This window comes from Diadema setosum, unplaced genomic scaffold (assembly GCF_964275005.1).
Source record: "Diadema setosum unplaced genomic scaffold, eeDiaSeto1 scaffold_58, whole genome shotgun sequence".
NCBI classification, from domain to species: domain Eukaryota; kingdom Metazoa; phylum Echinodermata; class Echinoidea; order Diadematoida; family Diadematidae; genus Diadema; species Diadema setosum.
In genome coordinates this window covers 38,750-110,838 of record NW_027307684.1, presented here as the reverse complement: position 1 = coordinate 110,838, position 72,089 = coordinate 38,750, and the positions used below count along the sequence as shown (strand labels likewise).

The following is a 72,089-nucleotide window of genomic DNA, read 5'->3' as shown; positions in this document are numbered from 1 at the left end:
ATACCTTAATACAAAACACCTTTTAGATCTCCACAAAATGACTTTTTGAGTGCAATGTTGCCATTTTTATTTTCTCTTTCTTATTTCTTCAATATTTCTTATATCATGTATAGGTAGGTATAACTTTTGTGAATCAAGGGGAATGGCAGCTGAGGGCAGACAGGCCAAACTTGACGTCAGGAGATGGTATACACTGCAAAGGATGAGCAGCTCGCTGTCAACAATGAGGAGAAGTGCAAACAGAACAAGGCGCTGATTTTTTTAAACACATTTCATCAGGCTGAGGTCATCACCCTTAAAAAGCAAGGGAAACCCCAAGCAAGCAGTGTTTCAGAGCTCTAATAAGTGCATGGGCAGTAATAATCTCGGCTACATCAAATGCATCCAAGTGTGATAATTACAATAATAGCACATTGTGCTTGTCAAAGATATTGAAAAGTCCTCTGGATATTTTGCCCCTGATGAAACTCATTTATTCTGCAGTATTAGCACGGATAATGAGACACATCATCATCCTTTCACTGTTGTAATAATGAACATCGTTGAACTAAAAACTGCCAAGGTATATTGCGAGACATTTCATGTTTCTCGGTGGTAAAAAAACAGTTCTTAAATAAGTACTGGTTAAAATTATAATGATGTTGATCTTGTTTATTGTGAAGCACCACCTGGGGGCAGGTGAACCTGTGCTGTGGCAAGATGGCACTGAATTTGAGCAAATAAACCACTTATTTCATTGCATTCATGGGTCCAGGGGTGGTTCCTTCAGGTAGTAACGAGATACGTAATAAACCATATTTTCCAACAAGCTGCATCTGTTTCACACTAGCATAAAGGATCAGTAGACATACTGCTGTGGACCAAATTGCATATAAGATTACTAATCAGTTGTACAAAGTTATATAGTGAACACAATGGCAAATCTATTTTTGTTAATATGTTGTTTCCCAATTGACTTTGTGATATTGTAGCATAATTGTACACATTTCTAGGGCATTACATTTTACATACACTTTTGAGCAAAATCAACAGTTCTGCATGTTGGAACTATTTTTCAGTGTAACATTTGGTTACCATAAACTTAATAAATGCATGTTTGTATGAGTAGATCACAGCACAAGTATACAAATGCAGATAAGTTACATGTAGATAAGCTAACTTTATACCTGGTTGTATTGATATTCAGCTGTATTTAATAGTACATCTTTGACCAAGCATGATTAAAAGACGTGCATGAGTGTTTGACAGTGTGGAACACACACATGAGCCCATGTATTCAGCCAAAGATGTGGGTTCATTTTGAGCTCAGTGTAAATTGATGGTAGGATCTGGGATAGATAGGGTTTATGCAATGGGAAGAGAAACTTGGTGTAATTCAGATGTGATTGCATGATGTTATCATGAAGGTGTTCATGTCATACACTCATACACTATACATATGTATGTGCTCATTCGTGCTGAACTGCAGAGAAGACATTTGGTACAGAATACAGATTTTAATGTGGAGGCTTTGACACATTTAGCAATGGGCCTACATGTCCTTAGAAGAGAGAATGTGAAGTAATCCTATTCATGAGGATAGCTAGTTGTCTGAAGAGTTTCCAGCAGAGTGTTACCCAGTTGGCAATTAAGCATGATACAAAGAACATTGAATTTATCAGTTTTAAGTATTCATGGGGTTAAACCGTTTATTGATTAAAAAAAAAAACAAATAGAAAAATCACAAGCAAGGGACTAATGAAGTCAATACTCTTTGTTCACAGCTTTGATGGAGTCAATCACACAGTGAACAGGGAGCGGATGTAAAGAGCAGCATGTTAGAAACATACGGATTATCAGCAGTAATGAATTATTGAAACTAGTAATTCTTTTTAATAATTTAATGTTATTTAAATATCATAACAATGTTGACACTTTGATTTGCTCACCCCTTATCCTTTTGTAGATGTAACCAGTGTTTCATTATGAGGAGTGTATGAATGGCTCTTCTATACTCATCAAGGTGTGCATTCTTATTAACTACCTTTTCATAATAAGAACAATAGTACTTAATATGCTTTTCTTTTGCTTATTTCTCTTTACCATCATTCATTATAATTATAGACATTTCTTTGAATATGATATCAAAATTAAAGAAAAGAGGTCCAATGTAGGGGTCCTACATATCTGTGAGAGTGCACACTGCTTTGTTCTTGGTAAACAGTGTACATTGCATAAGATATTCAGCATTATGAAAACAATACAAGTATCTATGTTCGACAAAACTGTAAAGAGACAGTGTGTCTTGTGTCTCCATCACGTCTTGTCATCAATCGCCCATCATCTAATATGTTGGGGGGAGGGGTTGAGGAGCAAGCTTAATTTGCTATGCTGTATACGCCATATATTTAGCAAGTATTTATCAAGACTTTGAGACAATTGTGCAAGTACTTAAATTCATGATTGTGGGGTACACAGTATACTGAATGTACAAATATATGTATGCAGATGCCTTCTCATGTCAGTGTCAGTGTCAGAGTTGATATCTTTGTGTGTTTATAAATTCATGGATACATGTAGCAGCTGTCTTGGGAAATTCGTGAAGATCATACCTTGCAGAATAACGAGCGTATACAGTAGGTTAATTTCAGTGTGGTATAACTATGGTGTATATGTGTATAGCGTGTAATGCATCATATTCATAATTTACGTCTAAATTGAAAAAAAAAAGTCATTCTAGTGCTTACAGCTGCTTAAAAATACTTCTTGTACAGCTCTAAGTTACCATCCCGACATGTGCCAAAGTTTCTTCTGAAATTCTTAAGAACTGCAGATGAATTTAAATCTACATTTTTAAACCTGATTTCACGGTCAAAATGCACTGTTTCCATGGCAACAGTATTTCAACTGTACTCTTGAAAAATGTGCCCTGCACAAATTTGCACTGACCTTGCTATGTGTGTGTGTGTGTGTGTGTGTGTGTGTGTGTGTGTTTGTGTGTATACATGTGTTTAGTACATTGTGAGTACCTGGTGAGTTTGACTGCTGCAGTAACCGTGGCAACACGTGAGGTAAAAACACAGAGCGTCTTGCATAACTACACCTATGGATTATTGTAGGCCCTACATACTGAGTTTGATATAAATTGCTTAAACACTGGAAATAGTTCACTCCACAATGTTTGGGGGAAATTGTGGTTACCATGGCAACGCTTTCTCAGACAAACGAACAAACGAACAAAAAATAATGTCTGGCATATCGACACCTCAATGTTATCACGTACACCATATTCAAGTTCAATTGCCTCAAAATTGTGGAAGTAGTTGACTTCACGAGATTTTTCAAGAAATATTCCACAAGATTTTTCAAGAAAAAATGCCGTTACCATGGCAACGCCTTGTAGGGTACAAACACAAAGTGTGTCTTACATAACTACACCTATAGATCATTATATTGTGGTTACCATGGCAACGCTTACTCCGACAAAACAAAAAACATGTCTTGCATATGTTCATCTCAATGTCATGTAACCAGTTTCATTGAAATTGCTTCAAAACTGTCGAAGGAGTTCACGACGCAAGATTTGCAACGGACCGTCCGACCTACCACACGCTGATTCCTATTATACCCTTGTGTATGCGGGGGGTATTAAAAAAAGTGTATTTTACACAATCATACATTTCATTGAAATGTCATTGTACGGAATATTTTCCTCTTTTTTTTTTACAAGAAATGAACACATTTAGAGTTTTGTCCCCCAGCATTTATATAAGCAGCCGCTATTATGACATTTGCAATCTATAGCAAAATTTGCAACTTTTATCCTTGAATCTAATGCAAAGTTGCAATTGATTAGCAATAAACATCTTTTTGATAGTGTTTTAGAACCAACACTTGCTGTCGGGCGAAAGCTCGGTGGTCGAGTGGAGATGACGCCTGTCCGGTGATCAGGAGGTCGTAAGATCGAATCCTGCTCGTGTATGTACGCCCATGATTTTTATCATGGCTACTACTAAAAAAAGTGATCAATTCAGTGCTTATTTACGTCGATGTAGGATAATTTGCCAACCAGTTGCAATGAAAACATCTCGAGGGAAGAATTGTATGACTTTAAAAGAACCTATATATAGGTATGGGTAATTTGTGTGTTCGGATTAACGAACCGTCGGAATAACGATCAGCACCCGATTTGGTATGCATGCCCCTGAAAGATGAATTTCTGGCTAGCATGCTCCCCAAAGAGTTGGAAAGGTGGATTTTGCAAGTGCAGGAATTGTAATATATCTAGTTACTGGAGTATCAATAAGGTTTTGTGCTGACGGATTCATGTGCCATCTTTCCAATCACCATAAAGAGGTCAAACAATGTTGATGAATCAATTTCACATGTACGTTCCATCAGGTGCTCGACCTATAGCTTCACTTTTTTAATGGAGCATGCCTGAGGATTCTCTCCATTTTGAAGTTAATAAGTAAATGGCATTATTCTCAAATGACCTTCACACATTCGCAAACTTCCGTAAAGCTGTAAAATTCTTAGAGATGATTTACTTCGTGTAAGGTGCTGTACAATGTATGTGAAAATGAAAACATTATTGTAAAATATTGTATGTTGATACCTCTGCATGTTAAGAATATAGTATTGTGGATGTTGCCCCCAAAACTGGGGGAGCTCCTCCTCCACCCCCCCCCCCGATACAATAGCTATCTTGATTTTAATTGTGGAGATATCAATAGAATATTTGAATGGAATCTTTTATTCAGACAGGCACAATAGCTGTATAATCCAAGCCAATCTAATTCATAACTAAATTTCAGGAGAATGAACTCCAGCCTCCTATCGTGCATGTGGACATTTTCACGCTTAGATGTGTATCATTCCTTTTCATCTGTATAATGTAATATCCGTAAATTTAAAAGGAAATACTACCTTCATGTGAAGTTTTCCGTATCAAGACCTTGATTTGTTGAATTACAAACCACTAGAGGGCAGCAGACAGTAGTGACGTACTTGTGGGCGTGTCTTTACAAGATTATGCGTAAGTCGAGGGAACGACTTATAAGTCGTGGGAACGACCTACGTAAGTCGTGGGAACGACTTAGTAAGTCGAGGGAACGACTTACGTAAGTCGAGGGAACGACATAGTAAGTCGAGGGAACGACTTACGTAAGTCGAGGGAACGACATAGTAAGTCGAGGGAACGACTTAGTAAGTCGTGGGAACGACTTAGTAAGTCGAGGGAACGACGTAGTAAGTCGTGGTAACTACTTAGTAAGTCGAGGGAACGACTTAGTATGTCGTGGGAACGACTTAGCCGTAAGTCGAGGGAACGACTTAGGAAAAAGATTTCTTGCCATGTCCCCTTAGGGGCTCCGTAAATGCGTGCTTATCAGGCAGAACTGCGTATCTCCTAGAGATACGCAGTTCTGCCTGAAACCCCCCGCAAGGCCAAAGACTGGCTGATCAACCCGGGCACGTGACCAGAGATACGCAGATTACGATCGACGTAAATAAGCACTGAATTGATCAGTGTTTTTTAAAACACTGATTAATCCAGTGCTTATTTACGTCGATGTAGGGCAATTTGTCAATCAGTTGCAATGAAAACATCACGACGGAAGAATTTTCTGGAATTTGAAAAAGGTTTTCTTTTATTTTGTACATATATACATATCGTGGTTTAAATATTAAATATCGATTTCTTGTGTTTGTGTTTTGTGTAACAGGCAAAATTGTAACATAAATTGTGATATTTTTTTTGCAACAGAAACAATCAACAATATGACACATATATATCTGATTTTGATAGTGAAGTCACTGCTCATAATGCTTATTATACTCCCAGCGAATTTTGTGATTATGTTCAATCAACTGAGAATTCAAATATGTTATCTTTGTTTCATTTCAATTGCCGTAGTTTAAAACGCAATTTTGTTAATTTTTGTCAATATGTAGAAATGTTAGATATACCCATGTCAATCATAGGAGTAACTGAAACATGGTTGAGAGATGGTGAGGAAGGGCTTATTTCTTTCCCACAGTACACCTTTGATGGTAATGCTCGACAGGGAAAAAGAGGAGGAGGAGCTGGAATTTTTACTCAAACAATATATGCAATGATGTCGTTGAAAGTATTTTTGTTGAAGTATATGATAAGATGAAAAATTATATATTGTTGGAATGATGTACAAATCTCCTCAGCAGACAGTCGAAAGTTTTGTAGAGAATATCCAAGCTTCTTTGAGTACTATATTAAATGAGAGGAAAGAAAGTATTATAATGGGAGATTTTAATGAGGATTTAATGAAAATAAATATTTGTCTGTATGTGAATGATTTTATAGACAATTTCACTTTGTATTCATATTTACCTCAAATATTCAAACCAACTAGAATAACTTCTCATTCAGCTACTATAATGTGACCGTGCACCTCAAAACGAATTTGGTATCATAAAACGGGCAGGAAAGTGTTTTTTTTTTTAGCAGTTTATCTCGAACATTTTTGGTAGAATAGTGTGATTAGGTGTGTCTTTAGAATCTCTTTTTCATTTCTGAAAAACCTTGTCCACTCTCTTCACTTTCAACTCTAATAACTTTTGAAAGGATAGCGCTACTGCTTTGAAAGTTGGCATTAATTATGGACAGAATGTGTTAATGAGGCATGCTCAATTTCAATCTAATTTGATAATCCCTTCATTGTTGCTACTCTGGTGGTTTACTTCCTGTTTTTTTGTCCCATTCATGGCTCAGCCAGCACGGTTTGGCAAAGATCAAGCTCTTGAATAGACATCGTACTTCAGAGCCTCTTTTCTCAGTTCACACTTTACCTGAGTTTGTGCTTTCTTTCCGATATTTAGACAGGTTAGGAGAGTCCATTTGATTTGAGTTATACATCATTTTAAAGTTTAAAGTCTCCTCTTTTAGAATATGGTCTCAACTAAAAATTCATGTCTGGCGACTTTTTGTTTGTTTTGGGGTGCAGGGTCACATATTGAAAAACATATTTCATAATTATTGTGAATAGAAAATAGAAAAGAGTGGAACAATTCTAACTGATGTCAGTGATCATCTGACACCATTTATTTTGATTAATTCTAAGATAGTATTTTGATGCAGAATATAAAGAGAGAGAAATAGATGATGGAAAAATGTATACATTTTGTTCAAAATTACACGCAGTTTAATGGACATTTTTATATGATATACATGATGTAAATGAGAAATATAGCCGGTTTATAGACATTTATGCTGAATTGTATAATGAATGTTTTCCTGAAATAGAGGTTAGACAAAGAAAAAATATGCATAGAAAGCCATGGTTAACTGTAGAAATAAAAAAAAAATGTGTAAACGAAAATATGTTTTGTTTAAGAAATATTTAAGAAACCCAACAGATAGTAGAAGGAAGTGTATAAACAATATGTAGAAATAATGTTAATAATATAAGAATTGCAAAACGAAATTATTATGATGTTAAATTCAAACATGCTATGAATGATGCAAAAACAACTTAGAGAGTTATAAATGAGATATTGAGTAAGAAAAAAAGAGAAAGCATCAATAAATGAAATTGACTTTGATGTTAAGTTAATCACAAATAAGAAAGATATATGTAATGTGTTTAATGATTTTTTTTTTCGTAAAATTGCGAAAGAAATTCATGATAATGCACAGTTAAGCATATCTGAAAATGACTCTTGTAAAAAATATTTGTGTGAAAAGGTCACTGATTCCTTATTTTTTAGTCCTATAACAGTTTCAGATGTTATAAATGTAGTTTTGAAATTAGATGTAAATAAATCAGCAGGGTATGATAAATTTGACACAAAAGTATTAAAAACGTCTATTGATGCAATTGTGTCACCTTTCTGCAAAGTTTTTAATGCGTCTATTGAACAAGGTATTTTTCCACGTGCATTAAAGATCGCCAAAGTGATGCCAGTTTTTATAAATGGTAATAAAATGTCTGTAAATAATTACAGACCTGTCTCTATTTCATCGATTTTTAGTAAAATATTAGAAAAAATAGTTTATGAAAAAAAATGATCTGTTTATACAAAAAACATGACAATTTTATATCGGAGACAGTTGGTTTTAGAAAAGGGTGCAGTACATCACATGCAATAATTGATTTGTTAGATAAACTTGCCAAAGCTTTTGAAGATAAAGCAATAGTAGTTCGAGTGTTTTTAGATTTATCGAAAGCTTTTGATTGTATAGATCGTTCGATTTTCTTTGATAAGCTTAGTTTTTATGGTATACGGGGTATAGCAATGAAAAGGTTACAGAGTTATCTAAGTGAGAGAAAGCAATATGTTTGTATAGCCAATTTTAATTCACATTTTAGAGATATTCCAGTTGGTGTGCCACAAGGATCAAATCTTGGATCACTATTATTCTTAATGTATATTAATGATTTGCGATGTGTAAGTGATATTTTATCTGTGATTTTATTTGCTGATGACACCAGCCTGCTTTTACCTGGAAAAGATGTTGTAACGATTAATCAGCTTATCAATACTGAAATGGAAAAAAGTGCAATCATTGTTTTTTAGCCAACAAATTACAGATAAATTATACAAAAACAAATTGTATGATTTGTAAATCTCGGAATGTAAATGTTGATGCGAATTCAATCAATATCATGATTAATAATGTTGAGATTGAGAGAGTAAAAAGTATTAATTTTTTGGGTGTTATTATTGATAAATGCTTAAGTTGGAAAGATCATATTAGTCATATTTCTTTTAAAACATCAAAAGTAATTCGAGTACTGCATGGTTTGAAGCAAATATTGCCATTGAAAATTTTAATGAACATATATAATAGCATGATTGTATCATATTTATCATATTGTAATGTTGTATGGGTAATTGCGCAGTGTATTTACCGCAGAAACTTTTTAAACTCCAAAAACGTCCAATACGTACAATAACTAAAACACATTATTTGGCACACACTAAAGAGTTATTCTTAAAGTTGCAATTATTGGATATTTATAGTATCAATGAATTTCAGATTGCTTCTTTTATGTTTTCCTTCACCAAAGATTTATTACCTTATGCTATTAATGATTATTCTCTTTATACTTTTGATGTGAATATAAATGTTACTAATTCCCATAAAATGTATATTATACAAATATTCAATGTTTCTGAGTGCGATGGTTCCGAATATTATATGGGCGTGCAAGTTTAACCGTTCTATTCAACGACGCGAAGCGGAGTTGAATAGAACGATTAAACTTGCACCGATTGTGATATTCGGTACCGTCGCACGAATGATAAACATTGAATATTTGTTTTATACAACACATGATATCGAAATATTCAGGCATGGTCTAGACTCTAGAGAGAGTCTAGACCAAAATAGATATGCTTTAACCCTAAATAGGTAGGTCGAGAACTATGCGAAAGTCTGCGCCTAACTTTATGCCTACTCATGTAACGTACTGCCACTGCACTGGCTCGATCTGTGGTAGGTCTTGAAAAAAAGGTCTAACTAAACCCTTTATATAGGGCTAGAGAGTTTGCTTACCACTATTTAAAGCATACTGTGTTTGACCACTTTCTTAGTATTTGCTGCTGCACTTCACTCATGATTAGCAATGCGCTGAGATCCTCATCAGAGACGAGAATAAAGCTCGGGTGGGATGAGGTAGATTTACGTAGCCATGATAACGTAGTGGCATGGCCGTGCGTGTACGGTGGCTAGCTATAGACTGGTGGCGAACCGGTTGCGTGCTGGCGCAGCGCAAACCCTACGGATGCACGTATGCCAGCTAGCTAGTGTACGATACACAAGTTAAGTGTGTCCTAGGGTCTATTGCACTGCCGGCTCGCTTGTACCGTTCAATAGTCGACTATTGCACTTCCATTGAGAGTGAGCGTTGGATAGCTGATTCCTCTGAATGTCATGTGACCCGCATTCATCCAATCAGATGGCAAGATTCCATACATGTGTTGTATAATTCTTTTTATAGATATAAATTCTCGAGAACAGTGATTTCTTATAAAGGTCCTGTACTTTGGAATAATGTGTTAGATAAGTTTAAACAGTGTTCCACGTAATTTTAAAAGAAAGTATAAATTTTATTTATTACAGAAAGACTGATATGCAATATATTATGAGGTATCTTTATATACATGTAAGTTAAATTGATTGCCTGTTGTTTGTTCATGTATTGTTTGTTATTGTTGTTGTAGCTCATTAGCTTGTTTGTATTTGTCTTCTGAGTTTATTACCTGTAAATCTTGTCAGTGCTTCTTTTTATCTTATTCTTGCCATGTTCTTTACTGTCTTTCTTCTTGTCTCCGTTTATGTTCTGTAACTTAAGAAACAAAATTTTTAAAATGCAAATTTGTAAGATGCAGTCCGTCAAGGGTTTGACTTTTGACAGGCCAATTGCCTTTTGTCATTCCCACACATCTTCTGCAGCTCTTACTGTTTTTACTGTGTTTACACTTCATTCTAACCGTCCTTGTACTGCTTTTGCTTTGTTTTGTGTATATTTCTGTGTTCTGTTCTGTTGTTGTTTTTTTTGTGGGTTTTTTTTTTTTGGAAAGATGGGAAATAAATTGAATTGAATTGAGTATATGAATACATAAGAACGACCCAAGTCCAATTTTTGGTCAAATTCAGTTTGACATGGGAAATTGTAGCTTATGCATGGACTCATCTTGTGTGTAAATGATAAGTCCTAATTACCCCCGGAAGTGCCAGAAATAAATGAGTTAAATCTTATATGAATGTAAGAATGAAGGACTTGGGTCATTCTTACATTCATATTATAGCGCCCTCTCTCGTCCTTCTCTCATCTCTATAGCAGAATATCATGTATATGAATCAAAGAACGACCCAAGTCCATCACACAAAATGGCGTCTCCACAATTAATGTTAATGTTAATTGTCATAATAATATATGTTCTAATCTTTATATACAATGTTGCCTTCCCATCACAGTTAAATAGAATATTATTGGACAAAAAAAAAATGATTTTTTTTTTTAGTTTACTCAAAATGGTCTTCCATGGACTTGGGTCGTTCTTATATTCATATACTCAATTAAAGTTGACGAATCATTTTTTGTACTATTCCCTCTATTTTTTTTACCTTTACAGTTATTCTTTTCTTTTTCGTCTCTTTCTATGAAATATTTTGTGCAATGTTAACATTAGTCTTATTTCTGTTACTGTTGTATGTACCATAATAATAATAATAATAATAATAGCTGTTTTTTTATATAGCGCATTTCACACACTTCAGGATTTCAATGCGCTTTACAGACTATTATTACCCCGGTCACTGGATACATTATTTCCAACCAGCACTAACAGTGCTCATTCTCCACTCCCTGGGGAGCATTCCAGCTAGTCGCAGCCATTTTACAGGCGCGCACATGCTGATCAACCAGCATAAGCTTTCTCATCCTACCGGGTACCCATTTATACTCCTGGGTGGAGAGCAGCAATGTGGATAAAGTGCCTTACTGAAGGGCAAACGTGTCGGGCTTGGCATGGGCTCGAACCCACGAACCATACCACGCTCATGTCATTCACAGACGAGCGCTCTTATCCACTCAGCCACGACACCTCCACGTAATGAATGTCTTTGTGTTTATTTTGCATGTGGTCCTGCATATTGAGTGATTACTTACCGTACTGTTTGTACATTCATGCACTCTGCACAAATGTCCGGAAAAAAAAAATATATATAAACATTTATTTATTTTTTTTTTTTGGGGGGGGTACATTTTTATATGACAATACATTTATTTTGAACTTTAAACTTTGAACTTTGATTGACGAGGAAATCCAGTTGACAAAATTTGTATCGTGCTGTTTCATGATGAAAGTGGTACTGGTGAATATACTAACATGGCATATATTATATTCTGAATATCTTTATTTTTACAGTCCAAACCGCAGCATTTTTCGTGTTTCCTTGGTCTGTTGAAGCCGGTGGTCGTGGTGGTGATATTGACAGGCAAGGAAATGCTTCCATTTTCAGTACGGAAATATGAAAACTGAATACATTATAGGATGTTCAGATTTTTTTCTCCATTCTGCAAACTAATTACGTATATTTAAATAGGTTTCATTCGCTGCCACGTTTTCAAGCATCCGCTTGTAGTGAGAGTCCTTCTTTTGCATAATATACTAGGAAATTGTTTGCCAATCTGGTAAAACAATATATTTTGGTAATGGAGTTAATAAATACATTTTTTTCTTCTTTGAATTATGTACGATGCAATTTATATATTGATGTTTTCTAAGATATTACGTAAAGAATTCTGATTCATGCATGAAATTATGTTGAAGAAGACATAAATCAGTCAAACAAAATCAGTCAAATCAAATCAATAGTCTCGTAGTATGTTTCGACTTATCTGCCATTTACGCCTGATTCTGCATCAAATCTTATATGGTGTTACTGAAAGTAATTTGACAGTGATCCACGAATAAATAATGAAATCATGGGCCCGGTATCACCTACACAAGAAATAGTTGTGATTATGATATCAATGATATCACTACTCGTTGAAATGATAATACTTCTGGCACTGAAAGAATTATGGGTTGAGGTGAAAAATCAGCTTTCATTTTTAAGAAATATTTGTGACCCGCTACAACAAAAGGATCCTAAAGTCGCTGATGGCTAAGCCGCGAATATCGAGTTTGAAGTCAGATCATCAAAATCGGTCAAAACTATCAGTTTTCTCTTTTTTTTTTGCATGGTTATGTAGTCTAATGTGTCGTCTATCATCTGCCCAAATTTCGAAGCTAAATGATCAAAGGAAAGGCATGATTTTTTGACATTCAACGGAACAGAAAGGTGTCCGAAGATTTGGATTTAGCGCCGCAGCTAGACTCCGCCCCTAGCAACGAGGAAATGATCATATTGGTCAGTGTGTGGTATTCTGGTTACTGATTGGTCATGCGTAGACCGCTGGTTCTAAGCTTGAATGAACATCGTGGAGGTTGCTAAGAGTATACCTTCTATTGTGAAGTGGTGAAAACTGTCTTGCCACCCCTTGATCATGAAAGCGTCAGAAGGAAAACTTTGAAGGCGGTTTTCTCGAAACGCTGATTTCCTAAACCACTCGATATGCGGTGATAAAATCATTGATATCTCCGCAACAGAGTACTTTCATGAGTCGTGTTATATTTGAAATTAAAGTGGCAGAGCAAGGGAATAATATCATCTCATTTTCGGAAAATTGTCCTCCCCCGACTTTCGGATCCTTTTGTTGTAGCGGGTCACATTTAGAAACCACTTTATAAAATGTTAAGAAGCCTCCCATTTTAAGAGGAATTCTAAGATTATTTGATGAAAATTGGTTTGGAAAAGGCTGAGATATCCAAAAACAAAGTAAAACAATGGGTTCCTAATAAAATGTGTGTCCCATCTTTTAATAGGATTGCTCTGTTTTGGATATCTCAGCAAATTCAAAACCGATTTTCATCCAATAAGCTTTGAATTCCTCATAAAAAGGTATTATCTTCCATATTTCATATGAGGTTTCTCATATCCCAAAAATCATTAAAAAAAAAAAAAGATTCTAACCTTGAATTCTATCTCAACAAATACTGTACCATCCCTTAAGAGGAAGAGTCGTGGAACAACGCATTAAATGATTTCGATATCTCTATCATCCGACAGTGGTACATGTAATGTATGACGTCTGTGTACGTGGACTCTATAAAACATTTTTTTCCCGCGAATTAATTCTAGAAATCGATTTAATAAGGTATCTGTCCTTATATTTTGATTGCCTTGCACAAGTTCGAAGAACCTATCAATGCTAGGTTACAAATTAATGGAGGAGGAAAGGTCGTATTAAAATACCTTAATGATGTTTTTTCTTACCTTTGTTACAAAGGTCCGCGGATACTGAAAATTACTTGCAACTGTTTTCTCTTCCTTTCTTTTTCATGTCTCTCCTTTGTTTCTCACTTATCTGCATATTTGACATCTTCAACCTGTCTAAATCCTTGCCTAACATCAGGCATGATGTGGAAAAGCTCATCATCCACTGCACAGCATCGCCAAGGAAACCTAATCCCGATATCAGACATCCTGGATCTCGGCATCAAGAACCCTTGTCAGAAAATCACTGGAAAGAACGGAGAGGTCATAGAAACCTTTCCACGCGAGATTCTTCCACCTAAAGACATTCCCGGCATTCAGCGACATATTGCATGCTTTCCCACAGATTTTTTGGGTACGTTGAAAAAAAAAAGAAAGTCTCTCATTTTTTTTATTTCGAAATCAACTAACAAAATCTTTAGCGGATTTTGACGTTGGCTGTTATACTGTAAGAAGGTGTCTCGGAATTGTACTTTCCATTCAAAAGTCTTGGATGCAAAGGTGCTTGAAACCAAATTGGTTTCTCAAGTGGTATAAGTCAATTCCTTATCAATCCCGTCTCATTCAGTGGGATGGAATTCACTGTCAAAACATTGGTTAAGAAAAAAGCTTTAAAATGAAGTTCATCCCAGAGCCAGGAGAACACACTGAAATCACTTTTAACATTATCGCTTTTGCTCTTCATCTGTGTTGCTCCTCAGTACGTCTAGATGACATTTTTTGACATGTTAAAACCTGTATTATTCAGATTAGATTCTCAAGACAGTAACATTAAACTATTTATCCCTTGCAGTCAAGCGGAACATAAAGAATATCTATAATTCTGTTACATTTTCGACTTTCAAATTCAGTGTTTTTCAGCTCTAGGTCCCACTACGCGAAACTATTCAAGATTCACATGCAATTGACATTGCAGAGCAAACACTCAAGTATCCAACAGCACTCACTTTCCAAACAAAATGTAAAAGAACGAAACACTCTATGATCAAACTCTCATTCCTCTCCGACATACCTGTGCTCCTAACTATTCTGAATGAAAAAAAAAAATGAAATGTATGTGCAATATACAACATTGAATTCTCTGACCAAACATTTCTGAAATTATTAGGATAACTAAGACCTGTACATATTACTTTTCCAATATATTACCTATTTGGTGGTTTGTATAGCTGAGCATTTAGTCCGTTAAAGGCTCTTACTATTTGAAAGCGTGTAAATCTATTCGGTTCTAGGATGAGGATCTTTTTATGGGCCATTGAAACCCAGAGCCAATATTCTGCTTCCAGTGTAAACTGTATGCCTGTGCGTTTTTTTTTGTTTTGTTTTTTTTTTATTATGTACGTGTACAATGTATGTGCGATATACAACATTGAATTATCTGGCCAAATATTTCTAAAATTATTAGGATAACTGAGAGCCGTACATGCTACTTTTCCAATATGCTACCTATTTGGTGGTTTATATAGCTGAGCATTTATTGTATTAAAGGCTCTCTATACTATTTGAAAGCGTGTAAACCTATTCGGTCTTCAGATAGGGGTCTTTTTTATGGGCCATTGAAACCCAGAGCCAATATTCTGCTTTCATTCTAAACTGTATGCTTTTGCGTTTGTTTTTTTTTTTTCATGTAAGTTCCGTTGATTTTTTCCTTGTTTGTTGGTAAAATAATATATTCTAATGATAATCTGAATTTCTCAATTTACAGATATTGATGAATGTGAAAGCAATCCTTGTCTGAACGGAGGAACGTGTCAAGACGCTGTCAATATGTACTCGTGTCTGTGTTTACCGGGTTATAACGGGTCGAGCTGCCAAACAGGTAGGCTAGGATTAGGTATTCTAGAGTAGATATAGCGAATTGCAATCTGCTGATGCATTTTTTAATAAAAAAAAAAAAAACACGTTTTTCTTTCCTAATATTTCTTACATTCTTTGGAAAACTAAGACCCATACACACTACTTCACTAATATGCTACCTGTATGTGGTTTGTATAGGTGAGCATGTATTACGTTATAGGCTTTTACTATTTGAAAGCGTGTAAATCTATTCGGTTCTAAGATGAGAATCTTTTTATGAGCCATTGAAACTCAGGGCAATTATTCTGCTTTTGCGTTTCATTTTTGGCATGTACGTTTCATTGACTTTTTCCTTATTTATTGATAAGATGACATATTTAATATTCTAATCATAATCGGATTTTCTCCATTCACAGATATTGATGAATGTGATAGCAATCCTTGTCTGAACGGAGGAACGTGTCAGGACGATGTCAATATGTACTCGTGTTTGTGTTTACCGGGTTATAACGGGTCGAGCTGCCAAACAGGTGAGCTAGGATTATGTACAACGCTTGTAATTTAGAGTAGCGAATAGGAATCTGCTGCTGAATTTGATAATGAAGCTAAACCTTTTGTTAATAACCACAGAATTGATCAGTGTTTAATAGTAGCTATGACAAAAAATCGCGGGCGCACACACTCGCGCAGGATTCGAACCTAAGACCTCCTGATCTCCGGACAGGCGTCATCACCACCTGACCAGCGAGCCTCCGCCCGACAGCAAGTGTCGGTTCCAATCCTCATAGCATGTATCGGGCACCGCGTAATTTATAGGAAAAGGTTGAAAATCAAAACGATAAGAGTGCTATTTACCCGAAATTGGGAACAATGCTTGTTAATCTACCCGCCTTTGATTAAGTATGTTTTTTTTTTTCATTTAATGAAATTTGATTATTTCGATTTTATTCATTCAGAGATTATGATAGTTGGGGTCGAGACATATTTCTCTGTTCTTACTTTTTTTGTGCGTAACAATGGACATACATTATGAGAGCATGTAATTCAAAGAGGAATTGAAAAATTATTTGATGAAAATTGGTTTTGAAGTATCTGAAATATCAAAAACAGATCGAACGTAATAAAGGGTGGCACCCATCTTTTATTACTATTCCTTTGTATTTCTTTTTTCTTTATATCTCAGCCATTCAAAAACCGATTTTAAATGCCTCTTTTGATGTATGCTCTGTTCTTTATCTTGAGTGGTATCTATATCATGAGTGGCATCTCCAGAAAGCTAAAAGCCCAATGCTCATATCCATCAATACTATACATATCTTTCAATCTTAGAATGTGATAATGCCCTTCTGCTTTTCAGCAGACGATAATTATTTGTAACTTTTCACTCATATCCGGCATATTTTTAAACAAATGCAAAATAACACATTGTATGATTTTTTTTTTTCTTTTTAACGCTAAATGACGTACTGAACCACGACCAAATTATGGTCTATTACAGTAAGTTATGTGCATGTACATTCGGGGAGATGCAGGAGAGTTGAGCCACCCCCTGAAACTTGGTTAGAGTTTACAGATGCAGCACTTTTGCCCTCTGTTGGCAGTGCTTAACATTACTGTCACTTTAGCACAAGCAAGCAGAGGTGGTACAGCAACGCAAAGACACACGTCATAAAAAAACAAAAACAAAAAGACAGCAGAAAAATGAACTGATGCGTTTCAGGTATCACCTTTTCTATTACTCACATGACAACAAATGGTTAGTCAGTGAGTTATGTGGACTCTAGGTCACATTGTTACATCTTTGATAAATTTAATGGATTTTTTATTTTCTGGTTTTGATACGCGTAAGGAAAGTTGAAAATGGCCACGTTGAGAAGAGTTTAGCAATGCAGTCTATTAATCAAATTCATGAAATTCTTCCTTCGACATGTTTTCATGCAACAAATTGCCCTTCTTCGACGTAAATAAGCACTCAATTGATCAGTGTCTAATGGTAGCCAAAAGTAGCCTATAACGCGGCGCCCCCTGCATGCTATAAGGATCAGAACCCAAATTTGCTGTCGGGCAAAAGCTCATAGGGCTAGTGGAGATGACGCCTGTCCGGTGATCAGGAGGCGTAGGTTCGAATCCTGCTCGAGTGTGTGCGCCCATGGGTTTTGTGTGTGTGTGTGTGTGTGTGTGTGTGTGTGTGTCTGTGTGTGTGTGTTGGTTACTATTAAACACTGATCAATTGAGTGCGTATTTACGTCGGTGTAGGGAAATTTGTCAATCAGCTGCATAAAAACATCTCGAGGAAAGAATTTCATGAAAATGAAAAAAAAAGTTACCTGCACGCGCGAGTGTGTGTGTGTGTGTGTGTACTTTAGATAATGGTTGTCTACTTGCAAAAAAGTTAATCTGAGAGCCAGAAGAACACATTGAATATCATTCTTAACATTATAGCTTTTGCTCTTCATCCATGTTGCTTCTCAGTACGTCTAGATGACATTTTTTTTTTTTTTTTTAATTTGACATGTTACAACCTGTATTATTCGGATTTGATTCTCAAGAGAGGAACATTAAACCATTTCTCCCTTGGAGTCAAGTGGAACATATAAGAATGTTTATAATCTTAGTACATTTTTCGTCTTTCAAAATCAGTATTTTTCAGAACCAAGTCTCAAGTTAAATATGATATATATATATATATATATATATATATATATATATATATATATATTATAAGAAAAGATAAAGCACATTATAATCATACTCTAATTCCTTTCCGATATACCTGTGCTCCTAACTATTCTGATTGAAAAGGAAAAATATAAAATGTATTTGCAATCTGATACCACATCAAATTATCTGACCAAATATTTCTTATATCATTATGATAACTAAGGCCCATACATACTACTTTACTAATATGCTAGCTATTTGGTGGTTTGTTTAACTGAACATGCATTACATTATAGTCGTTTACTATTTGAAAGCGTGTAAATCTATTCGCTTCTAAGATGAGAATCTTTTTATAACCCATTGAAAATCACAGCCAATATTCTGCTTTCCGTTTAAACTGTATGCTTTTGGCGTTTTGGTTTTTGCAGGTACGTTCTGTTGACTTTTTGTTTATATTCTAATCATAATCTGCTTTTCTCAATTTACAGATATTGATGAATGTGATAGCAATCCTTGTCTGAACGGAGGAACGTGTCAGGACGATGTCAATATGTACTCCTGTCTGTGTTTACCAGGTTATAACGGGTCGAGCTGCCAAACAGGTGAGCTAGGATTAGATATTTTAGAGTAGCGATATTAGACCCTCTGAAGAGCCCACTAATGTCTAAATCGCCCACTAATATCAAAACAACCACTAATGTCATAACACGTCGACGAGTCGACGACAAATGTCAAAACAACCACTAATGTCATAACACGTCGACGACAAATGTCAAAATTTCCATTTTTACTGCAATTGTCATAACACGTCGAAGACAAATGTCAAAATTTCCAAATTTACTGCAATGTCATGACGCGTCACAAGGACCGATCCAGGAATTCCATAAAGGGGAGGGGCCTTTACAAAGTCAAAGGCTGGAGCGACCCTCCCCCTCCCCATTTTCTGCTTTTTATTTCTGTTGTGTTGACGAAATAAAGAGAGGGGCACTAAAAGGGGATGCGCCCCCTCTCAACCCGCGATTGCGTCAACCACAAGTCAAAATCGGGGATTAACCACAAATGTCATGACACGTCGACCACAAATGTCATAACGCGTCACAGGGGTGGCTCTAGGAATTCCGTAAAGCGGGGGGGGGGGGCGCCTTTGCAAAATCAAAGGCTGGCACGACCCCCCCCCCCCCCCATTTTCTTATTTATGTTTCTGTTGGTTTAACCTAATAAAGTGAGGGTGTACCAGAGGGGGATGCGCCTCCTCTCGATCCATCATAGTCTGGGCTCCGTCCCCTTTTCCTTGGTGCGATAAACCAAGAGAGGGCGCAAATTTTCTGATTGCGATTAGTCTGGTTTCCAGACCCTTTGCCAACTGGACTCCGCGGCGACGAAGTCGCCGCCTTTATTTCGACGTTGAGGGGGTCAATATCATGAATAGCGAAATAGTATGGGCAGAGGATCTGGAAGCCAGACTAGATTGCGATGATCGAGAGACTGCGCGCCCAACGAAAAAGGGTCCGGGAAGAAAGTTGTATAAGTGAGGTTCACACCTAGATCCCTTTACCTTAAGGTTTTCAAAACCTCGAGATTTTGTGTAAACTACGAGGCACTAAACTCCAAGTTTGCGTAGATGTAGACGCATGTAGTTTTGAAAACCACGACAAAACCTTGAGGCGAAGACACCACGACAACACCATAGGATTTCTTAGGGTGTTGTCGTGGTTTCGTCGTGGTTTTGGGAAGGCCCCCCACAGAGCGCTTAAACTATGACAGATGTGAACTGAGTTTTGTTAACCACGACGCTCATTTTTTTCCACAATAGCGCGCAACCCTATGTGCGAACTAGGCGCCATTTATTTTCTATCGTAGTTAGCTTTACCTCGAGGTTTTGCTAACTGCATGTAGGTATGAACGGCATCGAAGTTTTGTCGTGGTTAGGGGAAGGAATTTTTTCGTAGTTAGTATAACTACAAGTTTTTGGATAGGTGTAGACATGGCTAATGTCGTCTCACCTTCCATCTTCTTTGCAAAAGATCATCCTGCGCCATGTGAGGGTTGCATACAAAACGGTACTTGTTGCTGGGTGTGTGTCGGTCAATACACCATAGCCACGACTGCGCTGGAGCGCGTTTGGTTTTTATGTCAATCTTTAAATATTTGGATTGTCTATGCACCTCTTACACATTTTATTGAGACCATGAAAATGCGCTTATAAATGATTCTTTTATGTAGATGGCGAAATCATAAATCAGATTAAAAGAAAAAGAAAAGTCTCTTAAGTTATGTTCAGACGGGAGTCCTTAACCTCGAGGTTAGGAAACCTCGAAGACACACTCGTAGTCAGCAAACCTCGAGGTTTGCTCGATGTTTCGAGCCACGAGAAATCTTATGGTTAGCGCTCTAACCACGAGCCGCGGGGGGTTCCCACTCGTAGTTAAGCACCGTGTGGACACAAAAAACAACAAACTCGAAGTTAAGAGTGACCTCGCCGCGAACTCCAGCCCCTACAATTTCTCTCTGCTTCCGGGTCAACCTCCCACACGTATAAATACACCACAAATACACTACACGTGCGTGCGAGGTGAAAAACCTATGACGCACATCACAACATCATCTTTTCTTCCCATGCGCTTGATCTCTGAAACTGAACACGTCGAACTCGCTACTTTATTCTATTTTCTTCTCCGACGCTAAAAAATTGTTTTCGACAAATATCTTCCTAAAGCCATAAAGTCATCAGTGCAGTGCTATCTCTGCATACCGAAGCTGGTGCCGCCGGTGGGAAAAAGGGTACCGGTAAGCGAGTCCGACTGGGTTGGACTAAAGAAGAAATAGACGCATAAGCTTGTTAGCAGTATGGGCTGAAACTTCCGGTTTTGTGGTTTTAACATCGAGTGGGACCCACTCGTATACGGGGGGCAGAAGCTTAACCTCGAGGTTTCGTAACCTCGAGGTTAAGATTCGTCGTGTGGACACACGTCGTAGTTAGGGGGCAAGAGCTAAATCTCGAGGTTTCCTAACCTCAAGGTTAGGGCCTGCCGTCTGAACGTAACTATTTTAACGACTTTCAGTCAGATTTTGACTGAACGCGATAAATCATTCGCCCTGACAGTCTGTTTATCAGTCTGTTTATCAGTCAGTAAATGGAATTCGCATCTATATGACTTCGTGTGTGATCTATATTAATGACATGTAGATTATTATATACCTCACACATTGGTTTCCGATCATTCAATTCTTCTGGAGAAAAGATACAGTACCTTTTTTCTTCATATGTGGGTCTAAAATGAACACATATAGTTGAATTTACTGCTGAATTTGGATTAGACTAGTCATCCACTGTATAGGTTTTATACAGTTCAGTACCTTTCTCCCAACACCCTGCAGATCTGCCAGGGATTGAGCAGGCACCTCCCTGGACTGAGGGAGGTGAGTCTCACCATGGAGGTACACGTACTCTAGTGTGCAGTACTGCATGCATGCATTGCATAATAATACATGTATGTACCCGGTATACTAGTTTAGTTTGGCCATGAAGCTACAACATTTGGCCATGGAGCTACACAAACGAAATAGCTCCAAGGTTTGTCAATCTACGATTGCTAATCTCTAGTGTTTCCCCTCTCATGTTTTTTTTTTTTCAACTCTGTACAAAGAAATAGGGCCCAACAGTAGCCATGACTGTTGGTATCATTTTCAGACATGTTCTTGATTTTGCGATCTTGTTTGTATCAACAGGATTGGGTAAGAGAGAGGTATTTCAATCGGCCTCACTGTGTCCGAGTGAATCCATAAACACTTTGAAGATCGAGGCACTGATTCTGTATCAAATTGATATTATATGCAAATTGACTGGATAGGCCTGTACTTCGACTGCAGTCGACTGTGTATGTTGTACTTGTGGGCCAATCCTATAATATAATAATATAATCATTATATTATAACGAAGCCTTGAACTTCTGGAATCCTTTTTTTTTTTTAACCAAGTATAAACGTAAAGTAGGTTTACAATTGGGTTTTATGTCTGGAGAACAATAATTCACAACAGCATAGGGCCTAAGTACCACGCAATTTCAAATAAAAACATCCACAAATCTTTCTGAGTGTGGCTATGACAATGACATTAAGTGATTTCATCGATGAAATAATGTACCCATCAAACTCAAAGCTTCTTGCGAATAGTGTGCTATGAAGTCAGTATAACAGGTTAGAACACGCTTTGATTACGCGAGCATAAAGGTTTACCGCGTTGAGCATCACAAGGAATGTCATTGTATCAGTTTTGATAAAAAAATAAGCTGGTATTTCTTCAGACCTAATTCCCCAAAGGATGATAAAATGAAGTGTTTGGAGAATTTACGTGGCAAACCTTATGCACGCTATTTACTCAGTATACGGTTCGTTAATCCAAAAATTGAATAGGAGTTGTTTTCCCGAAGCTTCGTTAATCTGAAAATAAGAGAAACTTCATTATTCTGAAGGTTTGATAGCGCCCCCCCCCCCCCAAAAAAAAAAAAAAGTGAAATAAGGGTTCGTTAATCCAAAAATGGAAAAAATTGCATACTTATAACAAACCTTCGGAATTAGTAACCAATTTTTGTTTTAAACTAACTAACCATCGGGATTGCAAGTTTTTTTTTCTTTCTTTTTCTTTTACGGACTATACAAACGAACTTTCGGAAGAACAATCCTTTAGTATTTTAAACGAACCTTATTTCATTTTGGATTACCGAGCTATCGTAATAATAAACCATGGGAAAATGTACCTTCAGAATAACAAACTGTAACCACAAATAAGAAATTTCTGAGTCCAGAATTATTTAGCATTTAACAATCCCAGCGGATATTATGCAATTCTGATATTCACCGTGCGTTCATGATGATGCCATGTAACCATCAGGAGGTAAATTATAATCATAAAGAAGGCGAGAGAACCTCTTTGATATAACTAGCAAACTCCACAACACCATACTGAAGGGAATAGTGTGATATAAATTAGACACTTGCTTATGAATATATCGTAGTGCAAAATGAATTTATCCATTATTCATGAAACTTTATGATACCACAGTTTCCGGGGTTCACCCCTATATAGAACAATACGTATCACACATGATAACAAAGGTATACACTCCTATAAAGTTTATCTAGCTGCCCTAGATTTTTAATCCTTCATTGTTGGATGATAATCAAAGATGTTCATTAACAGCATGATTAAAGGAGAAATATCTGGTATTTCCGATTAAACATATTAGTACGGATTGAAATTAGACGGATTGAAATATGTCGTGCCCCACACTGCACATCATTATTTTTTATATTAAATATGTTCAATATGTATATGCAATTTTATAATAGCTAGGCTCGAAAGTTATATCATCTGTGATGTCTAAATATTTGCTAAACCAGGTACTTTAGGGTATTGCTTTCCAATAGGTGATCTTCAACCATACAGACAAGAGAAAGTCCACCCCCATTAAAGAGAGAGAGAGAGAGAGAGAGAAGAAAAATGCATGTCTTTTCAACAGTATGGCTTTGCGGGACGTAATTTGCCAGAGGTATCTTAATTACTTTTCCCCATTTTCTGCGTGTATCAATGAGAATGACCTATATTTCCTCCTGCGTTTACATTGGTGAGCACCCATTAAAAAAAGTGTTCACCTTCAGAAGTCATAAGACAATTTGAGTCACTGTGTACCTGCATCTGTGAAGCATTCTGCTTTTGATGTATCATTACAATGTCATGCTGTATCATCATCCTTCGAACAACACTTAAAGGGACATAGTCCCGGTAGTGTAGATGGCGCTGTTGACGCTACTGCCGATCACCGTTAACATACAACGTGTTTCTACAGAACCCAAAATTCCGGGTCTATCGAATTGTATCCGATAGAGGGGGCTGTAGAAACACACCAGTAACGGTTTCTTTCCGATGCAGATTCCGATACCGATTCCGCTTAACTTAACCGTCTAATGAGGTAGTGTCAGCGCTGTAGAAACACGCCAGGTTCAATAATCCGATACTGACCCGGAAGACAATCACCAGTTTGACATACACGTGTACGGTAATGTGGCCATGACTTTTATGTGCATGCATGCTGCAGCTATTTATCTAACGTTGAATACTAGTATAGTTGGGTGTCTCCAACACGTCCGAGTACTAGTATTATACAAATGATGCACAGGATAGAGTGCGTTAGTGTAGGCGTAGTGCACTCTCGGGTATTTACAATGTAGTGCAACATGCACTCGGCTTCGCCTCGTGCATGTTTCACAATAAATACCCTCGAGTGAGCTACGCCTACACTAACGCCACGAAATAATCCTGTGCATCATTTGTTTTATAAAATGGGTCGAAAATTCGAAAACTAACATCATTTTTCAGCGTTTTTCACTTACCTTTGCGGGTCAAGACGTCCGAAGATGTTCGTCCCAAACTTTTACGCACGTCGCACTCGCGGAAGTCCCGCACATACAGTATAAGTATAATGGGGGGTTGGGTTTCCGGACACCCGCATGAAAACTTACTTATTTTACATAGAATATGCACCCTTTACCTTAAAGACTTGATATAGACTCCTCATATAGGCCTACTAGACAACATACTCTGAAAACGGCGTGAGAATTAACCTGCTAAATCGTTGGATTTGCTCTTCAAAGTGACTCCATGTACGCGTCCGGTCCCATAACGCTTGGTCTACTGTACTGTACAAAGTGTACGTAATAGTACAGTATACGTACGTACGCCACATATTATGTTATGCACAAGGGAAGACAGGCCGGCCGGCCGGCAGCCCGAACTAGAAGTTGTTTACAGGATTGACAGCGCGTACGCGTATGCATGCAATTCATCAAAGGAGCCGCCGCGCGCACAGACGATCGGCAATCTACCATAGGATTACAGGCAGTGCAGTTGTACTGAAGTAAAGGAAGCAGGTGTGTCTCATTTCAGCGCTTCCTATTGGCTACATTCTTGAACCCATTTTATAACAGGTTCTAACGTTACTAGTCACTTATTTGCCTCAGATTTGACAAACTTGTAAAGAAAATACTCTGAATTTTAACGTAAAGAAAAGACACACGAACAGGGGCAGGGGTGTTATTTTTACACAGTTGCGCTGTAATTATAAAACCAAGGCAACTAACACTAGATTTAGTATTTAGGTGGAGAATCGGATTCTGTAGAAACAACCCGGTTCCGCGTTAGCGCACTGTTTGATTACGCGCTTGCAAATGCTAGGTCTATCGGATTCTCTGTAGAAACACGCTGATTGATACGAAGATTGCCGAAATTGAGCTGTCATCAAGAGTAAAGCGCGTAGGTGTTGCTAAGTAACGTTGCATTCGTTGTCTTCTCTGCGCATCACGCAATCTGTAGTGATGCCAGGGTGCGTGCATATGTGCTTCTAATTATGACATCACAAAAGAAGTTTGCTAAAGCTGTCATCCCCCTGAGCCGAATCATGAGCCGAACTGTGATCGGACCACTGACACAGTGGATCGGACTTCTTCGGACTCGGGGAAGGTGGGCCACAGCGTAAGCGCCAAAGAGAAGTCGATAGCATGGGTCTCTATAGGAAACTTGCGCCGTGCGCCCGCGTACGCATTTGACTAAAACACCGGGACCATGCACCTTTAAAGGGACTGGGGAGGAGTGTTCGGTTGTGCAAAACATGCGAAAGAGAAGGTGTTTTGGGTATAAAATGAAAAGTAGATATGTAACTTAACATGTGTCAAAATATCTTGGAAATCGGAATCTTCTCAAATGTTTTAAAAAGCGAAAAACAAAACATACTTTTCTGGAAAAAGATCCTTCGATACGATGGCGATACGTATTTCAATTGCGGAACACTGCTTGTTGACTGCGAACGTCAAGCCAACTTACAGCGAAATCAAGTCAAAATGCCGAGTGAGCTGCGGAACTACTAGTAGTAGTAATACGTAGAGCAAGCTAGCTTTACGGCTGGCTGTGCCTATGGTCGCGGCGAGCGCTGGCCGCACTTCACTTGCCATATCTCGCATCATACACAGTGCGCAGTGCTTCTAAGCTCGAGCTGTACGATCTTGCATGCTGTAACTACATGTACACATGTACTAGGTGTTTCAAAAAACATTTCCCACTTTTGATCATTAATAATTCTAAAACTGTTCGTCCGATAAAATTTTCATTGATATGAGTAATAGCTGAATAGTGTACAATTTTGTTGGAGGTAATTTGAATGTGAAAGCATAAATTAGTTTAATTAAATCTAAGATTGATTTTGAAGTAAGGTTTCAGAATTTGGTCAAATTTTAACCCTCTGTACAAAAATGAACTTTACACAGAAACCAATGATGTGTATGTGAGTGTGTGCTGACAATGGCCCTGAACAATGGACATGCCTGAACCACCTGTTGACTAGGCGTCAGTCCGACGCTCCCAGGCACATAAATGCTTAATCAATAATTCATGTGGATTGCACTGGGCACTGCTAGTCTGAATTCATGCACGGTAAAGGGTAGAATGCGTGCACATGGAAAAAGTAAGCACATGTTTCCATGTGCTTGCAAACACCACATTTCATTCCAGCTGGCAATCATTTTCAAATTTTGTTTCACATATCACTAAATTTGGGATATAATTAAGCATAAATGATCTAAAGTTCCTCATTTGTGTACAACTGTCTACTAATTAAATAGTCTGACAAATTTTGGCTTTTTCGATAAAAAACAGATCATTTGTGGTAAAGAGTTCAGCAGCATTTATCATTGGGGCGATTTGTTTCACAGTAGATTTGTTTAAGGCTCCATACACACAAGTGTATACTCTAATCGATTTTCTTTGCTTCCTGTAACCATGTTTACGATAGAACAGAAGGTATTCATTGTAATTTCATTTTTCAGAAGTAGGGAGAGCACTGTCGTGACTCAAAGACAGTATCGGCAGGTGTTTGACTTTACACATGTACAGATACTGCCAGAGGCTGAATAAAGACTAGTTGTGACAGTGGAATTTCTCATGAATAAATAATGAAGCATTCAAACCCTGGCCATTGTTCAGGACCATTGTCAGGGTGTTAACCACACACTCCCATACACACCCATTGACCCCTGTGCAAAGTGAAATTTTGTACAGAGGGTTGAAAATAGAGCAAAATCTGGAACCTAACTGTGAAATTAATCGTAGATTTCATGAAACTGATTTATGCTTTCATATTAAAACCACCTTCAACCAAATTGTACAGTATTCAGCTATCACTCATTTCAATGACAGTGTTATCTGATATATAGTTTATGAATTATTAAGAATCAAAAGTGGAAAATGTTTTTTGAAACACCTAGTATATATATAGGACAGTCTACAGTATAACGTTAGTGTACAGAGTTCGCGTTGTGTTTTCATTTGATGAGAGGCGCTAACCTAAAATCAAAGCCGAAGGACTCCACCGATTCTGATTCACATGTCCTTCTTCCAAGATACTATGAGAGCTAGTTCTATCGTCGGAAGATTCGGTAGGCTACGTATCCTAAAAGCCACCAAACTCCATTTAGAATACAAGATTCTTCATTGAGAAGTACCGAAAGCGGGATAGGTGAACGCGTGGTACGGTACTACGTAGCCCGACCAGACCCCTGGCTATTTATACAACGACTTTGCTGTGCGTGTACAATGTACATTGTACAATACGTACTTTTCCGGGTAAGGACACAGCCCAGTACGCAGTAGCTACCGTGCTTCGCATGGCGTCTGGTCGGGCGCGGGCTACGTAGCAAAAAAAAAAAAAAAAAAAAAAAAAAAAAAAAAAATCTCAATTATTGATTACAATTACATGAAACACAAACGGGTTGTGTTATTATATGTACATGTTATTTACATATCTTAAACTTTTCATGCACATGTCATCGTCAAGAAATGCAATCTTCATGGCAAACCCTTTTTTTTTATAGCAAGGTCTTCAAAGACTAGCTTGAAACACAAGAAATAGGCTATGGATAGAGAAGTACATGGTACCATGTTATATCTAAGCTTGCAATGGATCTAACCAATAGTTCATTTTTAGTACCATACCGGTACAACTTGTCATGTATTCGTAATTTCAAATGTGACTTAGTTGTAACATTTATTGTGGATGATTTTCTTCACAACAGACACATGCACTGAATACTAATAGGTTAGAAAGTTGGTCATTTAATTGGTATGGTTTAGGCCTACCTATTTTCTGTATGAATAGAGTTGATTGGAATTATTTCACAGATACTCACAAAAATGTTGGGAATCAGATCATTTTCAGTCTTCTAGACAATGTGACACCTGTAATAGTCTAATAACTAATCCAACAATTTCTTAGGCTATCTTATACATTTTCTTATTTATCATATACAGTGCACCATGCATGATGCAATGTCTTGTTCACCTACAAGGAGAAAAGACACAAGGAATAATCTGTTAAAGTCAATTATTTCCACATAGGCCAACAACATTCACTCAGTTTTATCTAGAACCCTGATTAGGTTTCTATCAATAGAACACATTTTTTTTTTTTCTCAGTGGTAAATTGATGCTTAACAATTAGGCCTACACAGGTAATATCTTGTTCTGATATTTCAGTGAACAAAAATCTAACACATTACTTATGTAGGGCTCGGGTTCGCTTAGCTCTCTAGCACGCATCACACTAAAAGCAAACTTGGGCAGCACACATGTGTTACTTGGAAGGAGTCCCCTGGCTAACTAACTTGTAGCCAATTTATTCTTCACATAATTTTGCATGGGTTTGATATTCATACACAAAATCAACATAACAAAACATGCAAATAAGGAAACAAAGGTCAAAACTAAATACTCATAATATGTAAATGATGTGTAACTTTGGTGATTTAGGCATGATTTCAATATTATAGGGAACAATGGGTGAGAAGTGAACGAGTGGAAAATGTCGTGATATGTGGTGCGTCTGTGATAGGTGGGGTGCGTGGATGCATGTGGATGTGTGTATGTGTGGGTTGACGTATTTATGTGTAGAGGGGTGGTACCTGTTATAACAGAAGGGGGGATACACTTGTAATAAATGGTTCAAAATTAATCTCTACACTTACGTTATATCGTACTACCATGCATACATACAAATTTCATGTGTACATAAAAATTGCATGTGTACATGGGACCTACATTAAAAGTTATGTGTACCAGGGTACACTGACCTTACATTTTCTTTTATTTTTGCATGTATATTTGCATTTGGTGTTGCATCATGAGCACATGTTCTAATTGCAAATGTGCTACATGTATTTAGAAACTGCTCTCACAGTAATGTTATGTGATATACAATGTAGAGATAAAAAATCTGTGCTAACGACTTGCATGTAGGCCTATATCTTTTAAATATGAAATGTCATAATAAAAATAGCTGTATAGCAACGATTGCCAATTTACACAGGTAAGGTAATAATTTGAAAAAAAAAAAGAAACTGCTCAGCATTCTGACATTAGTCAATTTTGGCATCTACACATTATACTCCTATCATATTGAACAATTATGATAATAATACTATAACATGTAAATAAAAAAAAAACTAACAAATGCAACCACTTTCAAATAACTTGCACATTTGCAGGGAAGAAATATTGAAGTGAAAGTCCAAGAATCAATGTCACATGGTTAATGACTTCAAGTACAAAGAACACTATACTATTTCAGTGTGGAGACCTACATATTGCATTGCCAAAACACATTGGCCCCAATTCACGAAGGTGGTACAAATGAAACCATGGTTTAAACCATGAACAAAAACCATGGAGCACCAAGTGTTGCATGGAATATTTCGTTACGAAATCAGTCATTTGGTTGATGAAATGATTATTTTGTAATGGAATGACAACATTTTGTAATTAAATGAACATTTCGTCCAAGATATGATAATTTCGTTAACGAAACGGTCATTTTGTCGACGAAATGACCAATTTCGTAACAAAATATTCCGTGCGACACTTGGCGCTCCATGGTTTTTGTCCATGGTTTAAACCATGGTTTCATTTGTACCACCTTTGTGAATTCGGGCCATATCAGTAGAAAATCGTTTACAGTTTACAGGGCCCCCTGGAAAACAGTACTTGATTACTGACGGGGCCACCCTGTATAAATAAAACGAAATAATAATAATAATAATCATGTAGGGACTTACCAAAATGTATATTACAATGTATTTTTATATAAGTGACCGTGCACCTCAAAACGAACATAAAGTCGCACACACTGATTTTGCGTGAGGACTGAAAATAAGTGAAATGGGTCAACCTAGCCGAACTTGACTTTTTCATATTTTCTGAAAGAGCGGGTCTTCTTTTACATTATGCTAAAATTTGGTATCATAAAACGGGCAGGAAAGTGTATTCTTTTAGCAGTTTATCTCGAACATTTTTGGTAGAATAGTGTGATTAGGTGTCTTTAGAATCCCTTTTTCATTTCTGAAAAAACCTTGTCCATACTCTTCACTTTCAACTCTAATAACTTTTGAAAGGATAGTGCTACTGCTTTGAAAGTTGTTATTGATTATTGACAGAATGTGTTAATGAGGTCTGTTTAATATCAGTTTAATCTGATATTCCCTTCATTATTGTTACTCTGGTGGTGTACTTCCTGTTTTTTGTCCCATTCATCGCACAGCCAGCAGGGTTGGTAAAGATTAAGCGCTTGAATAGACACTGTACTTCAGAGCCTCTTTTCTCAGTTTACACTTTTCCTGAGTTTGTGCTTTCTTTCCAATATTTAGATAGGTTAGGAGAGTCCATTTGATTTGAGTCATACATCATTTTAAAGCTTAAAGTCTGCTCTTTCAGAATATGGTCTTAACTAAGAATTCATGTCTGGCGACTTTTTGTTTGTTTTGAGGTGCAGAGTCACATATATGCGAATGAAAACTGAACATCTTGTTTGAAGTACTTCCAACACATCAAAATTCATACCTTTTTTTTTTGGCTATGAAATATAGATGCAATGAATATTACAAGGGCACAAACTCCATTTACCACAAAAATATTGTCCTCATAATAATGTGATTTGATAGAGTTATCACAAAATTATGTGCTGAAAAAGTGTCTTCCAAAATGCTGATGGACAATGCTACTGTGTAGGACCTGCTGTGCCACTTGAATGTAACACATGGCATGATATCAGTGATCACATAAATGATGATGAGGATAATAATCATTATGAAGATGATGATAGTAATAAAAACATCAGCAACAACAACAATAGTAATAATAATAATAACAATTAGAGCAATAATGAAATGTGTGAAAGGCCCTTTCAGTGATGTACACTGCTGTGCCGTTTGTGTTTCACTTTAAAACACTGATGCAATATTTTATCGTAACGGAGTAATTGTACCTTTTCACCACTGAAACACCTGGGAAACACAGGGGGAAAAAAGACCAAATGAAAAAACTAGAAATGTCGCTACGGCGACTGGTATGCCTCCGCCATAATGCATGGTTCTCCGAATAGGTCTATAGTACAATATCTGGACAATGTGTGATGACAGTTTCACACAATTGGCAAAATATTAAAATGACAGGTTTGCCACAAATCAATGTCTTGACAATGTGTGATGACAGTTTCACACAATTGGCAAAATATTAAAATGACAGGTTTGCCACAAATCGTCGGTCGCATTACGAACCGGCGAATGTTCGAATTTGCGCGGAAACACGATTACGAGATAATCGCGTTTAAAGAATCGGGACTTCTTTAAACGTATAAAAACGTGTCTTATAACCGCACATTGATGATGATATTAAGAGAGTGATGAAAGCGGAATTTTCTGCTTTGTTTGATACTAAATATTATTTTGTAGCTGCACCTGGGGCTCTGTGGTAGTGATGCAAAGTGCGTTTGCCGGTTCGTAAAACCCCCCATTTCAGCGTTTTACGTATATCGCGTACTAAAGAGAGGGCATTACGAACCGGCAAATGTTTACATTTGCCGGTTCGTAAAGTCCATGCTCAATACGTGTGGACGTAGCGAGTGCGCATTACGAACCGGCAAATGTAACATAAAATGGCGCGTATCATCACACATTCCACACGCTTAAGTGGTACGCGCACAGTGTAATGTATACATTCGCCGCTCTAGGTAGTGGGATTGTGATTCATTCATGTTCATTCATGTTCATTCATGTTAGTTGTATCATAATCATGGATATAGGAAAGTGTACTAGTAACAAACACCACAGTTATTTTCTCAAACTATACAACCTACCTGTGCTTTTACACATTAATTGTTGATGCGAGTAATGTTATCAAACTGTGCAATGGGTTTTTGATTGGATGAGTACCGTTCTATTAAAGTGTGCCTGGTAGTCACTGCAGGGCTGCCAACTTTCACTCATCGAGAGTGAGACTCACTCATTTTGGTCCTTTCTCACTCTAAAACTTTATTTCATTTGCATGCATTTCTATTGATCTCACTCATTTTGCCTCCTAAATCATAGCATTGGCCTATGGCAGTCTCACTCTCAACTAGTTTCAAATGTTGGCAGCCCTGTCACTATCTATAAATATTACAAGTGTTAAGTCATTATCAGTATTGAGAGAATATAATTACACCCATACAAACACAAACATACACAAACACACATACACGCACATATACCAGTAAACACACTCGAACCCACACACACAACCTACTTTCTGACACATTAATTGTTGATGCCAGTAATGTTATCAAACTGTGCAATGGGTTTTTATTGACTACTGGATGAGTACTAAAAGTGCGCCTGGTAGTCACTGTCTATAAAAAAGTGTAAATTCATTATTGAGAGAATATAATTACACCCATGCAAACACAAACATACACAAACACACACTATACATGCACATACCATTACACACACTCGAACAAACACACACACACACACATACCCTCTTACAAAGCAGTCATAATCACCTTGTTCTCCCAATTCTAGGTATCTGTGTCTCTCTCACTCCTCTTTTTTTCCTTTTGTTCTTTTTTTTTCTATTCACCAGTCCCCAAGTTTGTGAAGAATTCTGCATTTTATTAATTCAAAATGCACCATTCCACATGTGTGTTCATAATTACATACAGTAACTACAAAACAAAGCATTCTCCTCAAACTTCCAGATGTAACCTGTAAATTCAGAGACTGATTTTTTTTTTTTTTGCATTTTCGACAGCTCACAATAATTACATTGCACACTATTATTACAATACATTAAATTACAATTGATACAAAATAAATGTGACATTCTCCATGATACTTCACTATGTAATCTCACTTGGAATGAGAAGTTAGGCATTTGTTGCATTTCAGAATTGTGTTCTGACCACTATAAAAGTGGTGCAATAACAAGTACAAAGTACAAAATTCTCCCAACACTTCACGAGGTAATCTGACCTGTAAATTGGTGAGAAGTTCTGCATTTCCTTGACTTTAATGTACTACAGTAGTACGCGTGTTAGTCACAAATAGTGCAATAACATGATCAAGTGTACCATTCTCCTCACACTTCACAAGGTAATTTTGCCCAGGGTTGAATTAATGAAAGTGATACCCAATGTGTTTATAAACACGAGTCTACAAACTTTAACAGTCTGCCAACTACTGGACTGCTGGGAGGAGAGTAGTGTACGTCATTTGTCTCTTTTTGCTGTCCTTAGGATGGGGGACAACATGACAACATGTTAATAGAAACATGTCTGGCTAGCCATTCTCTTTCTAGGACCAGAATTTTCAAGGCATGATAATATTGTCTGATAGACATTCTGCCATTTTCACTGAGGCAATCATAGCCAAAAGATTGATATAGTTACGTGTTAAATCACATCTTTGATGGTTAAAATGTGTTCTACCATCTACAAATATTTCTGACCTTTTGTAGGCTTCCCCACTGTTCAGCTTTTTTTTGACAATTCTGTAAATAGATTCCATGAATTTTTTCATGACAACTGAAGATCTATCAGGAATAGAACTGATGTCAGTACCTACATATTCTTCCACATGAAAATCTTCTGGCTTTGCACTGACATCTATCTTCCACTCCCTCAAAAGCCTCAATGGCAGTAGTTTCCCAATTTGCAATGAAGAGACAATAAATGGAATACATACTGGAACACTACACTTTATTTCTATTGTTTCTTTTATATTGAATAAGGTCCTCCCGAAGTGATAAAAATTGGTCGATTTGTGTGAAACTGTGTTGAAATTACTGAAAGCATGTAGCAAATATGAACACTGAAGATAAAATAATTACCAGAAAGTATTACAAACTTGATCATGCATCAAGTCTATATTTGTACAAGGCACTATGAGCAAGAAATTCACCAATAATTCCCTTTCCTTTCCTTACAAGAAACATGTACAATAGTTTGCCTAAATGGTCTTTATTTTAGGAAAGTTGGTCAACAGTTAGTGCACTACATATAATAATGTAAATACAACCAGATGTATACCAACAAGACTAGATAGAGGGCAATATAGAATACATACAGCATAATATGAACATGCTGTACTTCCATTACACTTCACAAACAGTTTTCTATTGCTTTCCTGTGTCCGGTTACCATCAAAATCGGTTCTTCAATGTCTGACAGGGACATTGCTTTCTCGAGATTTAACAGTTTTCCATCATCCAGCAAGGTTCAGTATTCTTTGTAATCTGAAATAAGAGTGGAGGACTTAGTCTGCTTTCAAATTGAAATCAGGTACACCTAATGCAAGGAAAACAAATACATAATTTGATGAAACTGCCAAGTCTGGTTGAATAATTGTTACTTCATTTACTGTTTTTTTTTTAACTATTGTTTGCAGAAGACAAACTATTTTCTTTAAATTTTACAGGTTGCCTGCCACAAACTTTTTCTTACAAGAGTGAAGGATAAAAGAAAAAAAAAGATAATCAAAGTATTTATCACATGTTTAAATTATTTTACATTTGTTATTGGAAAATTAAGTTTTGGCTCATAATTGCTTTTTTAGGAATTTGCACCACACAGACAGATAATGCAAGAAATACAAACAACAGTTATACAATGCCCTGAACTTCTCAACTCCAGTTGAATTACCTTCAGTTTCAAAGGTAACATTGCTGCGTTGTTTCTTAGAATGCGGACACCACAGTTGTTTGTAGAGGCTCTGCTTCTGTTGCTGCTGCTGCTTCTAGCAGTGTTGCTAATGTTCCTGAAGTGCAGATGCTAAAGTTGCAAGTAGAGGCTCTGCTGCTACAGTGGTAAGTAGAGGCTCAGTTGCTACAGTTGTAACTAGAGGCTCTACCACTGTTGTCGTACTTAGAGGCTCAGCTGCTAGGGCTGTATGTACAGGCTCCGCTGCTGCTGCTGCTGCTGCTGCTTCAAGCGGTGCTGCTGATGTTTCTGGGGATTCAGCTGTCACAAATCGACGTTGAGGCTCTGCTACTGCTGTCGCAACTAACGATACTGCTGGGGAAGTTGTAAACAATGCATCAATGAAAAAAATTATGTGACCATCCTGAGGGTAGAATCAACAAGATTTATACTAGATATACTTGCAAACATCTATCATGGACACTAGAATCTACAGTGTATTACATGCACATAAAGCAAATTATCAGTAATTGATTTTGTTTTGGGACTGAGAAGAGACGTTGACATAATAAATTGTAAGTAATAATCAATATCAGACTTTTAAAGAAAGGAAGTGGAAAGCTAACAGTCTTCAGCATCCTACAGTCATTACAAACTGCAATTACGACATTTGTTTTATTCATTACACAGAATTGAACAGTGATTGAAACGGTAATGCAATGAAAGTACATTGTACCTACATGATACCATGCATAAAAATCTCTACATCATTTTAAAATGAAAAAAGACATAATATATCTTGATAAACTTATTGATGTAGAACAAATCAGTAACTATGTATTCAAATTACCTCAGGCAGAAAGAGGAATGCCCTCGTCATCTGACATCCTACGTCCATCCATGGGCATGTTGAAGACTTGAAGCATCCTCCCTTTCCACCAGCCATTTTCACTTCTCATATGTACGCAGGAACCATGTTTCGGTTTGGTCCGTTGAGCATGATAGAGGCCACTTGAGCTGACAGGATTCATAGAACCATCCCTCTTCCACTTGACAAGAACATCTATGCCTACGGTGGTTCAAAAACACAAAAAATTGTATGGACAATTTCAGTGAGAAATTTGACAGTTGTGTCATACACTATGTGATAAAACATTACAAGTACCTGCAGGTTTGAAAAATGTGAAGAAGAGTATTTCTTAGAGCTAAAGCACAATTTCAGAAGAAAAAACAAAGTAACATAAGGAAATTCTTTACAGGCAATCACCTACGACATTTTGTGAGACAAAATGAAAATAGCTACAGCCAGCATACCTATTTGAAATGCAAAAAAAAATTGTCATCAAAGTCTGCTGATCTCTGAAGGGCATAGTAATTCAGGTGCTATTGGTCGAGCTTTTACACCTTGGGGTTGGCAAAGGTAAATAATGATAACTGCTACACATTCTTTGATTAGAAATGTGATGTCTTTCACATAAAAACCTAACAATCTTATACACAGAAGTGTTAGTGCTTGCTTTTTTCTCTTTTAATACATTGAGTAGCAGTCAACATTGATATACATGTATGAAATAATTACAGTAAGGCCATTAGAAACTTCCCCCAAGTATGCTCAAACAGGTGCCTAGGGAAGAGCTTGTAATATCAACATGAGCCTGTCCTCACCAGGTTAATATCTGCATAAGATACTTGACAGTAGAGTTAGATAAGATCGACATTACAGAAAAGGTATGACTACATTACATTCCAGATATCAAAACAGTGATTTCAAATGACATGGTATTGTTCAATCATCTATTCCACTGAAAGTAATAAATGACCTATTCCATTCACCGTAAACTGAGAAATGTTTGTGAATACGTGGTTCCCGGTACACTTTATGGTCCACAAGTACCGGTACCATAATCACTTGTTACGAATCAAGCTTACCATTATAGGCAGAAGGAAAAACATCCTCATCACCACTACTCTCTGCGGTTGTACGTAGGCTCTGCTGCTACAGTCTGAAAGGCTCAGCTGCTACAGTTGAAAGTTAGGATCATGCTGCTACAAATGTAGAGTTTTACGGTAGCATACGTAGACGCTCTGTTGCAATAGTACTGTCGGTAGGCCTACTGTAGTACATAGAGGCTTCGCGACTACAATTGTATGGAGAAGTTCAGCTGCTACAGTTGCACTTTACAGGCTCTGCTAATGCTGCTCCTGCGCCGAGAGGTGCTGCTGATGTTCCTGGGATGCTAGCTGCTACAGTTGTAATGATAGCGGTGCTGCCTTTGTTTGTGGGGACTCGGCTCCTGCTTGTAGTGGCCTGCTGCTCCTAGAATTATCCCCAAAATATAAGGAAAATCATGTCAGTGTTATCAGGGAACAAATAGGATACCGGTACCACGGTAACTTATATAGAACAAAAATCCCTGGATATAGGCTTATACTTGTACACGAGTGTTAAAAAAAACTGTGAGTACCGGTACCGGTAATCAACTTCGTTTAATTTTTCTGAAAGTTCATTGATATCTGTCCCGGTAATCAAAATAAGTAACATACCGGTGAATACAATCTCGATCTAGCCTATAAATTTACTGTTTACGTGTAGGATTTTAGTTAGACAGTAAAGGCCAGAGCAGCTATTCTTGCATGCTTAAGGAAGCTACTAGTGGTATATGTAACTATAACTGACTTAACACTGACGCTAAACAGTCTCATCATGCAATTTCATTCTTACTTAGGGCCTAAATACTATTTTTTTTTTAAATGCAACAACATGAATCTTTGAAAACAGTGATAATCATTTATTACTTTGGGCCTATTTTCAGTTCTACCTGGGTATTTGCAATTGCTACACGATATTTTTTTTCAGTTTATAGATTCTACTATGCTTTAGTTTAAAAAACAATGCATACGGGTTGTAGGCCCTATGGGAGGATTGCTTTATCTCTGACCAAGAATAATCAAGGACCCCCTTCGACAAACATGGTGGCTAGGTGTACGACTGTGTAGGATCTACAAGGAAATGAAATACACAGGAAAGCTACTTTTACATGATAATGTCGAGCAATTCTACTTCTCTGATGTAATATTTTATGAGTACACATTAACCTGCCCCGATTATCATTACTTTTGTTTTCAAACAGAAGATTAAATAACAAATGAGCAACAAAATGCACCTAGTAGTTACATACCAGCACAATTCCGAGTGTATGGGACTGATGGTGATGACGAGCCCTCGCTCGCGGCCTCGCAAGCTCCTCGATTCGCCCCACATACCTCACGTGTGTTCCGTCTGAACAGGGATTTTACGAACCGGCGAATACGAACATTTGCCGGTTCGTAATGTCACAAATTGCAGCATTTGGACATTTTGAAAATTCGTCACTACCAAAAATACATGTTTTCGTGAATTTTGCGATTTGATATTTTGGGGATAGATAGAGTTTGGTATGGACATTCAAAAAATGGAAAAAAGTGAATTTTGAAAAATTGACCCAAATTCGAACATTCGCCGGTTCGTAATGCGACCGACGAAATGTGCTGAATGTTCACTTTCCTAGAACTAGGTTCAATTGGATGAATGATTAAAACGTCAGAGTGCAGGTATTTGGGGAACTGATGATTTTTACTTGACTTTTGACCCTTTTATAAGTTTATGCATTGAGTAATTTTCAAGGTATTGAGAAAAAGTATAATTTCAGTATCAAATGGTAAAATAGTATTATCTAAACCTGGCCTTTGACCTTTGACCTCACAGTTCCAAAGAGAATCACTGTTAGGTAGAACATGCATAAATATGTAAGTTTCATGATGATACCTTGAGTTACTTTCGAGATATGGGGGAAAAAGTGCAATTTAGCACTTTCACTTGACCTTTGACCTTTTGGCAAGAAACTTCCCACAGAATATATATTGGGTAATGCATACATCAAGTTAAAAAAAAATCCTTCAGGCATTGCATAAATATAAGGAAAGTAGTGATATTTTGAGGAGTTGACCTTGACCTTTCACCCCCTGACCTTTGACCCATAATCCCCAACTTCCCTAGATAATCACTGCCCATCGGTACATACTAAGTTCCATGAGGATACCTTGAACCATTTGCGAGATATGGAGAAAAACAGGAAATTTCAACCTATTTTTTCACAAAATAACCCGTGACCTTTGACCTTTGACCCCGTGACCCTAAAATCCAAACAAAGTATTATCACCCCAGGATATACCCTCATACCAAGTTTGATGTAAAACCACCACACGGTTCTTGAGATATCGACAAAAACAAAACGGGACGGACGTACGGACGGACGGACGGACGACCCGAAAACATAACGCCTCCGGCCACTTCGTTGGCGGAGACATAAAAAAGGACAAAACACTTTGTGCCTGGATATTGCAGCCCTTTCAGTTTCCAGTAACAGTTTAAGCACATGCAATTTAGGAGTTTACAGGATCTATATTCCCTACTTGCCACATGGGGCAAGAACAAATTTTCTAAGCAATCAATTCACTGTTTCATTCTGATTCACACGTTTGAGTACTAACATGTTTGTTGTTACCTCACAGAAAAGACAGAAAAAGAGAGTTCAGAGATATGAATGTAGTGTCATATCAGTTAGTATTGCCATCACATGAATGCAGGTCTATGATTGGAATTGATGTTATTCATGTTCCATGTGCATTTGTCAGAATCCCCAACAATCCTGGTACAAAGGTGCAGCTTTTTCATTACTAACATGTCTTTTGCTATTATACACAATGACGGCATAAATTGACAGTAGGCCTACAGGAAGAGCTGGTGTCAGAGCTATTATCATTGCCATCACTTGGATGCACTCAACATAATTATGATACTGAAGTCATCCAAGTTCAGTTTTCAAACATTTGTCAGCCACAAAGAAGAACATGAGAGGGGATATCACTGGCTTCATGGAGCTAAGTAGCTGGGAGGGCTGGTTCTGATTGATGAGAGAGGATGTCACTGGTTTCACTGAGCTTGGTGGCAGAGAGGGCTGGTCTCCACTGGCGAGATGGATGTCACAGTGGTCTCACCGAGCTGCGTAGCCTATTTGGCGAGAGGGGGTGTCACTGGCTTCAACAACCTGGATATCTGGGATGGCACTTGGATGTGATGCTAGCTGTTCCACTGCAATAGAGGCCAACAAGCACATTCTATTGATCTCTCATCTAATGACTGAATGTTGGTAATATACTATGTACTACACATTTACAATGAAAAATTACTTTACTACTCATATAGACTCAATTAACTATTCAGTATTACACATAGTAAATATTCTCTTTAATGACTATCATTCAAGCAATGACAAGTTCAGTACTAATGAAAGTAATTGTTAGATCCTGAAAGTCCAATGAAAAAAGCCCACTTTATTTATGATATTTACATAAAAATTCCCAAATATGCATGCCAAAGGGACTTCTTCATCATCTAACCCGTTATCTTCTAACATCTGCCCAGGCTCTGATAAAATCAATATCTGTCAGCACTCTCACCAGGTTTTGATCCACTTCAATCTGACCCAAGTCCTTTGCTCAAAGTAGCATTTTCCTCCACAACTAATTGGAGAAGGCAACGGCATTCACGAACTTGTCCTTTTTCCATTTCACAGGGGCATCTGGACAGGAGTTCATCTGTATATCAGACACAATGAAAGGCATTAACACTGACTTAGGATTAGGATAGTCCCATTAGTTCTTCACCAATCTGTAAATTTAGTCACAGAACTTGCTATCCCATTTATTTCAGTGTAGAGTCTACCAGGTAGCTATATCTTGTAGTGCTCACATATACAGCTGTGTATGCAACAGAGAAAACTCCATGAAATATGTTAGAAATAGACTGTCTACTGTAACTAAGTTAAATAGCAAAAAGGAAAATAAGACCTACAGACCCTAGCCAAATTTTTGATGAGTTGACACCTCACATGACGTCGGGATGACCTCAGCCTCTCATTGTGCATCTACAAAGTAGGCCCTATTTATATGTTGTGTATACAAACTCATATAGGGCCTATGTCTTTAAATCCAGCCACATGCATGGGATTTGGGGGTCTGTAATCCCACATACAATCATACAGTAGGCCTATATGTGGCTGCAATGTACAAACTAATGTATGTAACTTGTAACGCTAAAAGTAATGATAAAGACAACCATAATCTTATTAACTACTACCACAGCTATGGGTTAAAAAAAAATGTTATCAATTATTACAGCAAGAATAATAACAACATCGTTTGAGAACACAGAGTTAAATCGAACAATTTATTGATGTTTTATTTACTAAATATCAACATTAATTTTCATTTGCAGGTTCAAAACAGTTGTTGGATCTAGGTGTATTAAAACAAATATAGTACCAGGTAAAAGTTAGTTTGTACAAACCTTTTGTACCAGTGCAAGAGCTGGTTTCAATGGGCAAGAGGGGTTGTCACTGGCTTCATCAAGCTGGGTAGCTGGGAGGGCTGGTCTCGACTGATGAGAGGGGACATCACTGGCTTCACCAAGCTGGGTATAGCTGGTCGAAACTGACGAGAGGGAATGTCACTGGCTTCATCAAGCTGGTTAGCTAGGAGGGCTGTTCTCAATTCTCGCTACCCCGAATAGCAATTATATCGATATCCGATCGATATACCGAAAACACGCATGGAATTGTGGGATAGCTTTTAGGCATTTCAGCTTCCGGCCACTAGTATTACTTAGTAACGTAATTCGCAGCATATGGGACTGGGGGTACTGTGGGCTGCGTATGTAGCAATCACTGCGTTGGCATGCACCGTACCGCATTGCAAATGCACACACCGGACGCTGATCTTCTTTTAATTTCGCGTCTTTTTCATCGTCTATTTTGACGTTTCATCAATTATTTTTTTGCGAGTTTTGAAAGTACTCACGATGGTTTTCTCTTGTGAGGCTGCACAGTGTTGGGCTCATGATGCTAAACGTAAAAATCCTGAGAAATGGCCATGGATGAAGTCTGTGACCTGGGTGAAATTTCCCACCGAAGCTGGACCACGGGCGACATGGCTACGATTGATTCGACGGAAGGACAAGGTGAACCTTACGAAAAGATCGCGGCTTTGTTCCAGACATTTCGACAAAAAACAGATGTATGCCGATGGTCATGCTAAAGGATATCCCAAGTACTTTTACTGGAACAACTTTGGCCTCAGTGAAGAAGAACGTCCAACCACGTCGATTGACAAGAGGGATACCGCTAGAGCAGTGCTTTCAGTTTCAGCCCAACACTACCCCGCAAGCGCACCGGATGAAGCCGCTAGCGCTAGCTCCAAATCCAGTGGCAGTGTACGTGTCCATGATCGCGTTTTTGCTGGGACAGTGCATCACCCCGCACTAGACACAGTGCCAGTGGGAAGTGAAGTTGAGGTGGAGTCTCTGAAATCAAGATCAAGGAAGGCCAAACCTCCAAAGTCTTCGTTTGGACATGTTGAACGTATGTACACTGTGAAAACGTAATCTAAAAAATGAACTTAAAAGTCTAGACCTAGGGCCTACATGTCACAGTACGTCCTGTACGTGATACTTGTTAGAATCGGTCTAGAGCTCTCTACCTACATCATGTACCCTAGATCTACTAAAGTAGTACCATAGTAATCATCTAGATCTAAATAAGTTAGAGTACTATTGTGGGGGGCCCCAATTACGGACACCTTTTTTCAAGCAAAGAGAAATTGTACTCAGAAAGGTAAAATTGATACAATTTTTTTCACCATTTGATAGAGGAGCATCTGTTCTATAATATTCCCGAAAAACCATCTGCAGAATGTCAAAATTTCATCTCTAAATTGCAGTGTCAAATGGCCCTTCTTTACAGAAATTAAACTATATAAAAGCAAATGGGGCCCCAAACCCGGACAGCATTCCCTATGGGGATTTGCGTGTGAAGTACAGCCGTGTTGCTCGAAGCAGTACAGTGATGATTTTGCCGATTTCGGGCACGGGGATTTTTTATTTCGTCATGGACTCTCAAATACATTTCTACACGTACAAGTATGCCGTGATTTGTGACTTTTTAATATCGATCCAATCCTTGAAATCGCTGTGCAGTGTTTTGCGCCTGCCAAAACTGTTTACACGCTGTTTTACGCTTGTCCGGAATTGGGGCGCTGTCCGCAGTTAGGGCCCCTGCTGATACCAAGATTCGACCACGCAGGAAATTACCTTCCAAACAGCTCATAAAATATTGATCAACATCACTCAGTACACATATCAACATGTCAATTAACTAACTCAAACACACACAAGTCACAACATATGCCAAAAAAAAAAAAAAAGCACAAACTTACCCCCTAAAATGTTACATTTTTGTCGATGAAAAATGTATTGTCGCCAAGAAAATTTGAGAAAGCCTGATCCTTATGCCGGCGCTAAGAAAAGAGGGTCACAAAAAAACACACCTGCAAAATGCCCCCCCAAAAAAATACCGAAATCTGACGGGATTTTTTGTGATAACTTCTCTAGACTCTAGAATCACACTATCTACATTACTAAAAATCAATTCATGGGCGACTTTCTTTTTCTTTTTTTTTTTTTTTTGGTTTTACTGTGCAGTGCCAGTGTGTGTCTGCAACATAAAATAACTCTTACAGTAGAAATTTGCCAAATTTTAAAAAGATCTACAATTATACTTTACTGGTTCACAGAAATTGTAACAAATGTCTTAAAATCAACAAGACCTGACGTCACATACCTGCCATGGCGTTGTGTGAAATAAAGTAGACCTCTAATGTACAACACTAAATCACATGCTTACTACAGCTATGAATACCTGGTTTGATTGTCATGCATTAAACTTAGCTTAGAGTGACTTATACTTTATGCTGAATATGTATTTCACATAATGAGTTCAATATCTTATCCTTGTATATTTTTTCTTCCATTTCTCTCTTTTTCGGTATAGATATGGATGCTCTTCCGGAAAATATGGTGACTCCTAGTCAGCATGACTATCTTCCTTCAGTAGAAATGAAACCACTGGTGCAGGAAGTGCAGACACAAACGGATCTGACATGCGAGGATATTGCTTCTCTTGAGGAAAAATCGACAAAGAAGTGCAAAAGCAGAGGAGAAGATACCATTGACTGCATTCTGGACAGTGATGAAAGGGTCAACTTCTATACAGGGCTTGAAGGGAGAAGCATGTTGAATGGTAAGTCTCGTTTTGTTTTGTTTTTTTTTTTTTTTGGGGGGGGGTGGGGGAATAAATTATGTAGCGTTTTATTAAAAATCATGTGAGCATAATACAAATGATAGTAGAAAAATTAGTTATAGTGTCAATTTCTTGTGTCAGTTTACATGTAGCCTACAATTATTCTGTATTTTGTAATCATATCAATTGTTAATTGCGCGTAAAAATATGCTCTACTGTGTAGTACAATATCGAAAACATGCATACATGTATGTAACTCTAGTTATATTTCACCAATGAACAAATGTTATTTCAAACTGCTTCAAATTTTTTTTCTAAATCTGTTTTTTACAAACACATATATTTTTGCATCAGAAAGTACTTTATTTTCAAATATTTCAATTTTGTATTACAGAGTAATTGTGACTGTTTCTTCAGCTCATTCTTTTTCTTTCCTAGTCTCTCTCTTTGTCTCCTCATCACTTTTATTAAGTTTAATGACCTCTTTTTCTGGCATAGTAATTGCTTGAAAGAGAATTGTTTTTTAATATTAATGTAGAAATTTCTCTTCATTACTTTTTCCAGGTGTCTGGGATAGCATCAGCGATGGTGTATCAAAATGAAATACTGGACTGGGCCTGCAAGTGACAAAGAAAAGCAATATGAGAAGAAGGGGTACAAGAAACCAGGTCGACAACGTCGGTTAGATCCATTCTTTGAATTTGTAATGACATTGATGCGCATCAGACTCAACTTGCCGCTCCTCTTACTTGCTGACCTTTTCAGTGTTAGTACTACCTTTGTAACAAAAACAACAATAACTTGGATTGCTTACTTACATCAGACACTGGTTCCGGCACTAATCGTTTGGCCATCTCAGCTGCTAGTAAGGAGTAGGATGACATACGAATTCAAGCGATATTTTCCACGAACACGGGTTGTTATTGACTGCACAGAGTTCTTCATTGATAAACCGGCAAACAAAAAGGAGCAGTATCGCACGTACTCGCAATACAAAAGTCACCATACATATAAATGTCTTGTTGGCATCAATCCGAATGGAGCCTTTACCTTTGTGAGCGATTTTTTGGGGGGAAACGTGTCAGATAAATTTTTGACACAGAACTCTGGTTTGTTGGAGAAACTAGAAGAAGGGGATCAAGTTATGGCAGACAGGGGTTTTCATATTGAGGACCTACTCCTGGACGTCGTTTCAACCTTGGTAGCACCACCCTTTACTAGAAAATGGACAACTGGAAAAGGAAAACGTTTGAATGTAGAAGAAATTAATAGAACCAGACTCATCGCAAGACTACGTATCCATGTTGAGCGAGCGATTCAACGCATCAAAACATTTCGCATTTTGAAACACCAAATACCGTACTCTCTCAAGGATGTTTCATCAATGTTAGTTCAAGTTGTCGCTGCAATTTGCAATCTGAATGGTCCCCTATTTTACAGTCATGGAGACCCCAAATCTGGAAATTCAAAACGCAACAAACCAGTAAAACGTCTTCAGTCATCTCCTCGGAAGGGAATGTAGGACTGCTAAACCGTTACATTATACAGTCTGAATCTATAGCATTTTTGTTTGTTTTTTTCTACATGGGATGATTTGTTGTTCGAAACTGTATTCTCAAATATTTACAACTCAACCTGCAAGGGTGGTGGAATGGGGGGGGGGCATGGGCATTTGCCCCCCCCCCCCCCCCAAAAAAAAATAAAAAAATTCCAAAATCAGCAAAATGCCCCTTTTTCTGAGCAAAAACGGTCCTTTTCCTAGTACAAAGTCCCCTTTTTCTGAGTGCCCTTTTTTGGTTTTGCCCCCCCCCCCCAAAAAAAAAAAAAAAAAATTGTTCCGCCGCCCTTGTCAACCTGTAATGTTTATTTTTAAAGAAACATCTTAAAGGCAGGGAATTTTTTGGCCTGTGTAGAAATCAATGTTGTGTTAATACACTGGTAGTCTGGTACTGTATGTAAAAACAAAATACCATCTAAGAACCTGTTTAGGAGCTAGAAATTCAGTTCAGTTGAAATGTCGAACTGATGGACTGTAACTTGAATTGTTTCATAACAAAAAAAAAAAAAAAAAATTCCTAGGGCATTCTTGAGGTGTTTAGTGAAACAGCAATGTGTTTTTCTGCACAATTTTCCATGACAAAATTATACACACCTGTCAAGTTTCTGTTGTAGGTTGGTAGTATTAGTATGCAGTATCATTTCAGTGTTAATGTTTTTATATGGTCAGTGCAATGTAATTTTTAATGGCAGATAACTTTCTACATGTTCAAAATCTGCAAATGTCATGAATGCAATAAGAAACACAACTCACATGGAGAAAAAAAAGAAACATACTTGCCTGCATGATAATCTGTAGCTACATGTACTTACATGTATATGTTTTTTTTTTTTTTCTACTATGGAATTTTTTACTGGTCAGTGTTATTAAAGTTTGCATATATATTTTTTATAAACCAGTACAGTACTTTCACACCTGATAGACTTCTTGATCAAGTGGTTTGATGAAAAATGATTGTTGGTGAGAATGATTGTTGTTTGGGTGGTCAAGATTAAGGATGAAAATGATATGAATGGTCTAATTGTGAATATTGAATCTTATGATGGGATGGACTAATGAATTTGAAGTACATGGAGATGATGTTTATGGAGCTGTGTAAACAGCAGTGCCAATAATGTTTACAATGTGTTTTTCCTTAATTTCAAATGCCTACGTAGTATGTGTGTGTGTGTGTGTGTTTTGGGGGTGGGGGTTTAATTTAAAGCATGGAGTGCAGCACTAAAGATAGATATGTGACTCCCAAAAAGGGCATATGTAGTTTGTGTGGTGTTCATGAAAACCAGATCTACCACCCACTTTTCAGAAATCATGACACACACACACACACACACACACACCATACATTCACCCTCACAAACACACATGCACACACAGACATACATGATAGGCGTCACCAGGATTTTTCCAAAGGGGGTGCATTTTTGAAAAAAACATGGACCCTTTTCCCCGCCAGCGCCGAAAAATGTGAAGAGTGGGGGGTCAGGTGAAATTTTTTTCAGACGCTGACAAAAAAAGATGCCATTCGTATAAACATCACCCCCTTCCCCTCTGCACACAACCACCTACCAACGGGAGCTGAAAAGCAAAAAGAAAGAAAAAAAAAGGAGGGTCTGGAGGGGGGTGTGTTTGCACCCTCCGTACCCACCCTGGCGACGCCCACGCATACATGCACAAAGCATACCCACAAATACTCCCCATGCCCAACATACAGGTAGTGACACAAGAATTTAATTCTAGATGTAAAGTTATCCAATGGCTGGAAAGTGATGCCCCTCCCCCCCCCCCCCCCCGCAAAAAAACAGAAACAAAACAAGATCCATGAGACATTAAGGATTTGAAATTTACAATTCATGTATCAGTACATGATCAATCCATGGACACATTTTATTCAATTTCCTTTGTCTACACCACTGAATTTATCTGGATAGTGGATATTCACACGTTCATCAGATGACAGCTGTCATTAGATAGAAGTTGTATGTTGTACAAAAAAAAAAAAAACTATTTTATTAATGCTGTAATTTTTCACGCTGGGCAGCTCAAAAACATTCGCAGGTTGTTGAAATTGCACTGAGTAGGAGCTCAGTGATCCTGTTTCATGAACATTACTGTAAAAAGCATTCAATAATTATATTTAAAACCTACATGCATGAAGCAACATTGACAAATGTGACAGTGCACCTCAAAACGAACATAAAGTCGCAAGCACTGATTTTGCGTGAGGACTGAAAATAAGTGAAATGGGTCAAAATAGCCGAACTTGACTTTTTCATATTTTCTGAAAGAGCGGGTCTTCTTTTACATTATGCTAAAATTTGGTATTATAAAACGGGCAGGAAAGTGTGTTTTTTTAGCAGTTTATCTCGAACATTTTTGTTAGAATAGTGTGATTATGTGTCTTTAGAATCCCTTTTTCATTTCTGAAAAACCTTGTCCACACTCTTCACTTTCAAGTCAAATAACTTTTGAAAGAATAGTGCTACTGCTTTGAAAGTTAGCATTGATTATGGACAGAATGTGTTAATGAGGCATGTTCAATTTCAGTTTAATCTGATAATCCCATCATTGTTGTTACTCTGGTGGTTTACTTCCTGTTTTTTGTCCCATTCATCGCACAGCCAGCACGGTTTGGTAAAGATTAAGCGCTTGAATAGACACTGTACTTCAGAGCCTCTTTTCTCAGTTCACACTTTTCCTGAGTTTGTGCTTTCTTTCCAATATTTAGATAGGTTAGGAGAGTCCATTTGATTTGAGTTATACATCATTCTAAAGCTTAAAGTCTGCTCTTTCAGAACATAGTCTTTACTAAAAAGTCAAGTCTGGCGACTTTTTGTTTGTTTTGAGGTGCAGGGTCACAAATATGCAATTTCTATACATGCAAAACCGCTTACAAAATACATGATTGTACTGCAAATATTTTTGAGGGTTTTTGAATTCGCACTTGTCAAATTTTGCATGAAATTCGCGAAAATTAATGTACTACGAATATTTTGACTTGTACAGTACAGTATTGAAATATCACACATCTTCATTCGAGAGCAGTATACCTGTAGGTACATCATGCATGAAGTCATAGTATAATATTCCTTTGTATAAACATTGAAGTAAAACAAGTGAAAAGGATGTTGCATGTATCGCGCTACCTTTCATGCATTCTCTTAACACTTTGGGTTTGATACATTTCTCAATTTTGCTCAGTAAAATGAAAAAAGTCTTGAGTCTACAATTCATTATATTTCACAAGTAATGGAACTATTCTCTTGCAAAAAACATGAGTCGCTTTGCCCTTCAAAGAATCCCACAGAACACGGTCAAAAGGAATGTCAATCACATGAACTCCCTTTCTGGTATATATGACAAAGTCACAGCTATCAACTCCGAGAACTCCCATCTGGTGTTGAACCTGAAAGTACCAGGATGATGTCTTCTTCAATCGTACCTCTCCACTGGATGACTCAAGGTGATATGAAGGGTCCATTGCTGGAATTTCTGCCACCGACAAATTCTTGTGCTTTGATGTGCACTTAATTTCTACTACTCTCTTTGTATGACATGCACATGTCGATATGCCATCTGGAGACGCACCAAGAAATGGTGCTTCTGGTAGGAGGTGTAAACCTGTTGTAGTACATGTAAAGTCTTTGTGATTCTTTTCCATTTTGCTGGCATACATTTTATTGTCGAGCAACATTTTCATGGGCATGCCCATAGGCCATCGCTTTTGTTTGGACCTTCGGCGCAGTGCCCATGACTCGTTGGATAACAGACTTGCCTTCCGACGAGTCCTTCAAACTGTGAACATCACAGAATGAGTGATTCATAATACATATACAGTGGACTCCCGTTATAACGAAGTCCTCGGGACCGGCAATTTTCTTTCGTTATATCGAAATTTCGTTATAACCGAATGAATAAACAATGAAAATACATAGAGTTTACAATGTTGCGGCCCTAAATTTTACTTCGTTGTAACCGGAATTTCGTTATAACCGTGTTCGCTATAACGGGAGTGCACTGTATACAATAGAGTCTAATGTATGCAAGTTTAAGATATGAGTACACTCTAGATCTAGAACTTACGCTGCTACACATCCACAACCAGCTGACTTTACTTCTCCAGAGCTACAACACAGCAGCCATGTTAAATATCTATCGGCGGACTGTCGCTGCTCCGGCTTCACTTTACCACGAATGTACACAAAGTCTGTGATGTCGACAATTTTCCCAACTTCCACCATTTCTACGTGCTTGTCCACAAACATACGATAGCCATCGTCTGACTTATGGTGCTTCAACCTTTGCGATGACCACCGACATTCCACCGTTAAGTACGCAAAAACATCACCAAAAGTGATTGCTGGCATTTCCTTCAAGTCAACAGTCCACTGTACTGTTTTGCCATTGAGATCCACGACAGTGCCATCCTCTGCAGCAACACGGCGTCGCTTTCGCTCGGAAACTTCGTGGTCACAATCCTCTATTTCATTATAGAGTTTGATGGCCTTTTCGGCAAGAGTCACAAGTTCTTCCCGACGCTTTCCGTAACAAGGTATTCCTCTATCAGACAAGATTTTCTTCAGTTCCGAAACCGTTTTTTGATCCATTTTGTGGTGAACTGTAACTGAAAACTGAATTTGGTCGATGTTTGCAATGCGAAAGCATTTGAGGCTGGTCGCTGCAGTGTAGTTTGAAAATAAAAGTTTATTTTATATTGTTCAAAATAACGGTCATAGAAATAAAATAAAAATACATTTACAATAAAAATAGTTTTGCTTCTATTTTTATTCAATTTCAGTAAAAACTAAATATAAATAAAACAAACTCATTATATTTTGTGGGAGTTACGCTGATTGCCATCGTTTTCCACACGCTAGCTGTCGCTGGCATGCCACTTATTGCAGCGCGGTATGCAGCGCATGCATGCAGCACACGGAATCGACGTGTGTTATAGCAGACGACGTACCGGAAGTGGGATTGACTACCCGCTCAGAGGAAAATTATCTCGTCTCGCGAATTTCGAGATTATCGGACCTATTTGGGGTAGCGAGAATTAATGAGAGGGGATGTCACTGGCTTCATCGAGCTGGGTATCTGGTCGAAACTGACGGGAGGGAATTTCACTGGCTTCATCAAGCTGGGTAGCTGGGAGGGCTGGTCTCAACTGACGAGAGAGGATGTCACTGGCTTCACTGAGCTGCCTAGTCAGGATGGTCCTTGAATGCGATGCTGGCTGTTGCCCTACAAAAGATACCCACAATAAGATCTGACAGACCTTTCTCAACAACTAGCACCTACTGTGTTACAAAGCATACACCATTAACCACTACACTAGGGACTGAGTGAACTGCGCTACAATGCATATACGCCATTAGCCACTTATGTATACGCACAATTCCACACTTCAATCAACATTTTTGCAATGCCATGTGTACCGGAGACAATAATTAGGTACCTTACCAAACATGTGAATTCACGTTTTTGGTCCAATCATAGCTGTGGTGACAACATAGACACTGTTGACTCTCCACGAACTATTTGTAAAAACCGAGAGTGACCAGATGATCACTCTACGCAGCTCTTCGCTGACACTCTCACTCATTCAGTGTCATTTCGTAAAATCGGATTTCTCCCGTATCGCCGATTTGTAACAAACATCAGCTCTGATGAGTGTCGTCACTTTCTTATTTCTACATTTTGAGACCCATAATTTGACATGAAGGTAGAATAGGGCAACATAATCCAGAATATGGTAAAATAGGAATTCGCGTATTTACATGCAAAACACTTTAGCGTGCCATTAACTATACACAGCCCAGTCGCTGTACGTAGATACGTAGCGACAGCGTAGTAACAGCGTCTGGTCGGGCTAGCGTGCCATATCTTAATGTGAACAGCGATTTATGTGCAATTGCCAGAAGCACATTTCAAAAAGGAGAAATGTTGAGCCAAATTTGGGATGTCATTAGGCAAAAAAATGTCCAGTTATCTAATATTATTGGCAGAGAAAAAGGGCCTCGGACTGGGAGTGGTAGAACATAGGTCTAGGATACCTACCATAAAAATGTAGGTCTATACCTCAATCGCATTCTGAATACCGGTACACCTTTGTGAATCTGCATGTAGCCTTTCTTGACATGTGAGTAAAATCTCAGGCAAATTTTGATATATCTTTTTAGTTTACCGTAATAGAAAAATGTTAGGGTGTGGCATAGGGCACCTAAACTACTAATCTAACGTTAGGCCTACTAATAATAGTAAAGTGTGTGTAGATCCTCTAAGTGACATCTCTATCAGCAATGTTACACCAACAGTAGGTCCTACTCACACTGTCACTGAACTGAATGAAGTCTTCCGAGCTTCACAAATTTATTACCGATCCAGCTGCAGACGTGAAATGACATCTCTGTCGTTCAGCCCCTTAGTGTCTTGAGGGGAATTGGGATTGACTTCATTTTATTTTTCTGTCGCCATCTCCATACTCTGTCACTGGTTTTCATGGTCTTCCTCTTCTTGGAGACAGATCTCTCGCTCTCCTCCTGCGGCTCCATTGTTGTGTGGATGGAGTGGTACGGTATGAAAGTAGGCCTATACGCAGCCAGCAGAGTTCGAGCGGACCCGTGCTAGCTAGCTGCCGGGCGGATGCCGGGAATTTAAATGCACCGATAACGCTCGCTAGCTACTGAACAGGCACCCGGGTTTCGCCTCGCGATCGCATCGCGGCGATGTACTATCTTGGGCTTGCTTTTCGCCGAGGAGAAGGCAATACATCAACGCTGTGCCAAAATCGGACAAAAGAGGGAGGCAAAAACAACACTTGAACGGAGAGCCTCTAAGCCGACCCCCCGTGATTTTGACAAGCGTTACATGTAACGCTCTTCACAAAATCATAGATATCTTCATAATGCCGTATTTTTCATCGATTCTTTTTCATTGCTTAGTCCTTTCTCAGGCATTGGTCCTTGTTTTTGCCTGTTTCACTTCATGAAATAACACTTTTGCATTTTGGGTTCCAACACTCCTCCCCAGTCCCTTTAACTCTTTATGTGCCATGGTAGAAACCCTCTGTGTGCCACATTATTCTGAGACACCAAAGTTGTCATGCTTTGAGAAAACATTCTGTTTTTCAAATCTATGTTACGTCTACAGATTTCTGTTAAGCTGGACATATAGTGAGTAAAGATGTAGAGAAAATGCCAAGCTTTGCTTTGATGTAACTTGTATGACAAATCTATGATTGTTTTTCTTTCAAATGACTAGTAACTAAATTACTGAAAAGTCATGATTTTTGCACAGAAAACAGTGAGAGAAACTTAAAATTCACACGCAAATCCAGTAAGGAACACCGTTGATAGTCAATCACGACATAAAATGCAAACTATATGTGAGAGGAACGGAAGCGCATATACAGAGTTAATGTTTCATTTCAATTTTGTTTCCTTTTGTTTTGTTTTGCTTTACTGCTATAGGTTAGCACTAACACCTTTTCAGGGAAAATAGATGTGTGTAACCCTCCTGTAACTTCAAAATCCATTCAGTTAATAAAATTAAAAGAATTTGCAAATTGTTATCGCCACGTATCAGCACATGCCGTGTGAACATAAGAGCGGGTATCGTTGTGATGATTACTAATGTTCGCAATATTCCACAGTGTACTATTTACAAGTACATGTATACAAACCATTGTTTTAAGTTTCGGCTGATGAACAAAATACTATCATCAGAAAAAAAAAATAGTGAGCGTTAGTTTATTTTCGGATAAACGAACCTTCGGAATAACAGACATAATTATACTTTCTGATTAAAGAACCTTTGGAAGAACGCACCATTTCAACCGGCCCCATATTTCCGGATTAACGCACATTTAGGTATAGGTCCTATACAAGACATTTAAGTGAATACGGTACTCGATAGTACACAGCAAAATCACGAACCTCGAGAATAACGAACCTTCGGAATAACGAACCTTATTACTGACATTCTCTTATGACATTAGAGGGTCAAACAATATTATTAATGAATGATAATACTACAAAAAGGACTTAAACATTCAACGGAATACAATATTCTGCAGACCTCATACACAACATTTGTGACTCTTGAAAACGGACCACTCACCCGGCATGTTTAGTATTACGTAACTCAAAAGATAACTCTCTCCATGTTTACAATAGTGTAGATTTCTCCTGCCAGAGTTACTATGCGGAGTTACTATTTTCATTGTGTGTGTCATTGTTATTGAAATTGTCGTTACCGTCTCACATTTACACCAATGAGTGTAATTTAACTATTTTAAGTGATGTGCAAAGATGAACTAGATGATAAAACAAAAAATGGAATAATGTTGCTTTTTAATATGTTTAGATGAAGTAGTTTGACTATGAAAGTTGTTGCTATGAATACATTCCCTCAGAGCGTTTGTATTAGTTTATAAATGGATGAATCCTGCGAGTTATGTTGGCCAGGGAGTGAGTTTTCGTAACATATACGTTTCACACCTGCACTTTTCCATGGAAGTAAGATGATAAAGTTATTTTGGTTCTATAGTGAGATATGGGAGGAATTCCTTCCAGTTGAGCTATAATGCTGTCATAATCCTTGAGGAGAAATCTCATAGCATGGTATAACGTATGTTTCGTTGAATCTTGAAATACCTTATGGTATTCGTCAAGGGAAGGCTCATTCACCCGAACTGAAGTTGTGAATAGACAACTGAATGGCAACCAATATCGATTTTTAAATACCTGATATAAATAACATAACATACTGAATTTGCTTGATGAAATATGTCTTCTGAAGAGGAAGAATTAGTGTTTTGTTTTATTTTACACATGTTTTATATCATGGGACTTTTTTTTTGTAAAGATTAACGACTTTGATGCTTATTTTTAGGGCGATTTATAAGCTTAACAAAAATATCTCCCGTCTGTATTTTAATTGACTCGATCTATATTAAAACACACACACACACACACACACACAAAACAAAACACGAAACTCTTCGTTATCCTACCCCGCAGTCCAATGAATTTCACTTGCCTGTGATGACCATGACTTTTTTTTTAATTCCTATCTACAGGCTATCAAAAACAGACATCTATCTTGGCACGATCGACTACTTGAATCTGGTTCCTGCATTTGATATTTTGTGATAGTATTTTTTTCTTGCCTGGTTATCTTTGATATAGTTGCTTTACCAAAATATGACACAGGATTATCTATTGGAATATTGATCAAAAGTCACGTGACATATATGAAAATCACGTATTTGAGCGGATATAGTGGGATTTACCCTTTTACGGATGTCATTCTGTTATTTTCGGAGGAATTGATCTAAAATAAAGTCTGTAATCTGCAATAAACCTAATGTCCAATGAAACATTTTTTTTCATCGGAGCTCCCCTATTTGAAGGCTACGTTTCATGAAAAGACGTTTCGCTGATAAGACATACAGACTTGATGATATGTAATTTACTTTTCTAGCTTGTATAAATAACATAGCTACACAATAATGAGAGTCTTTGGTGTTTCCGAGATTTTATGTAAAGACTTTTATATGATGACTTCATGAAATCATGGAATGGACAGCTTGTCGCTCATCATGCATAAAGAAAACACGTAACATAATGCAGTATGATGAACTGGCGGTCGAAGTATTAGTGCACAGCATAAGGCTCAACCAGGGAGGTGTAGTGGCACCTCCCTGGCTCGACTTTAGAACAAAACCCCCTATTTTGGTGGACAAATGACTTACAGTACCTGTGTGATGGAGGTGGGCAGCACTTAGTCTACCCAATGAGGTACTAGGCTCGCCTAGTACCTCATTGGTCTACCACACACTACCAGCGGGAGTGCGATCAACTGGCAGTAAAACTGTCTGATTCACTGCGAGTCATGAATATTCATGACCACTCTAGCGTGAACTCTTTCTCGGGTATCGCAGTTCTCGGCGTATATCGCAATCCTCAGATTTCACGCCCTCATACGGCTTGTCGCGTGCACTGAATCACGGCTACGAGTAAAAAGAGTCCAGAAGCTAGACTAGATCCATCATTGCGTCAACCACAAATGGAAAAACTCATTGCTTGCATTACAGGCCTGAGTGGATCCAGGAATTCTGTAAGGAAGAGGGGCGCCTTTACAAAATCAAAGGCTGTCGCGACCCTCCCCCCCCCCCATTTTCTTCTTTTTATTTCTGTTGTCTTGACGAAATAAAGAGAGGGGCACTAAAGGGGGATGCGCCCCCTCTCAATCCGCGATTGCGTCAACCGCACAATGTCAAAATCGGGGATTAACCACAAATGTCATAACAGGTTGACCACAAAGGTCATAACGCGTCACAGGGGCGTATCCAGGAATTCCGTGAAGGGGAGGCGCCATTACAAAATCAAAGACTCGCGCGACACCACCCCCATTTTCTTCTTTTCATTTTCTCTTGTTTTAACAAAATATAGAGAGGGGGCACCATGGGGGATGCGCCCCCCCCCCTCTCGATCCACGATTGCGTCAACCACAAATGACCAAACTCATTGCTTGCATTCAAGTTCAAGTTCAAGTTTATTTAACCAATTCATTAAACATTTGACATTTTACAAAAGGATACAGCATTAAGAATAATGAATGGTTTGGGACCCCAAAAGAAGCAGAGCTTGTAAAAGAGGGGTCCCGGATAAACATATAAAACAAAGCAAAACATCCTAAAGTTTTGAGCATGTTAACAAGAAGTATAATAGTAACATATTTACATAGGACAGATGTAACACAAGCACACACACACACGCGCGCGCACACACACACATTCAATCACACAAACACGTGTCACAAAAACGCTCATGCACATACATTATAATTCACATGAAATTGCAGAAAGATGCTTTCTATTTTACTATACTTTTAAATTCAGCTTCCCTGATCAATTCTTGTTTTACAAATTTCCCTCAAGATAGATGCGACATGTGCGTTTAAAGTTGGATAGTGATGAGGCTGACCTAATTCTCAATGGCAAATTATTCCACTCTCTAATACAAACATATACAAATGAATTTTGGGCAGTTTGAGTTCTTGCAAAGGGTTGATGAATGAGATTACTTTTACGCGTATTATAAGCATGAACGGTAGAATTTAACACAAACGCATCCTTCATGAAAGATTTCGGATCACCTTGTGTCTTAAACATAAAAATCAAGCAACTCAAGATAACTAATTTTTCAAATGACAAAATATGAAGTTGAATAAACAATGGCAAACTTGGACTTCTATAGTTTGAATTTGTAATATACCTTACAGCTTTTTTCTGAAGAACAATCAACTTATCTATATGAGTCTTATAAGTATTTCCCCAAGCTACATTACAGTACATTAAATGAGGCATAACTATGGCGTTATACAGAGTAATTAATTAATTAATTAATTAATTAATTAATTAATTAATTAATTAATTAATTAATTATAGGGACGTATTCCAGGAATTCCGTGAAAGGAAGGCGCCTTTACAAACTCAAAGGCTCGCGCGACACCACCCCATTTTCTTCTTTTCATTTTCTCTTGTTTTAACAAAATATAGAGAGGGGGCACCATGGGGGATGCGCCCCCCCCCCTCGATCCCTGATTGCGTCAACCACAAATGACCAAACCCATTGCTTGCATTACAGGGGCGTACCCAGGAATTCTGTGAAGGGGAGGCGTCTTTACAAAATCAAAGGCTCGCGCGACACCACGCCATTTTCTTCTTTTCATTTTCTCTTGTTTTAACAAAATATAGAGAGGGGACACCATGGGGGATGCGCCCCCTCTCGATCCATGATTGCGTCAACCACGAATGACCAAACTCATTGCTTGCATTACATGGGCGGATCCAAGAATTTCGTAAAGGGGAGGCGTCTTTACAAAGTCAAAGGCTGCGCGACCCTCCTCCCTCCGCCATTTTCTTCTTTTTATTTCTGTTGTGTTGATATAATAGAGAGGGCACTAAATGGGGATGCGCCCCCTCTCAATCCGCGATTGCGTCAACCGCAAATGTCAAAATCGGGGATTAACCGTAAATGTCATAACACTTCGACCACAAAGGTAATAACGCGTCACATGGGCGTATCCAGGAATTCCGTGAAGGGGAGGCGCCTTTACAAAATCAAAGGCTCGCGCGACACCACCCCATTTTCTTCTTTTCGTTTTCTCTTGTTTTAACAAAATATAGAAAGGGGGCACCAAGGGGGATGCGCCCCCTCTCTATCCATGATTGCGTCAACCACAAATGACCAAACTCATTCTTGCTTGCATTACAGAGGCGTATCCAGGAATTTCATAAAGGGGAGGCGTCTTTACAAAGTCAAAGGCTTTCGCGACCCTCCTCCCTCCCCTATTTTCTTCTGGGCGGGCGGGCGGTCAGTCGGTCGGTCTGTTGCAAAATCTTTCGTCGCAAACTCTTCCTACAGTTTTGAAGCAATTTAAATGAAACTTAAGGTAAATGATGATATTGGGGTATAGATGTGCAAGACATGATTTTTGTGTTTGTCGGACAATGCGTTGCCATGGTAACCATAGTTTTAACAAAACCTTGTGGATTGAAGAACTTCCATATTAAGCAATCAATTTCAAAATTGGTATCTATGATGATCTATAGATGTAGTTATGCAAGACACTCTCTGTGTTTGTACTTGACAAAGCGTTGCCATGGTAGCCGCATGTTTTCTTCGAAATCTCGTGGAATGAACAACTTCCACAGTTTTGAAACAATTTATTTATTTATTTATTTATTCAGTTTTCTTTTAGCAGGGTAGCCCTTTCAGCTCACTCGGAACTGCTCTGCCAAGGGGCCCTGCATCACGGACAAAGTACAATTTGAGTAAAAAACACAAAGTTACAAACACGGTAACAAAGAGGGAACATAAAACACAAAACTATAAGTTCATATAGAGCGTACAAGAGAAAAGGATTGTACACAAGCCAATGAAACAAAAATGGAACGAAAATAAAATACAATCAAATCCGGGAGAGAAAAAAAAAAATAATGGTATAAGAAAATAACTCACTAACTCAACACTCACGCACACACATACACACACACACACACACACTTTCACCTCCACACCAGTACACCGGCACCCACCCAAACCCGTACACGCACACATACGCGTACGCATATACAGTACATACCCACACGCACACATACCTACACACAACCACACCTATGCCGCCATGCACACAAAATGTCTAAAGTCTATCAATTAAGCTAAGCATTTTACATTGCCGTTTGAAAGAGTTAACAGAGGTGGCATTTCGGATGAAATCAGGTAGATTGTTCCAAGTTTTAGATCCACGATAATGAAAAGATTTTTTATAATATTCAGTTCTGGGAAGTTTGATATTGAGAGGACAGCTAATTGCATATCTGGTTTGGAAAAAAGGATTTCGTTTTGTTATCAAAGATTGCAAATACGTTGGGGTCAGTCCATTGACGACTTTATATACAAGGACACAATATTGATAGTGGATTGTCTGGGTGACTGACTGCCATTCTAATCTCTGAAGCATTAGCTTATGTGGGGTCAAAAAATCTGCGTTAAGTACTAATCGAGCGAATCTGTTCTGTAGCTTCTGTAACCTCGTTATGTAACAACTGGCTGCACTTCCCCATACAACGTTGCAGTAATCGAAGTGAGGTAAAATCATGCAAAAGTATAACATTTTAAGTATTTCACCCGGTAAATAACTCTTTGTCCTTGAGAGGTAACAGATCGTCCTAGAAATTTTCTGCACTGTGTAGTCAACGTGCTTAGCCCAATTCAAATGACTGTCTATTATCACCCCAAGGTACTTAAAAATCAAGCACTTGTTCAATGGGTTCGTTACCATGCTTCACTGAAAGTGAAATGCCCTTTGTTTTCCGTTTGGAACCTATTAGCATTACTTTTGTTTTCTTTGTATTTAATGCAAGAGCATTTTTATCCAACCACTCACAGACTTTTCTCATTTCAGTTTGAAGTAGCTCTGAGATAACATTGCCATTCTTCGAGCGGACAAACACGGCTGTGTCGTCGGCATACAAACATACTTTGGTATTACAATCAAAAGGCAATTGACATATGTCGTTGATGAAGACGGAAAACAACATCGGGCCCAGGAGTGACCCCTGAGGTACACCTGTTTGAACAGACTTAAAATCCGACAATACCCCATTGACAGATACGCATTGTTCCCTTTCGTTAAAGTAACTGGTGAACCATGAGAGCGCACTCTCTGTAAAACCATACTTTGACAGTTTATCAAGCAAAATACTATGACTCACCGAGTCAAAAGCACGTTTAAGGTCAAGAAAAACTGCACCGATCAGATACCCCTCATCAATATTTCTCAGAAAATAATCATTCAGATCAATTAGCGCAGTGTGTGTGGAATGCATTGGTCGAAATCCCGACTACCAGTTACTCAACAGATTATTGTTTTCAAAATAAGTATACAACTGACCATAAATAAGTTTTTCTAATATTTTCATTACATGAGAGAGAACTGAAATAGGCCTGTAATTAACAACATTCTTTTTGTTTCCACTTTTATAAAGTGGTGTCACCCTGCTCTTTTTCCACTCCTTTGGTATACAGCCCGTTCTGAGTGAAATACTGAAAATATACGTCAGGGGTTTGCTTATGAACACTACACCTTCTTTAAGTAGGCGTGGGTGAATATCATCAAGTCCCGGGGCTTTTCAATATTCTCATTTAAGTTTCTCAATGCTTTTATAACATCATCTTCGGAAATATCATCAAGGTGATATTGCGTGTCTGTGTATTTTGAACAGCTGCTTACAATTGAAATCAAATTTGGTAGGCATTATGGCCTTGAGGCATGGATGTAGAACACATAATTTTTGTGTTTGTCGGACAATGCGTTGCCATGGTAACCATAGTTTTAACAAAACCTTGTGGATTGAAGAACTTCCATATTAAGCAATCAATTTCAAAATTGGTATCTATGATGATCTATATGTGTAGTTATACAAGACACTCTTTGTGTTTGTACTTGACAAAGCGTTGCCATGGTAACCGCATGTTTTCTTCGAAATCTCGTGGAGTGAACAACTTCCACAGTTTTGAAACAACTGAAATCAAATTTGGTAGGCATTATGGCCTTGAGGCATGGATGTAGAACACGTAATTTTTGTGTTTGTCGGACAAAGCGTTGCCATGGTAACCATAATTTTACCAAAACCTTGTGGATTGAATAACTTCCACATCATTCAAGCAATTAAGGTAAAATTTAGTATGTATGATGATCGGGAGGTGTAGTTATGCAAGACACCAATGTGTTAATATAAGAAAAATGTGTTGCCATGGTAACCACTCATTTTTGTATCAAATTGAACTATTTAAATATGAAGGTGAAATTTGGTGTGTATGATGCTCTTTAAGTGTAGTTTTGCAAAATGTCCTTTGTCCTTTTGTCCTTTGTCCTTCCACGGTTTTCAAGCAATTGAAATCAAATTTGGAAGGCATTATGGCCCTGAGGTATAGATGTGGAACACATAATTTTTGTGTTTGTCACACAAACCGTTGCCATGGTAACCACAATTTTACCAAAACCTTGCAGATCGAATAACTTTTCCATCGTTCAAGCAATTAAAGTCAAATTTAGTATGTATCATGATCTAGAAGTGTATTTTTGCAAGACACCAATTTGTTAGTTTAAGGGAAATGTGTTGCCATGGTAACCACTCATTTTTGTATCAAAATAAACCATTCAAGCTATGAAGGTCAAATTCGGTGTGTATGATGGTCCTTAAGTGTAGTTATGCAAAATGTCCCTTGTGTTTGTATCAGACATTGCATTGCCATGGGAACCACACTTTTACCCAAACCTTGAGGAACTCAGTGTCAACTCTGTAATTGTACAGTAAACTAAAATTATTGTGTTTCCAATTCGCAAGTGCACAAACTTGGTATTAAAGTCATTGCCCTCATGACATCACATACCATATAAGCAACACTAGGGGCGGGGGTATTAATTACCTTCAGTGATAATTCTAGTTATTTCTGTTGTGTTGATGAAATAAAGAGAGGGGGCACCATGGGGCATGCGTCCCCTCTCGATCCATAATTGCGTCAACCACAAATGACCAAACTTATTGCTTGCATTACAGGGGCGTATCCAGGAATTTCGTAAAGCGGAGGCGCCTATACAAAATCAAAGGCTCGCGCGACACCACCCCATTTTCTTCTTTTCATTTTCTCTTGTTTTAACAAAAGAGGGGGCACCATGGGGGATGCGCCCCCTCTCCATCCATGAATGCGTCAACCACAAATGACCAAACCCATTGCTTGCATTACAGGGGCGGGTCCAGGAATTCCGTAAAGGGGAGGTGGGGGGGGGGGGCACCTTTGCATAATTAAAGTCTGACGCATCCCCCATATTTTTTATCATTTATGTTGTTTTGAAAAAAAAAAAAAAGAGAGGAGGCATCAGAGGGGGATGCATCCGTCTCGATCCGCGATTACGTCAACCACAAAATGTCAAAACTCAGTGCTTGCATTACAAGGGGGATTCATGAATTCCGTAAAGGGGAGGCGCCTTTACAAAATTAAAACCTGCCGCACCCCCTATTTTTCATTTATGTTGCTTTAACAACAACAAAAAATAGAAAGGGGCACCAGTGGGGGATGCGCCCCCTCTCGATCGGCGATTGCGTCAACCACAAATGTCAAAACTCATTGGTTGCATTACAGGGGCGGGTCCAGGAATTCCGTAAAGCGTAAAGGGGAGACGTCTTCTCAGAATGAAAGGTTGGCGCAACCAAATTCTTTTATTTCTTTTGTTTAAAGGACGGTTAAAGCGGCAGTCTTTAATTTTGTAAAGGAGCCTCCACTTTACGGAATTCCTGGTTCCGCCCCCTGTAATGCAAACAATGGGTTTTGCCATTAACTTGTGGTTGACGCAGTCGCGGATCCAGAGGGGGACGCGGTACCCCTCCCCGTCTCTATTTTTGTTAACACAAAAGAAATTAAATGAAAAAAAAAAGGGCGAGGCGGTTTGCGCAAGCCTTTGATTTTATAAACGTGTCTCTCTTTTACGGAATATGGACCCGCCCCTCTAATGCAAGCAATGAGTTTTGACATTTGTGTTTAACCCAATCGCGGATCGAGAGGGGGCGCATACCTCTATGGTGCCTCCTTTCATTTTTTTTTAACAATAAAAAAAAGAACAATCATGGGGGTGCGGCGGATTTTAATTTTGTAAAGGCCCTTCCCCTTTACGGATTTCCTGGATCCGCCCCTGTAAGGCAAGCAATTAGTTTTGATATAATGGTTAACGCAATCGCGGATCGAGAAGGAGGCGCACCCCCCTCTTGTGCCACCTCTCTTTTTTTTTTTTGAAACAATAATAAAATATGGGGGGGTGCGGCAGCAATTATAATTATTTTGTAAAGGCGTCTCCCGTTTACTGAATTCCTGGATCCGCCCTTAATGCAAGCAATGAGTTTTGACATTTGTGGTTGACGCAGTGGCGTATCTAGGGAAAACGGCGCCCGGGGCAAGCGCGAAAATTGCGCCCCTAATTTCTGAAAAAGTGTTCAACCCCAACCCCATCCAGGTAGGGACTTTTAAAAAAAAGTCCACATGATATGCTTATTCAATCACTTAAAAGGGGTCTTTTAAGGGTGATTTGAGTGTAATGAATTTAGATAAATTTTGGCGAGTGAGCGCAGCGATGGAGCCGTATTTCTTTTTTTGTATATTTCTGCGTCATCATCACGTTTTGTTCTTATTTTATATATACATTTTGGCGAGCGAGCGCAGCGAGGGAGCCGAAATTTTTTGTATTTTAGCTTACAAAACATGGAATTCTTGTCAATTTTTTGCTCATTAAATCTTACAATTCTTATCAAGATATAGTGACAGCCTTATAGATAACAATATAAACTACAAACTGACTTGAAAAATACTCCAAATTAGTACGAACGAGTGAGCCGAAATTTGTATATTTTCGCGCCATCATCACGTTTTATTTTCATCTTTTTTGTAGATTTTGGCGAGCGAGCGCAGCAAGTGAGCTGAAAATTTTTGTATTTCAGCTTACAAAACATGGAATTCTTGTCATTTTTTGCTTATTAAATCTTACAGTTCTAATCAAGATACAGTCAAACCTGTCTTAGCGGCCACCTCCTTATAGCGACCACCTGCTTATAGCGGCCACTGAAAAATCCCCCGAACGAAATTGCTGTATTATGGACCCTTCATATAACGGCCACCTGCCTAACGCGTCCAGCGGCCACTCATTTTGTATCCCGTGGTGAATATCTACCTACGTATAGCGGCCACAAATATTTAGGTAAACCGTTAAATCAGCCATGAGTACAATGTCTTTTACGTTCATTGCGTGATTTCTACCAATCCTAGCTCAGTCATAATCACACAGACAAGATTGACAAAATTGATACAGCTCTTTGTCATGAAAACCCGTCTTACCGTTAACTTGACTAGATTAGATCTAGGCTTCTGTAATGAAGATGCTACAAAGGCAAAGACAACTCCTTAGACAACTCTTAGAATTTCACCAAAATGCCAATTAATTAGTGTTTAAGTCCCTTTTAATATGGACACTACGGTACTTGTCTGGGTACTGTTTGTTGTTTACGTATGCTTCACACATCAATCTCTATCGAACTAAGCACTCGTGAACCCTTTTCATGCAAACCGGTATAAACCAGAGAACTTCCTCAGGCCCGAAATTATTTTTAGCATCAAAAGAACAGAAGCGGACAAAAAAAAAAAAATGATTTGAAGTGAACTGTACAACGAAAATCTCCATAATAACACTGCTGCACGTGCAAACTTATTTGCTGTTTTTTTTTTTTTTTTGTAAGAATAACATGCGGTATTTTCTGCTATTATAAAATGCAAGTATTGAAATTCAAAATGGCCGCCAACCTGTCTTAGCAGTCACTTTTGTTGTTTCCCTTGGGTGGCCGCTATAGACAGGTATGACTGTATAGTGACAGCCTTATAGATAACGATTTATACCAACAAACTGAGGACTTGAAAAAAAAAATACTTTAAATCAGTACGCGCGAGTGAGCCGAAATTTGTATATTTCCGCGACATCATTACATTTTGTTCTTATCTTGTTTGATTTGTTGTTGTTTTTTGCGCCAGCCCCCCCCCCCCCGTATGTTCGACACCTTTGGCGCCCTCGTTTGATCCAATGGGCGATCGCTTCAGAACGGAAGAAATAAAATTTATTTATTTCTCTTAATTTCTTTTGTTTAAACGTAAAAAAAAAAAGAAAAAGAAAAGAATGGGGATGCGGCAATCTTTAATTTTGTAAAGGGGCCTCCCCTTTATGGAATTCCTAGTTCCGCCCAATGCAATGCAAACAATGAGATTTACCATAAACTTGTGGTTAACACAAAGGAAATTAAATAAAAAAAAAAGGAGAGGTGGTTTGCACAAGCATTTGAATTTTTTTAAAGGCGTCTCCCCTTTACGAAACTCCTGGATCCGCCTCTGTGAGGCGTTATGACATATGTAGTACGTTTGGAAATTTCGACATCTTTGTGGTCGACGTCTTATGACATTTGTGGTTAATCCAATTTTGACATTTGCGGTTGGCGCAATCGCGGATCGAGAGGGGGCGCATCCCCCTCTGGTGCCCCCTCGCTATGTTTTGTTAACGCAACAGAAATAGAGTCAAGAAAATGGGGGGGGGGGGGTCTCGCCAGCCTCTGATTTTGTAAAGGCGACTCCCCTTTACGGAATTCCTGGATCCTCCCATGTAATGCAAGAAATGAGTTTTGATATTTGTGGTTGACGCAATCATGGAACGAGAGGGGGCGCTTCCCCCTCTGGTGCCCCCTCACTATATTATGTTAAAACAACAGAAATAAAAATAATATAATCGGGCGGGGGGTCGCGCCAGCCTTTGACTTTTAAAAGGCGCCCATCCCATTTAAGGAATTCCTGGATCCACCCCTGTGACGCGTTATGACATTGGAAGTTAGTTTGAAAATTTTGACATAAGTGGTCGACGTGTTATGACATTTATGGTTAATCTCCGATTTTGACATTTGCGGTTGACGCAATTGCGGATTGAGAGGGGGCATCCCCCTTTAGTGCCCCTCTCTTCATTTCATCAAGACAACAGAAATAAAAAGAAGAAAATGGGGGAGGGAGGAGGGTCGCGCCAGCCTTTGACTTTGTAAAGACGCCTCCCCTTCACGGAAATCCTGGATCCGCCCCCGTAATGCAAGCAATGAGTGTTGATATTTCTGGTTGGCGCAATCATGGATCGAGAGGGGGCGCATCCCCCTCTGGTGCACCCTCACTGTAATTATTAGATTAAAACAACAGAAACAAAAATAAGAAAGGGGGGGGGGAGTGTCGCGCCAGCCTTTGATTTTGTAAAGACCTCCCCCCCCCCCTTTACGGAATTCCTGGATCCACCCCTGTGACGCGTTATGTATTTGTGGTCGACGTGTTATGACATTTGTAGTTAATCCCCGATTTTGACTTGTGGTTGACACAATCGCGGATTGAGAGGGGGCGCATCCCCCTTTAGTGCCCCTCTCTTTATTTCGTCAACACAACAGAAATAAAAATAAGAAAATGGGGGGGGGGCGAGGATCGGGCAGCCTATGATTTTGTAAAGGTGCCTCCCCTTTATGGAATTCCTGGATCCGCCCTTGTGACGCGTCATGACATTTGCAGTAAATTTGGAAATTTAGACATTTGTCGTCGACGTGTTATGACATTAGTGGTTAATCCGATTTTGACATTTGTCGTCGACGAGTTATGACATTTGCAGTATAAAATGGAAATTTTGACATATGTCAACTGTATGTCGTCGACGTGTTATGACATTAGTGGTTGTTTTGACATTTGTCGTCGACGTGTCATGACATTAGTGGTTGTTTTGACATTAGTGGGCGATTTTGACATTAGTGGGCGATTTTGACATTAGTGGGCTCTACACCCTCTCACACCTTTCCGGGTAAGCTACTCGGGCTCGTAGCGAATAGGAATTTTCCAGCAAGCAGGAACATTAATTCTGTGGGCGGACAAGGATGTTGGCGAATTCAGTACTTGCGTCTTACCTGCTAGACGCGTGCTACTTAACTGCTACTTGCATGTATTCCGTGTGACCTGCGTGACAGCCTCGAAACCGATCCGTTTTCAGGTACGAGCGACATACGGGGGCTGCGAAGTACCTGCGCTGCAGTTGCGAAGTACCCTCGTATGAGTTGCTAGCGAGGTGCTGCCGATAAGGGCCTCCTACTGGCGTTCTACGTACACTTTTGCGGGCAAACCCCTGCGACTCGCCCGGAACGAGTTCTGAGCATATACGAGGCCTTGTCCCGTCTTGTCTGGGAAAGCATTGTGGGTTGATTTGCGGGGATTTTTTTTTTTTTTTTTTTTTTTTTTTTTTGCTACCCGGACCTCCCAACAGTTGGACTTCACCTGACAGTACATAGCGCGTATCTCGCCCGCAGTTGCCCGGAGGTGCGCACGCAAGTCCGATTTACCCGCAGCCAAGTTTTGAGCATGACCAAAAATTTTCCGGAGATGTCGCGGGGATTGAACGCAGAGGTCCACGCAGAACATCAGTAGGAGGCCCGTAGCTGCCGCAAGTCACGGGCAGTTGACTCGCTTGAAGTACGTAAGTTGCCCGTGGATCTATGCTTTTGCGCCGGAAGCGCGTGTCATCTGCATGGCATTCTGTGGGATATCTGCCATATCAAATTCCTTCAGAGGAATTCCTTCACTGAGTTGTCAGCCCTCACTCTCCATCCATGCGCCTACAAGCATGTCAAACCGAAGGGACGAAAGTAAAGCGTAAGTAGCACAGATCCAGCAAGAAAGACGCATGCGAAACTGCCAAAATCCTTGTCCGCCTGCAAAAATTGTCCTTCGTGCTTGACTTGCGTGCTCAACTCCGGGTAACTACGGGTGAGATACTTGCAAGGTACTGTCATGTGCGGGTCATCTGCGGGGACCTCCGGGTAGCAAAAATTGTTCTTTGCAAGTCGCACGCAAGGCTTGCCCGGAAAGGCGTGAAAGGGCCTTTAGCAATCTGCTGATGAATTTGTTAATGAACACGATGAAGAAAAACTTTTCTCTGTCCAAATATTTCTTAAATGATTAGAATAACTAAAACTCATTCATACTACTTTACTAATATGCTACCTATTCGGTGGTTTGTATAACTGAGCATTCTTACTACATTATAGGCTTTTACTGTTCGAAAGCGTGTAAATCTATTCGGTTCTAAGATGAGAATCTTTTTATGGGCCATTAAAACTCGGGGCCAATATTCTGCTTTCCGTTTAAACTGTATGCTTTTGCGTTTTAGTTTTCGCATGTACGTTCCGTTGACTTTTTCTTTGTTTATTGATAAGATGATACTTTCTAATCATAATCTACATTTCTCAATTCACAGATATTGATGAATGTGATAGCAATCCTTGTCAGAACGGAAGAACGTGTCAGGACCATGTCAATATGTACTCGTGTCTGTGTTTATCGGGTCATAACGGGTCGAACTACCAAACAGGTGAGATGGGATTAAATTTTTTTGAGTAGCGAATAGCAATCTGCCGATGAATTTATAAATGAAGACACATTTGTTGTTAGTAGTCACTGAAATGATAAATGCTTAATAGTATAGCCATGACAAAAAATCATGGGCGCACACACTCGACCAGGATTCCAACCTACGACTCCCTGATCTCCGGACAGACGTCATCTCCACCTGACCACCGAGTCTCCGCCTGACAACAAAAGGTGGTTCCCATCCTTATAGTATGCAGTGGGCGCCACGTAATTATTCAAATTCATGAAATTCTTCCGTCGAGATGTTTTCATGCAAGTGATTGACAAATTACCCAACATCGACGTAAATAAGCACACAATTGATCAGTGTTTAATGGTAGCCAATAGTAGCCGATTACGCGGTGCCCGCTGCATGCTGTATAACGATTAGAAACAACACTTGCTGTTGGGAGGAGCCTCGATGGCCTGCTGGAGGTGACGCCTGTCCGGAGATCAGGAGGTCGTAGGTTCGAATCCTGCTCAAGTGTGTGGTACCATGATTTCTGTCATGGCTACTATTAAATACTGATCAATTCAGTGGTTATCTACGTCGCTGTAAGGAAATTTATCAATCAGTTGCATGAAAACGTCTCAACGGAAGAATTTCATGAATTTGAAAAAAAAAAACACTTTTTGTTTCCTGACTTTTAGTCCTGTATCAAGAATGAAATGCATTTCTCAAGGAATACGGGAGCCTGTTGGTTCTTAAAACATGTCAAGGATGGAGCATTTGAATGCCATTTTAGGATCTTACCACACCTCATGGCTGTCAGGCTGTCCAGCGACTTTATTTTTAGATGAAGGGAACGAAAGTCCTCCCTCTAACCAAGCCAAGTGGCATTTGTGTGTGTGTGTGTGTGTGTGTGTGTGTGTGTGTGTGTGTGTGTGCTGTGTTTTAGATAATGTGTGACTACTTCCTAAATACAGGAGATTGGTATCAGACCGTCATTTGTTTCCGCATCCAACTTCTGCATCCAAGTGCCTCGAACCACACACACACACACACACACACACATACACAAAATGATTGAAATAAAATGAAAGCCAAACACACCATAGTCGATCAACTGTTCTTGTTAAAACGAGGTGCGTACAAACGTTTCATTTTCGGAACATTCGTCCTAAGGAGCCTTGTTTCATTTTCGGAATAACGAACTTCTAGAATAATTTTGAAGAAGATTTTTGATCATTCAATAATTGTTCTCATTTCTCGATTTCTTGTTTTCGATCTATATGTAATTATCGCATCCCGCAGTAAATAGGAATGCAAGGAAGGAAATAGAAAGGAAAATATAACACATAATTACACGAACCATTCTTGGTGCAAAATGCATATTTGGTGTCAAGGAATGAAAATATTGTAGGATGAAGTCAACATGTAAATGTTTATGTTTACAAGAACGGGTATAAAGGAATCAAGAGCTATTTCCCTTACAAGTTGTTGAATTCGTTGAAAAACAATGATTGTCAAAGCAAAAGCAAGCAAACAAATGCTGCTTAATCAATCAATATCTTGTTTGACTATTTTGTCAGTATAGTCTTTCAGATAGTTTTTTTTTTTTTTTCGTTACTTTTGTGATTAATTACCCCCGCGTCAGGAAAAATAAAAACTGTTTTGGGATTCAGTGACCAATTCTCCCTGTTGCATAATCATTGTTCTAAAAAGAATAAAGATGAATCAAGGAAATGATGGGTCTCTTTTATCTGTTTGATTCTCTCTCTCTCTCTCTCTCTCTATATATATATATATATATATATATATATATATATAAATATATATATTATTTTTTTTTAATGAAAAATTGAGCAAGAAAATGAGATTCCATCGCGATGTTTGAAGCCGTGTTTGCTAAATTTTCCACCAAGTTTCACATCTGGTCAGTTTTCCTTTGTTAGCGTTCATTCCAATGTCATTGTCAATTGCCTTCATTATCCCAATAGCTCTCCAGAGGATGTTCGTCACTGACTACAACAATCTTCGGATTCTGGTTGCTGACCTTGGAAGACTCGAATTCACCGTGTTTATCAATCTGACGGAAAGACCTGTCGACGTAGCGTATGACACACAAAACAGGAAGCTTTATTGGTCCAGCTACAGCTCTGGCGTTTGGCGCTCCTGTCTTCAGGAGAAGGATCCAGAACAAGTTACAAACAATGGTACCTACAACTATTATTTGTGTTGCACCCTGTGTGCTCAAATATCTTATACATTCACACACACGTACACGCACACATACACATACACACAAACACACATACAGCACACTCACACACACACACAAACGTACATGTGCATATTCCAAATTACGTACTTGTGGGAGTACCCAGTTATTTTTTTCCCATAGACAAAATATTCTCACTATGTCATTTTTACAACCACAGTGTCTGACTAAATAAAGCAAAACACAAGATGGAACCCCCATAATGCACCTCTTGCTCGACTGCGCACAATCACGTACGGATTGATTCAAAATGAAAGTGCATATACAGAGACATGGTATGAAATATTTCTTTCCAAGACGGATTTGCAACTTTATAAAATAAATATGATTATGATTATGCATGTAAGAATTGTCTTCCTCATAGCTGTTTTAAGAATGCTGCAAAAAAGAAAAAGAAAAAAGAGAGAGACAAAGAAACAAGCTGATTACTATAAAAAAAAAAGAAAATATGCGTCTGGCTTCTGTCCAAATATCGATCCTCTCATTGCTTCAAGTGCGCTTAGAAACGCCAGTATGAAGCGCCATATAAATGCAATTGAGTATATGAATATAAGAACGGCCCAAGTCCAATTTTTGGCCAAATTCAGTTTGACATGGGAAATTGTAGCCTATGCATGGACTCATCTTGTGTATAAATGATAAATCCTAATTACCCCCGGAAGTGCCTGAATTAAATGAGTTAAATCTTATATGAATGTAAGAATGAAGGACTTGGGTCATTCTTACATTCATATTATAGCGCCCTCTCTCGTCCTTCTCTCATCTCTATAGCAGAATTTCATGTATATGAATCAAAGAACGACCCAAGTCCATCACACAAAATGGCGTCTCCACAATTAATATTAATGTTAATTGTCATAATGATATATGTTCTAATTTGTATATACAATGTTGCCTTCCCATCACAGTTAAATAGAATATTATTGGACAAACAAAAAAGATATGAAGTTTTTTTTTAGTTTACTCGAAATGGTCTTCCATGGACTTGGGTCGTTCTTATATTCATATTCTCAATTATTATTATTATTATCATTATTATCCAGAAGACTAATCGCAATTTACTTCATACAATTATTGTTGAGTGAAATCGGGCTAAAAGACTGGCCCATGAAATCTTTTTAATTTCAGTTTTCAATATGCAATTACATAAACAGCATTCAAAACGACATATCTTCTTCTTCTTATCGCGTGCCGCGTTTCATGCCAGCTC

At 38.4% G+C, this 72,089-nt stretch overlaps 1 protein-coding gene, 1 long non-coding RNA gene and 2 pseudogenes across 2 annotated transcripts; 1 reads left to right on the top strand and 3 right to left on the bottom strand.

The window, feature by feature from the left end:
• Positions 1–34,485: 34,485 nt before the first annotated feature.
• LOC140245909 (uncharacterized) lies at positions 34,486–37,934 on the bottom strand. Its single transcript, XR_011902397.1, has 3 exons — positions 37,285–37,934; positions 36,206–36,424; positions 34,486–35,730 (listed from the first exon to the last, which is right to left on the bottom strand). It is a non-coding gene; the product is annotated as an uncharacterized lncRNA (long non-coding RNA).
• Positions 37,935–42,424: 4,490 nt separating this feature from the next.
• LOC140245907 (uncharacterized) lies at positions 42,425–46,169 on the top strand (annotated as a pseudogene).
• Positions 46,170–48,943: 2,774 nt separating this feature from the next.
• On the bottom strand, positions 48,944–49,844 carry LOC140245911 (uncharacterized; annotated as a pseudogene).
• A 125-nt stretch (positions 49,845–49,969) lies between these two features.
• LOC140245910 (uncharacterized) lies at positions 49,970–50,694 on the bottom strand. Its single transcript, XM_072325384.1, has one exon. It carries the CDS (start codon positions 50,688–50,690, stop codon positions 50,163–50,165), a length of 528 nt encoding a protein of 175 aa, XP_072181485.1. The 5' UTR covers positions 50,691–50,694; the 3' UTR covers positions 49,970–50,162.
• Between the last annotated feature and the right edge of the window lie 21,395 nt (positions 50,695–72,089).

Excerpts from the sequence above, each read along its gene's own strand:
- LOC140245910 (XM_072325384.1), bottom strand. The coding sequence starts at position 50,690 with ATGGATCAAAAAACGGTTTCGGAACTGAAGAAAATCTTGTCTGATAGA.